Consider the following 59,674-nt stretch of genomic DNA (forward strand, 5'->3'; position numbering starts at 1 on the left):
GGGGCTGATCCCCAGGACCAGGATGGGGAACCCCTGCTGGAGCGCCCCAAGCTCTGATGTGGACCCCATCCCGCCGGCTCACAGCGCAGGGTCATCACGGGAGACCCTTCCTCTCCTCGCCGGGGCGGGGCGCGCACGGGGAATGACCCCGGGCACCAGAGCTGTGTGGCAGCAGTGCCAGAGCGCCCCAGGGGTACCCCCCCGCTCTGCTTTCCCGGAACGGCTCGAGGGCGGGAGGGGTGACCGTCGGAATGCGGTTCTGACGTTCTGATGATATCTCTGGCATGTTTCAAAAGCGGTTCAAGAATTTGTTTAGAGAAGATTTCTATCTGCAGTCAGGTGCCTTCCTTACTTAAGGTTACAAGAAGTTACTTAAGAGGCTGTCATCTCCTGGAGTCACCTCGAGGTACCGGGGTTATCACAGGACACACACACACACCCTGGACAGGACACTGGTCTCCATCACAGGACACACACACACCCTGGACAGGACACTGGTCTCCATCACAGGACACACACACACCCTGGACAGGACACTGGTCTCCATCACAGGACACACACACACCCTGGACAGGACGCCAGTCCATCACAGGACACACACACACCCTGGACAGGACACCAGTCCATCACAGGACACACACACACACACACACACACACCCTGGACAGAACACCAGTCCATCACAGGACACACACACACCCTGGACAGGACACTGGTCTCCATCACAGGACACACACACACCCTGGACAGAACACCAGTCCATCACAGGACACACACACACCCTGGACAGGACACTGGTCTCCATCACAGGACTCACACACACCCTGGACAGGACGCCAGTTCATCACAGGACACACACACACCCTGGACAGGACGCCAGTTCATCACAGGACACACACACACCCTGGACAGGACACCGGTCCATCACAGGACACACACACACACACACACACACACACCCTGGACAGGACACCTGTCCATCACAGGACACACACACACACCCTGGACAGGACACCAGTTCATCACAGGACACACACACACACACACACACTGGACAGGACACCGGTCTCCCTCACAGGACACACACACACACACACACACCAGGGCCAGTTTTCCCAGGAACCAATTAATCTACCAGTATGTCCTTGGAGGAAACCCACACCATCAATGGGGGGGGGAGGACATGCAGGCTCCACACAGACGGCACCCCGGGTCCGGAATCGAACCCAGAGCCCCTGCCCTGCAGTCTGTAGAGCTGATCTGGATCTGGAGTGAGCGCGTCCTCCTTCCTCCTGCGAGTCTCTCGCTGGGGCCTGTCACTCCTCGGAGCACTGCAGGAGACGTGCGGAGACTTCGAGAAGGAGCGGGTCCGAGAACATACCCCCCCCCATAAAAACAGCGCAAGCAACGAAACACGCTTCTTTCAAAACACGTCGGAGAGATTTCTTAAGGATTCGGGACGCCCGGATGTGCTTGACCCCCCCCTCACGGCATCGACACAGTTCGTGCTACTTTGGTTCCCCGAGATATAGCGCCCTCTGCCTTCGACGTCACCCCCACCCCCACCGTCCTCAACAGAGCGGCCCAGGAGAAACCGAGCCGAAAGCAGCGCCCCGACGGTGCGTTCATTCCCGGGATATAGCGCCTTTTTTTTTTCCTCTCGGGATGCGACGTGACTCTTCTCGCCGTTGCAGGGGGAGGGGGGCTCGGTGACGTCAGACAGAAGGCGCCATATCCCGGGAAGGAGAGCCGGCCCCGCCGCGACCCTCGGCGGCACACACCGGCACAGACGGGGGCACGGGCTAGTGTGCAGGGGAGGGCGAGAAGGGCAAATCCGCGGACCTGGAAGGAGCCGGCGAGCTGTCCCGCGGTGACACGATGGCGGCGCATGCGGGTGTGACGTCACGCACCCCTGCCGCGTCTCGAAAGAAGTTCAAGAATTTATTTTTTTTTTGTTCCGTCTCTTCTTACACAAAAGATTTTTATTTCCGCTCAGGGGCATGTGGTACTTCAGGTTATAGACGTGTAACCTCGGAGATTGTCATCTCCTTAAGTCGCTTCTATTAGGGTAATCTTACATTATTATATAATTTTATACATATTGTAACGCATACGGCCGACATTACGGGTTGTGCGAGCCGGTTTACCAGCGCGGTGACGTTCGCGGGCTGAAGGGAGGTCTCCCTTTAGCTCAGGTGGCTGGGTCGCTGTTGAGTGACGCCGGAGACCCGGGTTCAAGTCCCCAGCGGTGGGGGGGCTGACCTGAGGTGGCAGTGGCGAGGGCGCATGAACTCGAGGGCGCTACAATATATTGGGGTGCACCCTTTGTGTAATATCCGCGGAATCGCCCTAAACGACACGACACGATTGGGAAAAGAGGTGATGTTCTAATCCAGAGCCTCTTGTCTTCAGAGCTAGAAGCTGGACTTTCGGCCACTCAGACGAGACGAGACGAAGAGAAGAGCCGTCTCCCTCCGCCTGTGTAATACCGCATTCATGGAAATATCATATAAAGTCTTACTGATAAAACACCACAGCTGATGTGTTCTCTGACACTGTGAGAACCGAGACCAGCGAAATCCCTCCTGACGAGAATAAGATTTGAAGGACAGCGAAAGTCTGTCCTCATGCCTACAGACAGGAGAAGATGATTCACCGCTGACAAATGTGCATTCATTTATTACTTCATTATAATAATAATATTATTAAATTATATATTTATTATGATTATTATTATTATTTTATTATTGAGAGACAGGCTCACTGTCTGTTCCTCAGGCTGGGACAGGAGATCACACACTGTATTATTATTATTGAGAGACAGGCTCACTGTTCCTCAGGCTGGGACAGGAGATCACACACTGTATTATTATTATTGAGAGACAGGCTCACTGTCTGTTCCTCAGGCTGTGACAGGAGATCACACACTGTATTATTATTATTGAGAGACAGGCTCACTGTATGTTCCTCAGGCTGTGACAGGAAATCACACACTGTATTATTATTATTGAGAGACAGGCTCACTGTCTGTTCCTCAGGCTGGGACAGGAGATCACACACTGTATTATTATTATTGAGAGACAGACTCTCTGTCTGTTCCTCAGGCTGGGACAGGAGATCACACACTGTATTATTATTATTGAGAGACAGGCTCACTGTCTGTTCCTCAGGCTGGGACAGGAGATCACACACTGTATTATTATTATTGAGAGACAGGCTCACTGTTCCTCAGGCTGGGACAGGAGATCACACACTGTATTATTATTACTGAGAGACAGGCTCACTGTTCCTCAGGCTGGGACAGGAGATCACACACTGTATTATTATTATTGAGAGACAGGCTCACTGTTCCTCAGGCTGGGACAGGAGATCACACACTGTATTATTATTATTATTGAGAGACAGGCTCACTGTTCCTCAGGCTGGGACAGGAGATCACACACTGTATTATTATTATTGAGAGACAGGCTCACTGTTCCTCAGGCTGGGACAGGAGATCACACACTGTATTATTATTATTGAGAGACAGGCTCACTGTCTGTTCCTCAGGCTGGGACAGGAGATCACACACTGTATTATTATTATTGAGAGACAGGCTCACTGTCTGTTCCTCAGGCTGGGACAGGAGATCACACACTGTATTATTATGATCATTATTATTATTACTGGAGCACTGCAAAGTCAAGAGAAAGAGAGGGATAGGAGGCGGGGGGGCAGTGTGATTTCACTGCAGGTCTGAAATAGAAGGAGGAAGAGGAGAAACGAGGAGGTCCAGGCGTCCGCGTGACTCCGTGCAGACTCGGGTCAGATGAGGGTGGAGCGAGGGTGCACCTGGGTCCGGGTGCCTATATATTCACACACCTGTGCTCAGCTGGCGACCAACGCGCCCCACGCGAGAGAAGCCCGAGACAGCGACTGCGGAGAGACACGCGGACAGACCCACGCCCGCAGAGCCACCCGAGACCGAAGGTGAGGTGAAAAAAAACGGGCGACACGGGCACAGCAAGGGGCAGACCCCCTCTCAGACTCTCTTCTCTGACCTCGGCGGGGACCCCCTCCCCCCGTCTGACGGCTCTCAGAAACAGCCCCCCCCCCCCCCACACACACCCACGCAGATCACGCGCGTGTGGGTATCGCCGCGCAGGGCAATAATTTATCTGAAAGCTGGGTCGGCGCAATTTCTTTTTGTGCGTGTGTGTGTGTGCGCGCTTCGTGATAAAATCATTTGAGAAACCATTGCGTTAAAAAGAAGCCTACCCGCCGGGGCCGAGAATGGCGGTCGTTTCGGGAGGAATTCTGAAAGGCCGTTTCAAGTAGCGCAGCGGTGACGAGACGCGGTGAACACCTGTCCCAAAACGTCCCTCACCCCCGCCGGTGAGAGACTTCAGTTCCCCAGAGAAACGGTCTCACACGGAAATGTTCGGTTCTTAATGAATGTCTTTGAGATTATAGTATGGTGTCCTCAATGTGGCACATGTAAATTGTAACCGTTTCCCTTGGAGCAGCAGAAGTCTTTTTATAAGTTACATAAGGTTTTTTTTTGACAAGGATATGTCCATTTACAGCTTTCTATAAACGTTCTGTTCTTTTTGAGACAACAGCGAAAAAGGTCGTCCGGCTAACAAGCCGAGCTGCGGGGCCCGCCGCGGGCTGATGAACACATCTCCGACAGACAGCTCTGAAAGAGACACACAACCGGGTCCTGTGCTTAACGTGGGGCTCAGACCTCGATCGGGGGACCCAGGGCGCCTTCTGCTCCGGTCCTTGTGTGGGGAGTCTGCACGTTCTGGATCCGGGCCGCGTGGAGTGGGACCCCCCCCCCTCTGCCCCCTCCCCGCGCGCGTGTCTTATCGCGGGGAAATCCGCGGCTCACGGGGCCCTCGTGCGGGTTTTTAATTTTTAACTCTGAAGCGAAGCCGGCCGTTTCTTCCACTGTTTTCCTCAGAAACACGGCGAGCGCGTCTCCTCAACGCCCGCGGGGCGTCTCTGACGGCGCACCGTTTTCGGCTGCAACGCTCTCCTCCTACATAGGATTAAACAGGCAAAAAAAAGACATTCAGAATCAATCAAGGTCTCTTGCCCTGTGCGCGATGATGTCTTCGAAATCCTGACCCCACGCAGTTCGATACTTCTTAAACGGTGTCTTCTTCCAGCCCCTGCGCGCCGCTCTGAGGGTCGAAGTGCGCAATGGCTTGTCGCCATTGCGACAAAAAAAAAGAACAATTGATACTCTCGGGGGGAATTCATCACTGCGATCGCAGTTTATCCTTCAGGGACGTTGTGACGATGAGCAACGATTTTGGCGAGAACGAAGCCATTCGGTGAAAGTAACGGGACAGATTAATCATCCTTAATCATGATTAATCACAATTACTTACAGCCCTTTCCCAAAACCCACGTGAATAAACGACAAAAGCGTTTGGCTTGATATAAATGACGCCAGACAGTGCCTCTTAAAGTCCAGATACGTCTCCTGAGATATCCACGACTCAAAACCCTTTCCAGAATCGTCTGCGAGTCTCTAGCCCGCAGAGCGCTTGCCTAAAATGTACCACAGGCTAAATTTGACGAGCCGCGAGAGAGCAGAATAAAGACGTCGACAAGAAATTCTCCAATCTGCGCTGTTTTGAAAATCGCGCTGAATTTGCGCAGATTAGCGGGTGGGGCGCAGTTTGCACAGCGCGGCCCAGCTCTCACTGCGCGTCGCCTGCAGGTTCGCCGGCGCTAGGCTGGGCTCCTGTGGGAGAATCTGTCATTCCCGTGTCGCTTCGACCTAAGGATACCGTCGGCATTCCTCTCCTCTTCCATTCGCTCTCATTTCTCTCCTGCTCCTGCAGCCCCACTGGAGCTCCGCAGTGTGAGCCTGGCCAGTACCTGGAGGGGAGACTCCTGGGAAAGCTGAGGCTGCAGCTGGGAGAGGTGTTAGTGGGGCCTGTAGGGGGCGCTCACCCTGCGGTCTGTGGGGGTCCTGATGCCCCAGTATAGTGACGGGGACACTCTACTGTAAACAGGCGCCGTCCTTCGGATGAGACGTAAAACCGAGGTCCTGACTCTCTGTGGTCATTAAAAATCCCAGGGCGTCTCTTGAAAAGAGTAGGGGTGTCACCCCGGTGTCCTGGCCAAATTTCAAATTAGGGATGATGGTGATGATGATGATGATATTATTCAAAGATGTCATGAACAGTGCAAAGACCTCGCTCACGAATTGCTACACTAACCTGTCACTGGGCATATTGTGTGTGTGAGACCCAAAACAATCTCAGTCCTGCCAGTAATTGACCCCAGACACTGGACACTGGAGCACAGAGCTGGCTGTCCCACTGGGAGTGATTCAGCAGAGTTCATGGAGCAGCACCAAGTCGAACCTGCATCACTCAGTGTTGGAGTGTCCAGTGTGTCTGTATTAACCCCTCTCTCTCTCAGTGCAGTGTTAATGTACTGGAGTGTCCAGTCAGTGTGTCTGTATTAACCCCTCTCTCTCTCAGTGCAGTGTTAATGTACTGGAGTATCCAGTCAGTGTGTCTGTATTAACCCCTCTCTCTCAGTGCAGTGTTAATGGACTGGAGTGTCCAGTCAGTGTGTCTGTATTAACCCCTCTCTCTCTCTCAGTGCAGTGTTAATGTACTGGAGTGTCCCGTCAGTGTAGTGTCCTGTATTAACCCCTCTCTCTGTTCTCCAGATGGACTCCCTCTTTGCTGTGTTGGTCATTTTGAGCCTGCCTACGCTGGCCAGAGCCTCTGAAGGTAAGAGACTCTCACTGGAGACCCCCACACCAGGTCACTACAGTCCAGTGTGGTCTTGGCCATGACTGGAGCTGCAGGCGGAGCTGAGCAGACCAGAGTCCAGAATAAACACAGCCTGATCAGGGAGAGCAGAGTGAGGAGCAGGAGGACTCAGGGGGTTGAGGGTGTGTTGACAGCTGGACTAACTCTCTCTCTCTGTCTCTCTCCCTCCAGAGTGGTGCTACCATGACGAGACCTGCAGTAAGTCCAGCTTCTCCGTATCACTCTGTAGACTCAGCCTTTCTCTCTCTGTCCTGAGACAGAATTAACCCCTCTCCCTCTGTCCTGACACAGGCCTGTCTGTATTAACCCCTCTCTCTCTGTCCTGACACAGGCCTGTCTGTATTAGCCCCTCTCTCTCTCTGTCCTGACACATGCCTGTCTGTATTAACCCCTCTCTCTCTCTCCTCTGTGTTAGATGATGTGGTCTGGGCAGCAAAACCCATTGGCAAGTGCGATGGGCAGCGCCAGTCTCCCATCGACATTGTAACAGCCAACGTGACGAAGAACACAAGCCTAACAAAGTTCTCTTTCACTGGGTACAACAACCGCACCAAGTTCAGGACAATCGCCAACAACGGACACACAGGTAAATGGAGGGCAAGGGTGGAGGGCAAAGGGGTGGGATAGGAGGACAAGGAGAGATTCAGTGACATTATCAACACTAGACACTGACGAACACAGAAATAGCTACAGTGACATCATCAAGACCAGACATTGAGGTACACAGCAGAAGGTACTGTGACATCATCAAGACCAGACGCTGAGGTACACAGAGCAAGGTACGGTGACATCATCAAGACCAGACGCAGAGGTACACAGAGCAAGGTATGGTGACATCATCAAGACCAGACACTGAGGTACACAGAAGGAGCCAAAGTGACATCATCAAGACCAGACGCCGAGGTACACAGAGCAATGTATGGTGATGTCATCAAGACCAGACACTGAGGAACACAGAGCTAGGTACGGTGACATCATCAAGACCAGACACTGAGGAAAACAGAGCAAGGTACGGTGACATCATCAAGACCAGACACTGAGGAACACAGAGCAAGGTATGGTGACATCATCAAGACCAGACACTGAGGAACACAGATGAACCCTCCTCTCTCTCTTGTTGGTTGTTCTCAGTGAAAGTGGATCTCATGGAAGGAGTGGAGATCCGAGGAGGGGGTCTCTCGGACACCTACGTGGCCCAGCAGTTCCACCTGCACTGGGGCAACACCAGCTCCGGCCTGGGGTCCGAGCACACCGTCGACGGCAGGAGGTACCCCATGGAGGTGAGAGAGAGGGAAAAAGGGGGTGTAAGGGAGGGTACCCCAGCCCAGAGGCTGAAGACGGGCCACCCCATTGCTGTCCGGTCCCTGGCCCTTCCAGCCCGCTCCAGTGCACAACTCCTCTCCAACCAACGCCCGCGCCATTGTGGCCAGCCCACGGGTCACCCCCTGAGCACCTCCAGAACCGGCCGGAGCACAGCGCGTGACCGGGGCGGACTGGACGGGCCAGAGACGGGGGTCCTGGGTGCGAGTTGTAAACTGGGGATCTCGGACGCACAGCGGACTGAGGGACGGCTCCGATCCTTAGAGGTGTGGAAGTACCTGACCCCCCTCTGTCCCTCTCTTCCAGCTCCACGTTGTCCACCTGAAGAAGGGGTACGACCTCCATCAGGCTCAGAATGACCCGGAGGGGATAGCGGTCCTGGGATTCCTCATCGAGGTGAGAGGACAGCCGGAAATCAGAAAAACACCAGGCCAGTTCCCACAGGGAAAGACCATCATGGTTGGACAGGGACAGAGACGGTCAGCCATTAGACACTTCAAGAGGCAGATGGTCGGTTTGGCATTTGTGCAGCACTGATCTGTGTTTTTTGTGATCTTGTGCTAGGCAACGAACGGTACCCAAACGCCTGAGAGCTGGAGAGTGCTGACGTCACACCTGAGGAACATCAGTGAGAAAGGTGAGGATGAGGGCACAGTGACCATGTCCTGTCACGTCCACCCATATTGTGTATGCAGATCAAACCCACCCTCCCCTGTCCTCTCTCTCTCAGATCAGAGCATAGATCTCTCTTGGTCTCTCTCAGACAAACATTTTGATCTGTCAGATGAGTTTAGGTGTCTCTCTCTCTTCCAGATCAGAGTGTGAATCTGTCTCTCTCTTCCAGCTCAGAGCGTGAATCTGTCTCTCTCTCTCTTCCAGATCAGAGCGTGAATCTGTCTCTCTCTCTCTTCCAGGTCAGAATGTGAATCTGTCTCTCTCTCTCTTCCAGATCAGAGCGTGAATCTGTCTCTTTTCCAGATCAGAATGTGAATCTCTCTCTCTCTTCCAGATCAGAGCGTGAATCTGTCTCTCTCTCTCTTCCAGATCAGAGCCTGGATCTCTCTCTCAGGCTCTCCTTGAACGACCTGCTCTCAGGAGTGGATCGCTCCAAGTATTACCGCTACAAGGGATCCCTGACCACCCCCAACTGCGCGGAGGCTGTGGTGTGGATGGTGTTTCAGCAGCCCCTGAGGCTCAGCAGAGACCTGGTGAGTGACCAGTGGTGACCAGTGCAGCTCAAGCCAGACGATATGTGAGCACACAGAACCTGGCTCAGCGCGCCGAGCGAGTTACAGGAATGAAGTCACCCCTTGAAATGGAGACAGAGTAGATATCCACCATGCAGAGGGATTGGACGTCTGGTGCATCGGGCTTCTCTGCTGTTGAGGAAGTGGCACCGAGTATGTGCTGAGCCCACGAGATTGAACAGAAGCAGAGCGACATGCTCATTACGCCCGGGACAAGACAAAACCAGACTACCACACAAGATGATACAGACCCCCCTGGCTCAGTCTCACAGTTCATCTACAGGAGGGGCCAGTCTGACCCATTATCCCCTCCCCCCCCCGGGGGGGGATTTCGTTGGTATGGTAGCTATCGGCCGAAGTTCTAACAATGCTTTCAAATTGAAACATAAACCCCCGTTTTCAGGGAGTGCTTCTACAGTAGTGCAGAGATACGTCACTCTGTCATGTCTTCGGAAACTCTGTTACAGTCAGTGTCGAGGACCATTGTTTTTAAATAGTAACAATTTCAGACTTGCATAAGGTATGACGTTCAAAACTGTTGGGGACAATCTGTTTAGAAGCACCATGAGTTCTATGTAGTGTGTGTACAGTTGCTGTGTAAAGCAAAAGAAAGATAATTTCCAAAAGCATTCCCTTCCACTCTGTGAGTGTTTAAAAACGAAACCATTACACAAATGCCTTCTAACTGTAGAGCCACAGCTGTTAAAATGCACTGCTCCCAGCTCTGCTGCAGTCTGGGTTTAGCAGAGAAATGGGTCGACAGTATAATTCACACTCTAATTCACATGTGCTGACCCCTCTCTCCACGCAGATCGACTTGTTCTCCACCAGCCTCTACCGCAAAACCAAGGCCGCCCGTCTGATCACCAACATCTACCGCACCGTCCAGCCCCTGAACGGGCGAACAGTGGAGGCTTCGTCCGGCGTCTCGCTGGGCCCCCTGTCCCTGACCACCACCCTCCCCCTCGCTCTCCTCCTCCTCGCCGCCCCGCTCTGGGGATGAGAGGCCGGCTGTTGGGGGGCCATGGCGATGGTCTCGCCCAGCCTCGCCCAGCTCGCGAACGCACGACTTCGGTCAGCAGCTCAGTGGGAGGACGTTCGCTTTGGCTGAACCCAAACTCCTCCCCTCCACCGTGTCTTGTTTTCATGTTTATTTATTAGCTACGGCTATTGTATTGACTTGAACACTTATTGATGAGCGATTACTTATTGATGATTGTTTCTTTTTATCGGTTTCATGTTGTGAACTCCTCATCAAGCATCATAACGCACGCAGATCTGCCTGTGAATTCACAGTCCAGTGCAAAGGTGTCCTTCAGGCACCTTTAAGCTGACAAGCCTTAAGAAAATCTGCTGTTATGGCCTGTGCACTGATCTGTAGTGACGATATACTGAATCTCACAGTTTAGAAACAAGACGGTGGAGTTCGGTATCACTGATACCAGCACTCATGTCAGAATGTAGTGTCTCGTTACTGAGTGTAGCAGCAACACATTGACGTCTTTGGTCTCAAAAAAAATGTATGAAGGATTTCAATTTATTGTTTAATATTATTAAGAGACTCTAAATTCAATCAGACCAGAGTCCTAATCACTGTCATTCTCTACACCGATTTCCACGTCTTTCACCTTTTTGTCAGCTAAATTACAGAGGAGCAAATAATAAAGACATACAAGGTTTTACAACCCCTACAGATTTGCCTCTGTTTTCTCACCCTCTGAAGAATGTGCGATTCATTCAAGCTCCGGGAACTGGTCACTCTCGCTGAGAACACTGCCACCCCCTGGTCCGTCATTGTAACAGCAATAGCTGAGGCATTCTGACCTTGTGAGCAGGGAGGGGTTCCGCAGATCTCTTGAACAACCCCATCCACCCATTTTCTAGCCCCTTCTTCCTATTCGGGGTCGTGGGGACGCCGGAGCCTATCCCAGCAAGCAACAGGCACAAGGCAGGATACACCCTGGATGGGACGCCAGTCCATTGCGGGCCAGAGCGAGAGAGACAGACACAAACACACACGCTCACATCCCTTTTTTCCATAATGGCCCATTTCCACTGAAGCCGATTACCCCACCGGCCTGTCTCTGGACCGTGGGAAGAAGCCAGAGAACATGCAAACTCCACAGAGACAGCACTCCACGAAACCCAGGAATGAAACCCAGGGCCCCAGCTCTGCAATGACTGCAATGCCAACCACTGCACCACCACACCGCCTACGCCCCCCCGGCAACTCAATTGTTTAAATACCTTAGAGAAACTGACGAGAGAACAAGCAATTCAGGTCAATTAAGAAGCAGAGAACATCGCTGAGATGAAACCCTATATCCCTCCCAGGGACCAGGCATCAGGAATCGCGCCTGATTGCCTGCTGTTCTTCTTCTCCAGCTCTGGAGCAGCTGAGCCGATGAGCGAAAAGCTGGAGACTCAATTAAGGACACTGGGGTCACGTGAACTGTCCCCGAATGGTTCAGTCAGGAGAGACTCTCTGATTTGGGGTGACGTATTAAAATAACCACACTGGGGCTCCCCAGGACCAGAGACGGACACTCTTGGTGTTCAGAGCGATAAGTTGCAGTATGCAAAAAGTAGGAAATAAAGTTAAAACTGCTAACAATTCAAAGTAAGATCAGGACTGGACAGCCCTGCTGCAGACACACTGACTGACCCCTCCAGGACCAGGACTGGACAGCCCTGCTGCAGACACACTGACCCCTCCAGGACCAGGACTGGACAGCCCTGCTGCAGACACACTGACTGACCCCTCCAGGACCAGGACTGGACAGCCCTGCTGCAGACACGCCGACTGACCCCTCCAGGACCAGGACTGGACAGCCCTGCTGCAGACACACTGACCCCTCCAGGACAGGACTGGACAGCCCTGCTGCAGACACACTGACCCCTCCAGGACCAGGACTGGACAGCCCTGCTGCAGACACACTGACCCCTCCAGGACAGGACTGGACAGCCCTGCTGCAGACATGCTGACCCCTCCAGGACCAGGACTGGACAGCCCTGCTGCAGACACGCTGACTGACCCCTCCAGGACCAGGACTGGACAGCCCTGCTGCAGACACACTGACCCCTCCAGGACCAGGACTGGACAGCCCTGCTGCAGACACACTGACTGACCCCTCCAGGACCAGGACTGGACAGCCCTGCTGCAGACACACTGACCCCTCCAGGACCAGGACTGGACAGCCCTGCTGCAGACATGCTGACTGACCCCTCCAGGACCAGGACTGGACAGCCCTGCTGCAGACACGCCGACTGACCCCTCCAGGACCAGGACTGGACAGCCCTGCTGCAGACACACTGACCCCTCCAGGACCAGGACTGGACAGCCCTGCTGCAGACACGCTGACCCCTCCAGGACCAGGACTGGACAGCCCTGCTGCAGACACACTGACTGACCCCCTCCAGGACCAGGACTGGACAGCCCTGCTGCAGACACACTGACCCCTCCAGGATCAGGACTGGACAGCCCTGCTACAGACACACCAACTGACCCCTCCAGGACCAGGACTGGACAGCCCTGCTGCAGACACACTGACTGACCCCTCCAGGACCAGGACTGGACAGCCCTGCTGCAGACACACCAACTGACCCCTCCAGGACCAGGACTGGACAGCCCTGCTACAGACACACTGACTGACCCCTCCAGGACCAGGACTGGACAGCCCTGCTGCAGACACGCTGACCCCTCCAGGACCAGGACTGGACAGCCCTGCTGCAGACACACCGACTGACCCCTCCAGGACAGGACTGGACAGCCCTGCTGCAGACACACTGACCCCTCCAGGACCAGGACTGGACAGCCCTGCTGCAGACACGCTGACTGACCCCTCCAGGACCAGGACTGGACAGCCCTGCTGTAGACACACTCCCCACATCGGAGAGCAGCAGCCAATCACAGGGCAAGAAGTGGGCAGGACCTCTTTTGATGACTTTCTGAGACTAAATTAAAAAAATAAGATGAGAACAAATCTGATTTTTGGTCATGAAGCAGAGCATGCAAGTACATCAGTAGCTGAGGAAGCGAGTGATATCACCAGCAGGCACTGTGCTACAGGACGCTGACATTCTGGGATTTCTCCAGCGACAGGGAGTGATGACAGTCCAGACATCTTGGAATTTCACTGTCCTAATCATTTTTCCTGTGAAAACCTTGCATCACATGTCGGCGAGAACTACAGACCCTGGGGGCTCAGGACTACAGACCAGCAGAGGCTGTAATTACAAACTGGCTCACTGCCCCAGCGTTACTGCGGCAGACTGCGCTGTGGAAGGACATCGCCTCCCCCTGCTGGCTGAGAGCTGTAACTACATCAGTCGGGAATCTGCATCCTCACAGCGTGACACAGCCTCCTGAGACCCAGACATCACTCAGGGAAAGACGATCCGGGAGAACAAGTTCAGATGCTTCTAAGAGCAATTAGCACAAACCTTCCCCTTCCTCTTATTTTTAATTGGCCGAAATCTTCACTCTGTCTGCAACCCCTAGATACAGTGTTAGTATACTGGAGTGTCCAGTCAGTGTGTCTGTATTAACCCCTCTCTCTCTCTCAGTGCAGTGTTAATGTACTGGAGTGTCCAGTCAGTGTGTCTGTATTAACCCCTCTCTCTCTGTGCAGTGTTAATGTACTGGAGTGTCCAGTCAGTGTGTCTGTATGAACCCCTCTCTCTCTCAGAGCAGTGTTAATGTACTGGAGTGTCCAGTCAGTGTGTGTGTATTAACCTCTCTCTCTCTCAGTGCAGTGTTAATGTACTGGAGTGTCCAGTCAGTGTGTCTGTATTAACCCCTCTCTCTCTGTGCAGTGTTAATGTACTGGAGTGTCCAGTCAGTGTGTCTGTATTAACCCCCCTCTCTCTCAGTGCAGTGTTAATGTACTGGAGTGTCCAGTCAGTGTGTCTGTATTAACCCCTCTCTCTCAGTGCAGTGTTAATGTACTGGAGTGTCCAGTCAGTGTGTCTGTATGAACCCCTCTCTCTCTCTCTCTCTCTCTCAGTGCAGTGTTAATGTACTGGAGTGTCCAGTCAGTGTGTGTGTATTAACCCCTCTCTCTCAGTGCAGTGTTAATGTACTGGAGTGTCCAGTCAGTGTGTCTGTATTAACCCCTCTCTCTCTCAGTGCAGTGTTAATGTACTGGAGTGTCCAGTCAGTGTGTCTGTATTAACCCCTCTCTCTCAGTGCAGTGTTAATGTACTGGAGTGTCCAGTCAGTGTGTCTGTATTAACCCCTCTCTCTCAGTGCAGTGTTAATGTACTGGAGTGTCCAGTCAGTGTGTCTGTATTAACCCCTCTCTCTCAGTGCAGTGTTAATGTACTGGAGTGTCCAGTCAGTGTGTCTGTATTAACCCCTCTCTCTCAGTGCAGTGTTAATGTACTGGAGTGTCCAGTCAGTGTGTCTGTATTAACCCCTCTCTCTCTCAGTGCAGTGTTAATGTACTGGAGTGTCCAGTCAGTGTGTCTGTATTAACCCCTCTCTCTCAGTGCAGTGTTCATGTACTGGAGTGTCCAGTCAGTGTGTCTGTATTAACCCCTCTCTCTCAGTGCAGTGTTAATGTACTGGAGTGTCCAGTGTGTCTGAACAGCTAGCTCTGGACAGAGAGAAGAATGGAGGAGATCAGACAGTATTGCCCCAGGGATGGAAGAGGGGGTAGAGTCCCGAGAGGAGAGACCGACAGGGGACAGGAGACCTGTGTTTCAGGACTCCCTTGGAACAGGAAGTTGCTGGCTGGGCCGTGAGGATCAGGGAAGTGGAAGCAGAGCCGCGTGGCTGTCAGGGAGACGCGGGCGATGACGGGCGATGCTCTCTCACATGGATTCACAGCATTCCAGGAGCAGTGGACCGGAATGAGACAGATCCAGATACTGCCATCTGGGAGCCTGAGTGACAGAAGCCGTCCGGGGCCCCAGAGCTCTCCTTCTCCCCAGTCCCGTCCTCCCAGGGCATCCTGGGAACCTGCTGGATCTGTCCCTCCGTCCGGTATGTTTCTGATCACTTCATCCAGTACTGGAGCCCATCCCAGCCTCCGTATCCCCTCCCTCCTTCTCTGAGCAGGGACAAGGGGGAGTTGGCGCCTGTCCCAGCAAGCAAGGGGCGCAAGGCGGGGTTCACCCTGGGCGGGACACCAGTGCATCGCAGGGCACCCCACACACGCACACACACACACACAGACACACAGACAGACACACACACACACACACACACACACACACACACACACACACACACACACACACACACACACACAGACAGACACACACACACACACACAGACAGACACACAGACAGACACACAGACACACACACACACACACACACACACACACAGACACACACACACACAGACAGACACACAGACAGACACACAGACACACACACACACACACACACACACACACACAGACACAGACACAGCCAGTTTCCCAGAAGCCATTTAACCCAGCAGCCTGTCTCTGGACTGTGGGAGCAAACCGGAGCACCAGGAGAAACCCCCAGGCGATCGCGAGGAGAACATGCAAACTCCACACAGACAGCACCCCAGGAGTTGAATGCAGGGCCCCAGAGGTGCGATGTTTTCTTTCTATAGCTCACTTGGCAATCCTTCAATCTCCTTCTCGCTCCTTGTGTGTTTCCTGGTGTTGCACCCTGACAGTGATGATATGAGCCTGAGTGGGAATTGGGGGGACTGAGGGGAGGGGTCCCCACTTGTTCATCTTGAGAGGGGAGGAGGGGTTCACGACCCCAGTCCTGGCGTTCCAGGACACCTCTGGTGTCTGTGGATGTCAGGAGAGGACCGAGAGTCTGATCATCAGATGAACGAACCTGAGTTTATACAGCGCCTTTTATCGCGGCAGGGTGCCCGTGCTTGAGAGACGTGCCCCTGCCTGATCTCCCCTGCGCGAGATGTGTGCCTCGCCGTCAGGTGCGCGAGCGCCTCCAGCGTCGCCAGGGTCCCGTGGTGTCGGTGAGGGCGATATGACCGGCTTCGGCGGCACAGCGGGCCCACCTGATCCTTGTGCTTCTACTTGCTTGTTTTTAACTGCTGCGAGAGAAAAAACAAACCAGGGTATCCACCTCCCCCCGCCAAGAATCAAACAAGAACCAGAAACGCAAGAGCGAAAATCAGCTCGGCTCCCCTCTGAAGGGGAAGACGGGGGTCACTTTTCCGGCGATAGGTGCTGCGCTCGCCCGCTGTCCATTCGCTGTGCCGCCGTATTTACAGACAACGGGGAAACAGATTAAATTTTAAACGAGCTGCTCTCCGGCCCCTCCGCTGGACGTAGGATGCTCAGTAACTTTGACGGTATGTGAGACAGACCCGTCCCCCCGTGAGTGTGTACTATCACATATTTACCATATATATGTCAAATAATAATGGCCAGGGTGCAATATTACATATATACAGTCTATATCTCATGTAATAATGGCCAGGGGTGCGATATCACATATATACAGACTATATCTCATGTAATAATGGCCAGGGGTGCGATATCACATATATACAGTCTATATCTCATGTAATAATGGCCAGGGGTGCGATATCACATATATACAGACTGTATCTCATGTAATAATGGCCAGGGGTGCGATATCACATATATACAGACTATATCTCATGTAATAATGGCCAGGGGTGCGATATCACATATATACAGTCTATATCTCATGTAAAAATGGCCAGGGGTGCGATATCACATATATACAGTCTATATCTCATGTAATAATGGCCAGGGGTGCGATATCACATATATACAGACTGTATCTCATGTAATAATGGCCAGGGGTGCGATATCACATATATACAGACTGTATCTCATGTAATAATGGCCAGGGGTGCGATATCACATATGTACAGTCTATATCTCATGTAATAATGGCCAGGGGTGCGATATCACATATGTACAGTCTATATCTCATGTAATAATGGCCAGGGGTCCGATATCACATATATACAGTCTATATCTCATGTAATAATGGCCAGGGGTGCGATATCACATATGTACAGTCTATATCTCATGTAATAATGGCCAGGGGTGCGATATCACATATGTACAGTCTATATCTCATGTAATAATGGCCAGGGGTCCGATATCACATATATACAGTCTATATCTCATGTAATAATGGCCAGGGGTGTGATATCACATATGTACAGTCTATATCTCATGTAATAATGGCCAGGGGTCCGATATCACATATTTACAGTTTATATCTCATGTAATAATGGCCAGGGGTGTGATATCACATATATACAGTCAATATCTCATGTAATAATGGCCAGGGGTGTGATATCACATATATACAGTCAATATCTCATGTAATAATGTCCAGGGGTGTGATATCACATATATACAGTCTATATCTCATGTAAAAACGTCCTGCAGATAATATGTCGCCTCCAGTGACCCGTCCTCTCACACTACGAGGATGAAACAGCCCCACTCTTCAGAGGAGAGACCTGGGTGATCAGTACTAACGAGAAGAGGACTGTAGGACAGTCCATGACCTTCCTCACAACGGGCACAGATGCTCAGGGAACTCTGGACTCACTGACCCTCCTGGCCCCCTGGTCCACCTTCTGCTCCTGCCTTAAGAGCAGTCAGTAACCCCAGTTCCCCCGGGACACCCCTGAGCCCTCCTGCGTGATGACAGGTGAGGCCGATAGACCCTGGACACTGACACCTGGCCGGTCCCTGAGGAGACACTCGGATCACTGACCTGCTAACGACCAGACAGGCTGGATGTGCCAAATGAGCCCCGTAATAATAATAATAATAATAATAACAGTGCTGTGACACATTAAGGCAAATTTTGGCAAGAAGGAGACCTGTGTTTCAGGACTCCCTGGAAGCAGGAAGTTGCTGGCTGGGCCGTGAGGATCAGGGAAGTGGAAGCAGAGCCGCGTGGCTGTCAGGGAGACGCGGGCGATGCTCTCTCACGTGGATTCACAGCATTCCAGGAGCAGTGGACCGGAATGAGACAGATCCAGATACTGCGATCTGGGAGCCTGAGTGACAGAAGCTGTCCGCGGCCCCAGAGCTTTCCTTCTCCCCTTGTCCCAGAAGGAGGAGGAAGAGGAGGAGGCGATGTTATCCCGCGCGCCCGTGACCGCGTGACTCTGTGCAGGAGGAAGTGGGGGCGGGGGGGGGGGGGGGTGTGTGGGTGTCTCGTGGTCCAGGTGCCTATATATATACGCACCTGTGCAGCAGTGGAAACCAACTCACGCATCGGGACAGAGCCCGTGACAGCCAGTGCGGAGAGACACGCGAGACACCCACCCACCAACGCACGCAGAGCCACCGGGGCAAGAGACACGAGGTAAGAGCGGGTTCGGGTGTGCACCAGGGTGACCCCCCCAGGCCTCTGGCGCCGGTCTGACAGAAATAGCACCCCACGCAGAATTGTGCGTGGCGGGCGTGTTTGGGGGCTCGGACGCGTGAACCGATTGACGATGAAGCGGAATTAAAGAGCGGTTTCTTTTTTTTTTAGAATTATTTTCGGTTCCCGTGATAAAATAAAACACTTTTAAAAAAAAAAAACGAAGTTAGGTCGGTCGGCAGTGAACTCATCGTGGAAGAAAGAGCGCTTTCTGCAGAGACCGCAACTTGCGTCGGTTTTGCGCGTTGGAAGCGCCGGTGAATTAGCGCCGTGCGTTAGAATTTTGTTGCACGCATTTCGCCGATGAAACGCGGGACACTTGAATAAATGCCCCCCCTCAGTACTCACCAACGCCGCCTCTAGAATAGTTACCCCTCCTCATTTACGCTATAGAGCGTTTCTCAAGCCGGCAACGGGCCTGAACAGACAGATCGCTTTATTGCCCGAGAAAGTTTTCACTCAGGAACTCGACTCGGTGAGCCGCTCATGAACTCGACACGTACGGACATACCAGACAGACACAGACACACAAAACACTTCAGAAATTACAGGAAAAATACATACTGCGCTTCAGGAATGTGTCAGAACTCTACCGACGTGTGATAACCCCATACATGGATACACATTTGTAAGCGATAAATAAACTGTCCGTATTACATATCCACGTGCAGACAATAGTATGATTGATGCACGTCGTTTCGTAGTGGCAAACTAATCAATATTCCAACGCAGTTTAAGTCATGTTCAGTGACTGATAGGAGCGATTAATCAGAGTCACTGCCTGGGGGAAAAAGGGGTTTTTGTGTCTTGTAGCCCTGGTGCTCATCGGCCTGATGGGAGACATTGACTAGTGCGATGGCTCGGGTGCGAGGGCTCAGCCACGAGCCCGTCAGCTCGCGTGTGGGCCCTGGGGCGCAGGCAGGCGGGTGTATTAACCCCTCTCTCTCTCAGTGCAGTGTTAATGTACTGGAGTGTCCAGTCAGTGTGTCTGTATGAACCCCTCTCTCTCAGTGCAGTGTTAATGTACTGGAGTGTCCAGTCAGTGTGTCTGTATTAACCCCTCTCTCTCTCAGTGCAGTGTTAATGTACTGGAGTGTCCAGTCAGTGTAGTGTCCTGTTTTAACCCCTCTCTCTGTTCTCCAGATGGACTCCCTCTTTGCTGTGTTGGTCATTTTGAGCCTGCCTACGCTGGCCAGAGCCTCTGAAGGTAAGAGACTCTCACTGGAGACCCCCACACCAGGTCACTACAGTCCAGTGTGGTCTTGGCCATGACTGGAGCTGCAGGCAGAGCTGAGCAGACCAGAGTCCAGAATAAACACAGCCTGATCAGGGAGAGCAGAGTGAGGAGCAGGAGGACTCAGGGGGTTGAGGGTGTGTTGACAGCTGGACTAACTCTCTCTCTGTCTCTCTCCCTCCAGAGTGGTGCTACCATGACGAGACCTGCAGTAAGTCCAGCTTCTCCGTATCACTCTGTAGACTCAGCCTTTCTCTCTCTGTCCTGAGACAGAATTAACCCCTCTCCCTCTGTCCTGACACAGGCCTGTCTGTATTAACCCCTCTCTCTCTGTCCTGACACAGGCCTGTCTGTATTAGCCCCTCTCTCTCTCTGTCCTGACACATGCCTGTCTGTATTAAACCCTCTCTCTCTCTCCTCTGTGTTAGATGATGTGGTCTGGGCAGCAAAACCCATTGGCAAGTGCGATGGGCAGCGCCAGTCTCCCATCGACATTGTAACAGCCAACGTGACGAAGAACACAAGCCTAACAAAGTTCTCTTTCACTGGGTACAACAACCGCACCAAGTTCAGGACAATCGCCAACATCGGACACACAGGTAAATGGAGGGCAAGGAGAGGTCCAGTGACATCATCAACACCTGACACTGAGGCACATGGAGGAAGGCAGATTGCCAGAGAAAGGAAAGTGACATCATCAAAACTAGACAGCTAGAGAGAGGGCTGGTGACATCATCACCATCAGACAGACAGATATCCAGAGAGAGGTCTGCTGGCATCATCAACATCAGACAGACAGATATCCAAAGAGAGGTCCAGTGACATGATCAACACCAGACTCTGAGATGGAGTGGCAGAGGAGCACAGTGAGGTCATCAGTAATGGACAAACAGTCTAGGAGGAGGCAGAGGGTTTGAGTGACATCAGAGGCGGACACAGAGAGGAGGGGTATGGGCTGATAAGTATGGGAGTGATATCTCGGAGTGGAACAACAGATATTCTTCTGCTCCCTGCAGTGCACTATTCCAGTGTCCGTCTAAAAGCACCAGAACACAAACTGGTGTAAACTGGCTGTTTCCCCAGAGTGAGCTCCCTCAGCAGTGCCTCTCTCTGTTGCTCCTTCTCAGTGACGCTCAAGCTCATGGAAGGAGTGGAGATCCGAGGGGGGGGTCTCTCGGACACCTACGTGGCCCAGCAGTTCCACCTGCACTGGGGCAACACCAGCTCTGGCCTGGGGTCCGAGCATACCGTCGACGGCAGGAGGTACCCCATGGAGGTGAGAGAGAGGGAAAAGGGGGTGTAAGGGAGGGTACCCCAGCCCAGAGGCTGAAGACGGGCCACCCCATTGCTGTCCGGTCCCTGGCCCTTCCAGCCCGCTCCAGTGCACAACTCCTCTCCAACCAACGCCCGCGCCATTGTGGCCAGCCCACGGGTCACCCCCTGAGCACCTCCAGAACCGGCCGGAGCACAGCGCGTGACCGGGGCGGACTGGACGGGCCAGAGACGGGGGTCCTGGGTGCGAGTTGTAAACTGGGGATCTCGGACACACAGCGGACTGAGGGACGGCTCCGTTCCTTAGAGGTGTGGAAGTACCTGACCCCCCTCTGTCCCTCTCTTCCAGCTCCACGTTGTCCACCTGAAGAAGGGGTACGACCTCCATCAGGCTCAGAATGACCCGGAGGGGATAGCGGTCCTGGGATTCCTCATCGAGGTGAGAGGACAGCCGGAAATCAGAAAAACACCCGGCCAGTTCCCACAGGGAAAGACCATCATGGTTGGACAGGGACAGAGACGGTCAGCCATTAGACACTTCAAGAGGCAGATGGTCGGTTTAGCATTTGTGCAGCACTGATCTGTGTTTTTTGCGTTGCTAGGCAACAAACGGTACCCAAACGCCTGAGAGCTGGAGAGTGCTGACGTCACACCTGAGGAACATCAGTGAGAAAGGTGAGGATGAGGGCGCAGTGACCATGTCCTGTCACGTCCACCCGTATTATGTATGCAGATCAAACCCACCCTCCCCTGTCCTCTCTCTCTGTCAGATCAGAGCATAGATCTCTCTTGGTCTCTCTCAGACACAAGTTTTGATCTCTCTCGTGCTCTCACAAGTCAGTTTGGATCTCTTCTTCTCTCTCAGATCAGAGCGTGGATCTCTCTTAGTCTCTCTCAGACACGAGTTCTCTCTCTCTCTTCCAGATCAGAGCGTGAATCTGTCTCTCTCTCTTCCAGATCAGAGCCTGGATCTCTCTCTCAGGCTCTCCTTGAACGACCTGCTCTCAGGAGTGGATCGCTCCAAGTATTACCGCTACAAGGGATCCCTGACCACCCCCAACTGCGCGGAGGCTGTGGTGTGGACGGTGTTCCAGCAGCCCCTGAGGCTCAGCAGAGACCTGGTGAGTGACCAGTGGGCACCAGCGATATCTGCGCACACGGAACCGGGCTCAGCGTGCCGAGCGAGATACCGTAGACACGGGATGCCCTGACCTACCCCGACTCCTCACTCCTTGAAAAGCAGGCAGGGTAGAATTGGGCCCTGGCAGGAGGTCTTAGACACTGTTGAGGAGGTGGTGCTGGGTACTCTCTGAGCCCCCGAGTGCCCATGATCGAACCCGGGTCAGGGGCAGGAACACAGCTGTGCTCGATAAACCTGGGACAAGACACAACCAGACAAGATGATATAGATCTGCTCCTCCCTCCGGCAGCGTTAACATACTGGCCCAACTGACTCATTACCCCCCTACCCCTTGTCTGGGGCCTTGGGGCTTTAGTGGGATGGTCATTCTCGGGAGTTAACTCTCAAGTCAGGTCTGCGATGACATTCAAATGTCACATCGGAAAATTCCCATTTTCAACAGTGCTTTTACGAATCTCTTCCCCGGTGCGATGTACTGTACAGCAGTGCAGGGTCAATCTGTCCTGTCTTTGGGAACTCTTACAGACCGTGTCAAAGGGAGTTTGACTTTGAAAAAGTCATGCGTTACAGTGGCAAGTGCCTCACCTTTAGAATTACTTCTGAAAATGTTAAAGAGTTGTAGGGAAGTTGTTTAGAACAGTACTGAACAACAATCTACAGTATGTAGTGTGCACAGCTGCTGTGTTAAGTAATACATCATTTTGAAAAGCATCACCCCCCAATATGTTCGTAATGGTAAAAGTTAAAGTAACTTCAAAGTAATAGTAATCCATTATACAAGTGACTTCTTACCATTAAATCACTAATTTCGTAGTCTAGGTTTAGCAGAGAAATGGGTTGACAGTATAATTCACACTCTAATTCACGTGCTGACCCCTCTCTCCACGCAGATCGACTTGTTCTCCACCAGCCTCTACCGCGAAACCAAGGCCACCGAACTGCTCACCAACATCTACCGCAGCGTCCAGCCCCTGAACAGGCGAACGGTGGAGGCTTCGTCCGGCTTCTCGCTGGGCCCCCTGTCCCTGACCACCACCCTCCACCTCGCTCTCCTCCTCCTCGCCGCCCAGCTCTGGGGATGAGAGGGACCGGGAGGACAGAGGGGCCACATGATGGTCTCGCCCACCTCGTCTCCAAGAGCGTCACGGACTGCCCGTCATCTGTTGGCGTCTCGCATAGACAATGTCCACTTTGGCTGAACACCCCCATCTCCCACCCTGTGCCTTGTTTTCCCATTTATTTATTTGCATAGGCAATTGTATCGAGTTGTTAATTAGTGATTAAGTGTTGATGATGTTTCACTGGTTTTAGTGTTGGAGAACTGACTATCGTGACACACAGCACCCACTCCAATCCTAATGAGATACCTGGGTCCAGTGCTCAGGCAGCCTTCGGGAGCCTGTGCTGATAAGCGTGTAGATAATTGCCTCTGCACTGACATCCTTGGCTGTGTTGTCCCACATCTCACAGTTTAGAGGCAAGATGGCGGAGTTCGGGATCGTTGATGTGCTGTCGCAGTGCTGCTCTCAGAATGTTGTTTTATTACACAGGGCAGAAGCAAAGTGTTGATGTGTTTGGTCTCAAAACAATACACTGTATGAAGGCAAACGTTATTGTATAATATTATTTAGAACCTCTACAATAAGCACAGAGTGTTAAGCACTACTTCACAATGCCTGCTGTTATTCTTTGCACTGATTTCCATGTAATTCTCTTTTTTTTTGTCAGATAAATGAACAAATAATAAAGATGTACAGAATTTTACAACCTGTTCCAAGTCTCTGTATTCTTATCCTCCCAAGGACATGCTTTTCAATCAGGTTGCAGGAGCTGGTCCTGTCATTGACAACACCACCTCCCCCTGGTCAGTCATTGTAACAGCAACGGCTATGGTATTCCTACCTCGATACCACTGCAGGGTCACATTCACCCCTGAAGATTCTTCAGATTTCCTAAACTGTTCATTATAAAATACATGAGAAAATTACAAGAGAAAAAGCAATTGAGTTCAATTAAGTAGTAATGAGCTCTGCTCGGAGGAAACCCCGGATTGCCCCCACACTGAGGGACCCCAAGAATCAGCCAATCAGGAACCTTTCAAAGTGCTCATCCTTGATTGGCAGTTCTTTCACTCCGAACTTCACCCCAAACTGAGCCAACGAAGAAGGAGCAGGAAGCTTGTTCGGTACGTCCGCCTGGCCATCCCTGCCGTCCGCGGAGCTCAAGGATCAAAAAGTGCGCGAGAACTCAAAATCTGACGAAGCTAGCGATGGTCTGCTGCCAGCTCTGTAGGACTGGGATCCCGCCCAAGATGAGGCCAGATGAGGCCAGAAACACAGGGACCTTCTTTGTAAGTAAACGGGGGGGCTCTCCGAGCTCCATCAGAGTCAGTGCAGCTGGTGCAGAAACCAGCTGGGGCACCCCCAGACAGAGGGGGACACATATGAGTGCAAAAGCCATGGGGGGTCCATCCCTGGTCCATAATCAGGGTTTGAGGCCCTCAGCCCCTCTGATTCAGAGGATATGATGGTGACCTATTAGAATAACTAGAGGGGGGCTCCGCGGGACCAGGCTTGGAGACCCCCGATTTTGGTTAATCCGTGACACTACAGTAACTGGAAGAGGGCTCTGTAGCTAGAGGGGTGGAGACCTTGTGATTTGGGGTGTCCTGTAAGACAAGCTGGACTAAAGACATGCCGGCCAGCCCCCCAGGATCAGGACTGGAAAGCGCTGCTTAACAACAGCGTCAACATGGGGACCCTGCAATTTTCTATCTGCACACCTCGAGAATCGGACACTGGAAGGAATGGAGCCCAATGTCCTGGAATGTGCGTGCATTTCACGTGTGTGCATGTGAGCAAGTGTGCACGTGTGTATGTGTGTTCGTGCAAGTGGGAGCAAGCGTGCACCTGTGTGTGTGCGCATGTGCATGTGGGAGCAAGCATGCACATGTGTGTGTGTGCGCATGCGTGTTGGAGCAAGCGTGCACGTGTGTGTGTGTGTGTGTGTGTGCGCATGCATGTAGGAGCAAGCGTGCACGTGTGTGTGTGTGAACCAGTGTGCACCCGTGTGCGTGTGTGCACGTGCGTGTGTGTGTGTGTGTGTGTGTGTGTGTGTGTGTGTGTGTGTGTGGGAGCAAGTATGCACGTGTGTGTGTGTGTGTGTGTGTGTGTGTGTGCACGTGCATGTGGGTGCAAGCATGCACGTGTGTGTGTGTGCACGTGTGTGTGTGGGAGCAAGCGTGCACATGTGTGTGTGTGCACGTGTGTGTGTGGGAGCAAGCGTGCACATGTGTGCATCTGAAACCCACAGCTTGTATGGGGCCTCTTTAACCCCAGACCTGCGCTTGACAAACCAGGACGGATCAGCACCGGCAGGGCAGGAGCTCAGGCCCGTCCCCCAGTCCTCCGCTGGGGGGGCTCTTCCTGTCCCACAGGACTCGCCCCTCTACCTCCTGGCTGGAGGGCCGTCCCCGGCATACACCCGGAACCAGGCACAATACACGCCGGGGGCCAGGATGTCGTGCGATTTGTTTTTTTTAATTTGACTTTTGGCCTCCTTCGCTCGAGCCCAGAAACGATCAGCCCTTTCTACCCGTCTACACAAGACGGGCCCCTTTACAGCCCAGAACGAACATATCAGTGTGTCCAACGGCAAAGCACACTGGGCTCAGCGGGGCAGAGAGCCAGGAGCTCACACAAGGACCGTCTCGCATTTCATGAGCATTTCCACCACTTTTATTAGACCATGTTTGCGCAGAAGACAGGAGAAACAAAAATGTCTGACATACAGGTGATGCCTATGTATCCCCAGTTCTCCAGCTGCTGGTCGGCTCTATCACTCCCTCTCCACATGGGTGGTCCTCCGCTCCCTGTCCCCGCCCCTCTGCTCCAGGCCCCTCCCCTTCCTCCGGCTGGCCCCGCCCCCCCTGCGGGGCGCGCTCCAGCCCTTGTTTCCGCAGTAGCCCTGGCCCCGCCCACCACTCTCCCACGGGTGAAAGCCCTTCCTGAGCTGGGCCTCCGATTGGTCCATCCTCCTGAAGGCCAGGGGCTGTGATTGGACAAAATCCCGTCTCTGGCCCCACCTCCTCCCGCTGTCCCAGTGCTCCTGGGCGGACCGTCTCTCATGCTGCAACTGGCTGGGGTGACTGCCTGTCAGCCGCTGGCCCCTCCCCCGATCCAGCCTGACTTCTGATTGGACGGCCATGCTCCTGACCCCTGAACCTGGTGGATTCCCTAGCCCCTCCCCATTGACAGAAGGCTCAAGAAGGTCCAGCCCTTCCTCTGCCATTTTATCTGACGGGGTTAGGCCCGCCCTCGCAGCTTCTCTGCTTTGCGATTGGCTGGGACCTTCCTGGAGCTTTGCTGCGCATTGGCTATTTCCTGCAATAGCCGCTGTCCCTGAGGCCAACTCAGTCTGTCCTTGGAGGCAAAGTTTTTCTAAATCCTCTTGCAGCTGACTGGCCTCTGTTGACGTCTTCTCCAATTGGCTGCCTCCGCCGGGCTCCCCGGCTTCCCATTGGCTGCTGGCCTGTTCTTCCCGCCCCCCACGCTCTGGCTGCTGGAACCTCTTCCACTTCCTGCCCTGTGATTGGCCGCTGCTCTCCGATGTGGGCAGGTCTCTGCTCTCAGGCCTAATGGGCCCTTTGCGAGTTCCCCTCCCGCCCCTGCGCTCCGATTGGTTCGCCTGTTCGGCCCTTTCCTGGGTCTGCTCAGGTCGTACGAAGGGCTGATTGGCTGCTGCCGCGACAGAGGTGGAAGCTGATTGGCTAGAAGGGTCTGGGGACGAGCTGCCTTCCGCAGGACCCTGCAGACGGAGGAGGAAGAGAAACAGAACCGTAAGATTTAAAAATCGGCAAGGGGGAAAAAAATAAAAAACGCGGCACAACGTCAGTAGCCCTGTTATCACCTCAGTTAACAAGGTCACACTCAAGTCCAGCGCCGTACGCATGCAGACACAGTGTGTGACTTCACCTGGCTCACCTCATTGATGTGAATCAGGAACTTGTTTCGCTCCGCCTCGGGGTCGATGACTCCGCCCCGCGCGCGCTGGCGTTCCAGAACCTTCTTCAGCTCCTCCCACTGCTGCCTAAACCCCGCCCCCGGGGAGAAGGTTTCCTATAGCAACCAGGATGGAAGAGAGAGAGAGGGGGGGGACAGGTCAGACAGACACACTGTAAATCAGGGGTCTCTAATTCTGTTCGTGGGGAGCCCCAGACCTGTTAGTCTCATAGGTCAACCCAAATCCGAGAGTCTCCAGCCCTGGTCCTGGGGAGCCCCAGTACAGTTAGTCTTATAGTTCACCCCAAATCAGGGAGTCTCCAGCCCTGGTCCTGGGGAGCCCCAGTCCAGTTAGTCTTATAAGTTCACCCCAAATCAGGGGTCTCCAGCCCTGGTCCTGGGGAGCCCCAGTCCAGTTAGTCTTATAGTTCACCCCAAATCAGGGGTCTCCAGCCCTGGTCCTGGGGAGCCCCAGTCCAGTTAGTCTTATAGGTCACCCCAGATCTCCAGCCCTGGTCCTGGAGCTGTAAGAATGAGATTGACTGACGGACTGAAGAGCAACAGGAAGAGAGTGTGGCCTCACCTTGGGGAACTGAGGGGCAGGCGAGGTCTGTAAAGCTTCCAGGTCATAGGTCAAAGGTTCCCGGCACACTGGGCACACCACCGTCAGCTGCTGTGTGAGGGAGGGAGAGATCCGAAGATTGTGTTTCCAGAAGAGCCCCCGTACTGTCAACGCGAGGCTCGCCTCAGCTTCAAGAGCCAGGTAACGACAGTGATCGCGAAGCCCCATCTCCCTCCCTGATCAATCCCCCAGCGAGCCCAGACCTGGCTTGTCCCACCCATCTTTCAATCCTGTCCGGTCCGGTCCAGTCCTGGCCCGGCTTGGCCCGGCCCGGCCCGGCCCGGCAGGAAGGCCTTCAGCTGAGGCGGTGGAGCCGGACCTGTGTCTGGACCGGGGCCCGCAATACCACCCTGCAACTCGCAACCGGCGGCCCGCTGGAGCTGAGGGGACGTTTTAACACAGGCTAACATAACAGTGTAATAACACAGGCTAACGCAACACAACACAGGCTAACGCAACACAACACAGGGAATTAACACAGGCTAACATAACAGTGTAATAACACAGGCTAACGCAACACAACACAGGGAATTAACACAGGCTAACATAACAGTGTAAGAACACAGGCTAACACAACACAACACAGGGAATTAACACAGGCTAACCTAACAGCGTAATAACACAGGCTAACCTAACACAACACAGGGTAATGTAACACAGGCTAACCTAACACAACACAGGGTAATGTAACACAGGCTAACCTAACACAACACAGGCTAACGTAACACAGGGTAAGAACACAACAGGGGGTAACAGAGCCAGCCTGTGTTGTTTCCATGAACGGGAGTTTATCAGCCCATCACCCTGCTGGGCTCCCAGCCCAGAGAATATTCCTGAGACTGTTACCAGCCTCTCTGCTACACTAGCAGCAGGCCTGGCCTGTTTAAGACACGCTCAGGCCAGGCCAGGGGGAGCGAGCCCAGCCCGGAGGCGCATCTCTACGACGGCCTCTCTCTCTCTCAGAGCAGTGTTAATGGACTGGAGTGTCCAGTCAGTGTGTCTGTATTAACCCCTCTCTCTCAGTGCAGTGTTAATGGACTGGAGTGTCCAGTCAGTGTGTCTGTATTAACCCCTCTCTCTCTCAGTGCAGTGTTAATGTACTGGAGTGTCCAGTCAGTGTGTCTGTATTAACCCCTCTCTCTCAGTGCAGTGTTAATGTACTGGAGTGTCCAGTCAGTGTGTCTGTATTAACCCCTCTCTCTCAGTGCAGTGTTAATGTACTGGAGTGTCCAGTCAGTGTCTCTGTATTAACCCCTCTCTCTCTCAGTGCAGTGTTAATGTACTGGAGTGTCCAGTCAGTGTGTCTGTATTAACCCCTCTCTCTCAGTGCAGTGTTAATGTACTGGAGTGTCCAGTCAGTGTGTCTGTATTAACCCCTCTCTCTCTCAGTGCAGTGTTAATGTACTGGAGTGTCCAGTCAGTGTGTCTGTATTAAGTTCTCTCTGACCTCAGGGGGGCTCTGCAGGGTCTTGTCCTCCAGCCTCTCTCTCAGTCTGTGACCCAGCTCTCTCTCGGAGTGCGTGACGTAGCGCCCCAGGCAGTGTGAGTGGAAGTAGTGATAGCACTGCGTCTTCGTGAAGACCTCACCATCCTAAAGCAGGGGGAGAGGGGTCAGCAGGGGAGAAAGGACTCCAGCACACAGGACTAACAGAGACAGAGGGACACTGACAGAGAGACACAGAGTCAGAGAGAGAGAGAGAGAGAGAGTCAGAGAGAGAGAGAGAGAGAGAGAGAGAGAGAGAGAGAGAGAGAGAGAGACACAGAGTCAGAGAGAGTCAGAGAAACAACTCACTGAGGATCAGAGAGAGGGAGACGGACAGTTGTACCTGAAAGGCATACAGACAGATGACACACTGGCCATGAGGGATATTGCTGTCTGTCAGGATCTCCTTGGCTTTCTGCAACACATATATACACACACCGTTACACCAGACCCCCGCACTGCGAACACACACACACCGTTACACCAGACCCCCGCACTGTGATCACACACACCGTTACACAAGACCCCCGCACTGCGAACACACACACCATTACACCAGACCTCCGCACTGCGAACACACACACACCGTTACACCAGACCCCCGCACTGCGAACACACACACCGTTACACCAGACCCCCGCACTGCGAACACACACACCATTACACCAGACCCCCGCACTGCGAACACACACACACACCGTTACACCAGACCCCCGCACTGCGAACACACACACACCGTTACACCAGACCCCCGCACTGCGAACACACACACACCGTTACACCAGACCCCCGCACTGCGAACACACACACCATTACACCAGACCTCCGTACTGCGAACACACACACCATTACACCAGACCTCCGCACTGCGAACACACACACACCGTTACACCAGACCCCCGCACTGCGAACACACACACCGTTACACCAGACCCCCGCACTGCGAACACACACACACCGTTACACCAGACCCCCGCACTGTGATCACACACACACACCGTTACACAAGACCCCCGCACTGCGAACACACACACACCGTTACACCAGACCCCCGCACTGCGAACACACACACACCGTTACACCAGACCCCCGCACTGCGAACACACACACACCGTTACACCAGACCCCCGCACTGCGAACACACACACCATTACACCAGACCCCCGCACTGCGAACACACACACCATTACACCAGACCTCCGCACTGCGAACACACACACCATTACACCAGACCTCCGCACTGCGAACACACACACCGTTACACCAGACCTCCGCACTGCGAACACACACACACCGTTACACCAGACCCCCGCACTGCGAACACACACACACCATTACACCAGACCCCCGCACTGTGATCACACACACCATTACACAAGACCCCCGCACTGCGAACACACACACCATTACACCAGACCTCCGCACTGCGAACACACACACACCGTTACACCAGACCCCCGCACTGCGAACACACACACCGTTACACCAGACCCCCGCACTGTGATCACACACACACACCGTTACACCAGACCCCCGCACTGCGAACACACACACCGTTACACCAGACCCCCGCACTGCGAACACACACCGTTACACAAGACCCCCGCACTGCGAACACACACACACCATTACACAAGACCCCCGCACTGCGAACACACACACCATTACACCAGACCTCCGCACTGCGAACACACACACCATTACACCAGACCTCCGCACTGCAAACACACACACACTGTTACACCAGACCCCCGCACTGTGATCACACACACACACCGTTACACCAGACCTCCGCACTGCGAACACACACACACCGTTACACCAGACCTCCGCACTGCGAACACACACACCATTACACCAGACCCCTGCACTGTGATAACACACCATTACACCAGACCCCCGCACTGCGATCACACACACCATTACACCAGACCCCCGCACTGCAAACACACACACCATTACACCAGACCCCCGCACTGTGATCACACACACCATTACACAAGACCCCCGCACTGCGAACACACACACACCGTTACACCAGACCCCCGCACTGCGAACACACACACACCGTTACACCAGACCCCCGCACTGTGATCACACACACCGTTACACAAGACCCCCGCACTGCGAACACACACACCATTACACCAGACCCCCGCACTGCGAACACACACACACCGTTACACCAGACCCCCGCACTGTGATCACACACACCGTTACACCAGACCCCCGCACTGCGATCACACACACACCGTTACACCAGACCCCCGCACTGCGAACACACACACCATTACACAAGACCCCCGCACTGCGAACACACACACACCGTTACACCAGACCCCCGCACTGTGATCACACACACCGTTACACCAGACCCCCGCACTGCGATCACACACACACCGTTACACCAGACCCCCGCACTGCGAACACACACACCGTTACACCAGACCCCCGCACTGCGAACACACACACCATTACACAAGACCCCCGCACTGCGAACACACACACACCGTTACACCAGACCCCCACACTGCGATCACACACACACCGTTACACCAGACCCCCGCACTGCGAACACACACACCATTACACAAGACCCCCGCACTGCGAACACACACACCGTTACACCAGACCCCCACACTGCGAACACACACACCATTACACCAGACCCCCGCACTGCGAACACACACACCATTACACCAGACCCCCGCACTGCGAACACACACACACCGTTACACCAGACCCCCGCACTGCGAACACACACACTGTTACACCAGACCCCCGCACTGTGATCACACACACCGTTACACAAGACCCCCGCACTGCGAACACACACACCATTACACCAGACCCCCGCACTGCGAACACACACACACCGTTACACCAGACCCCCGCACTGCGAACACACACACACCGTTACACCAGACCCCCGCACTGTGATCACACACACCGTTACACAAGACCCCCGCACTGCGAACACACACACACACCGTTACACCAGACCCCCACACTGCGAACACACACACACACCGTTACACCAGACCCCCGCACTGCGAACACACACACCGTTACACAAGACCCCCGCACTGCGAACACACACACACACCGTTACACCAGACCCCCACACTGCGAACACACACACACACCGTTACACCAGAACCCCGCACTGCGAACACACACACACCATTACACCAGAACCCCGCACTGCGAACACACACACACCATTACACCAGACCCCCGCACTGCGAACACACACACCATTACACCAGACCCCCGCACTCCGAACACACACACACACACACCGTTACACCAGACCCCCGCACTGCGAACACACACACACCGTTACACCAGACCCCCGCACTGCGAACACACACACACACCGTTACACCAGACCCCCGCACTGTGAATACACACACTCCTACACTGTTACACACCTACAAATACATGCAGACACCCAGACACACACACACCCAGTGTAAGCACACTGTCACACACACAGTTGGATACACCCACACACAGACATGTGTGCACAGACATGTGACGTTCATTCCTGCGGGTCTAGAGAACATCAGGGCAGGCTCCAGGCCTGCTGTCAGCTGTCAGAGAGCGATGCTATCAGCCCCCACGATGCTATCGCAGCTCTGGTGAGGACAGACAGGACAGCCGCCCCACCCAGCCTTCCTCCTCCTGCCGAGCGGGTGACGTTTTTCACCCACCCGAGCATCCAGGCCCTCTGCTCAGCTCAGCCGCGGCCTCCGTCCCATCGCCCTGACCCCTGACCCCCCCCCCCCCTTCACCCTGACCCCTCCCTCGCATCGCCCTGAATCCTCCCCCTTCATCCTGAATCCTCCCCGACCCCTCCCTCCCTCCGTCCTGACCCCTCCTCCTCCATCCTGACCCCTCCCTCCCTCCACCCTGATCCCTCCCCCTCCACCCTGACCCCTCCCTCGCATCGCCCTGAATCCTCCCCCTGACCCCTCCCTCCCTTCGTCATGACCCCTCCCCCACCACCCTGACCCCTCCCTCACCACCCTGACCCCTCCCTCCCTTCATCCTGACCCTTCCCCCCTCACCCTGACCTACCCCCCCTGCGCTGGACCAGCCGGGACTCCTGTCCTGTCCTGTCCAGGGAACGCGAGATGCACAGGGCGGGACGAGAGTCCGCACGGAGCGCCAGTCCGCTCGTACAACCGCACGCGGGGCCGCGCGATCGCTGGGAGGAAAAGCACACTAGAGAAAACCCACGCGGACCGAAGGGAGACCGCGCAAACTCCACACAGAAGGATCTGTCAGACGAACACACACACGCTTGTGGGGGGGGACAAGTCTCGCTTGCTCGCTCACTCACCTCGATCAGCTCGTACAGGACTGGAGCCCCGGCCGAGGACTGAGCCAGCGACTCCAGGCACTGCTGAACGCTGGGAGAGAGGGAGCGAAGAACAGAGCGGAGCAGAGCAGGAGGAGGAGAACGTGTAAGGGGAGAGAAAGAGGGGGAGAGAGTCATTAAAACACACTGCCCATCGCTGCGGGAGGAATAAATTCTGCTCGGCACAGAATCACAAAGCTGGGTTCCTTACCTGCACAGGATGTCATCTGACAGACCTCTGGGGTTGTGAATGGAGATCTTTGGAGGACAGCTGGGGTACTGAGAGAGAGAGAAAAGCATCTATCAGAGAGACCCCCTACGAAGATTAATACAGACCCCAGAGACTCTCCTCACACAGAGAGATTAATACAGACCCTAATACAGACCCCAGAGACACTCCTCACATAGAGATTAATACAGACCCTCATACAGACCCCAGAGACACTCCTCACACAGAGAGATTAATACAGACCCCAGAGACAACTCACACAGATTAATACAGACCCCAGAGACACTCCTCACACAGAGATTAATACAGACCCCAGAGACACTCCTCACACAGAGATTAATACAGACCCTCATACAGACCCCAGAGACACTCCTCACACAGAGAGATTAATACAGACCCTCATACAGACCCGAGACACTCCTCACACAGAGAGATTAATACAGACCCTCATACAGACCCGAGACACTCCTCACACAGAGAGATTAATACAGACCCCAGAGACACTCCTCACACAGAGAGATTAATACAGACCCTAATACAGACCCCAGAGACACTCCTCACACAGAGAGATTAATACAGACCCTCATACAGACCCCAGAGACACTCCTCACACAGAGAGATGAACACAGACCCTCATACAGACCCGAGACACTCCTCACACAGAGAGATTAATACAGACCCCAGAGACACTCCTCACACAGAGAGATTAATACAGACCCCAGAGAGACTCCTCACACAGATTAATACAGACCCCAGAGACACTCCTCACACAGAGATTAATACAGACCCCAGAGACACTCCTCACACAGAGAGATTAATACACACCCCAGAGACACTCCTCACACAGAGATTAATACAGACCCCAGAGACACTCCTCACACAGAGAGATTAATACAGACCCCAGAGACACTCCTCACACAGAGAGATTAATACAGACCCTCATACAGACCCCAGAGACACTCCTCACACAGAGAGATTAATACACACCCCAGAGACACTCCTCACACAGAGATTAATACAGACCCCAGAGACACTCCTCACACAGAGAGATTAATACACACCCCAGAGACACTCCTCACACAGAGATTAATACAGACCCCAGAGACACTCCTCACACAGAGATTAATACAGACCCCAGAGACACTCCTCACACAGAGAGATTAATACAGACCCCAGAGACACTCCTCACACAGAGAGATTAATACAGACCCCAGAGACACTCCTCACACAGATTAATACAGACCCCAGAGACACTCCTCACACAGATTAATACAGACCCCAGAGACACTCCTCACACAGAGATTAATACAGACCCCAGAGACACTCCTCACACAGAGAGATTAATACACACCCCAGAGACACTCCTCACACAGAGATTAATACAGACCCCAGAGACACTCCTCACACAGAGAGATGAACACAGACCCTAATACAGACCCCAGAGACACTCCTCACACAGAGAGATGAACACAGACCCTAAAACAGATCATGGAGATAATCCTAACAGTGAAAAAGCAATACAATCTATAACACAGGCCCTACAGATACTGCACACTAGAGAGTGCAGAATTCGGCTGTCATCCCATCTGCATATTTCACCAGAACAAAGCCACTCGGCACTGGGCCTTGGCTGCCTGGCTGGTAACCGGATCTGCGGATCTCGCCCAGCGAAGGCCTTCAGCGACTCCGCGGCAGAAGCGCGGCTCTCCCAGAGCGACGACCACGTCGCCCTGCGAGACGGACCGCGACAGACGGGCGGAACGGAATGAGGAAGGAGAGCGCGGACGAGGGGAGATAAGGAAGTGGCAGAAGTCAAGCAAAGGCGGGGAGGCAGGACTCGTCGGATCATGACGCCAGGATGGGCTTCAGGTCACAACTACAGCACAGACAGGGGAACGAGCCTGACTGGTGCTGCAGGAACAGTCTTTCAGGTCAGTTCAGTCCCCGAGAGCCCCAGTCCTTCAGTGCTCTAGTGTCTTCAGTCAGGGGTTAAAGATCACTGTGAGTCTGGACTCATGAAGACAGTAACTGGCTCAGTTCAGTCCCCGAGAGCCCCAGTCCTTCAGTGCTCTAGTGTCTTCAGTCAGGGGTTAAAGGTCACCGTGAGTCTAGACTCATGAAGACAGTAACTGGCTCAGTTCAGCCCTGAGAGCCCCAGTCCTTCAGTGCTCTAGTGTCTTCAGTCAGGGGTTAAAGGTCACCGTGAGTCTGGACTCATGAAGACGGTAACTGGCTCAGTTCAGTCCCTGAGAGCCCCAGTCCTTCAGTGCTCTAGTGTCTTCAGTCAGGGGTTAAAGATCACTGTGAGTCTGGACTCATGAAGATGGTAACTGGCTCAGTTCAGCCCTGAGAGCCCCAGTCCTTCAGTGCTCTAGTGTCTTCAGTCAGGGGTTAAAGGTCACTGTGAGTCTGGACTCATGAAGACAGTAACTGGCTCAGTTCAGCCCTGAGAGCCCCAGTCCTTCAGTGCTCTAGTGTAGTCAAAGATATGCATGCACACATGATTGAAATCAAGGAACCTGCATTCCTGAAAAAGGTTTCTACTATCTTTCAAACCCGTGATGTAACCTGTGTAACATGTGAGACTAGAACTCCTGAAATGTTAGGATCAAGTGCACACAGGGGTGAGGTTACCAGCAGTTATGCAAGAGGAACGCCAGCATTGAGAGACAGGGAGTTACATCATGTGCAGTAACATGACCCCTGTTGTTACTGGGCTCCCAGCATCTTACACAATCCTGAGCTCCTTGTGCAATGCAGAGACCTGGGCAGGGACAGGGCAGCGAGCCAGAGACAGGCACAGAGGTAGAGACCCACACACAAAGAGACCTGGGCAGGGACAGGGCAGGGACAGGGCAGCGAGCCAGAGACAGGCACAGAGGCAGAGACACACACACACAAAGAGACCTGGGCAGGGACAGGGCAGCGAGCCAGAGACAGGCACAGAGACAGAGACACGCACACAAAGAGACCTGGGCAGGGACAGGGCAGCGAGCCAGAGACAGGCACAGAGACAGAGACAGAGGCAGAAACAGTCACAGAGGCAGAGGCAGAGGCAGAGACACAGAGAGAGAGGCAGAGACACAGAGTGAGAGGCAGAAACACAGAAGGAGGCTGCAGTTGTAGCCTTCAGGCACAGGGAGGGAGACACAGAGAGAGAGAGAGACACACAGAGACACAGAGAGAGAGAGAGACAGACACACAGAAGGAGGCTGCAGTCGTAGCCTTCAGGCACAGGGAGGGAGACACAGAGAGAGAGAGAGACACACAGAGACACAGAGAGAGAGAGAGAGACAGACACACAGAAGGAGGCTGCAGTCGTAGCCTTCAGGCACAGGGAGGGAGACGCACAGAGAGAGAGAGAGAGACACACAGAGACACAGAGAGAGAGAGAGACAGACACACAGAAGGAGGCTGCAGTCGTAGCCTTCAGGCACAGGGAGGGAGACGGCGGGGTGGTTCAGTGTCCTTCAGTGTCCTGTGTGACAGACAGACAGCCTCACCTGGGCAGGCAGGGCCAGCGAGAGGGTCAGTCGCACGTACTGGCTGTCGCAGTCCTGCGCCGTGGAGGGGAAGAGGGTGATGCTCACCAGCCAGGGGTACTGGCTGAGGGGCAGCGAGAAAGAGAGAGGGTGTGAGCATGGCGTCACAGAACCGGGCACACGCACACGCACAGGACCACACGCACAGTGGCCAAGGCAAACAGCAGTACGGACGCCCCAGATGCGCTGGCCCCTGCTCGAGACACACGTTCGCTCTCTCACCGCGGTACAGGGACTCCGGCCGCTCGAGACACACGTTCGCTCTCTCGCCGCGGTACAGGGACTCCGGCCGCTCGAGACACACGTTCGCTCTCTCGCCGCGGTACAGGGACTCCCGCTGCTCGAGACGCACGTTCGCTCTCTCGCCGCGGTACAGGGACTCCCCCTGCTCGAGACGCACGTTCGCTCTCTCACCGCGGTACAGGGACTCCGGCCGCTCGAGACACACGTTCGCTCTCTCACCGCGGTACAGGGACTCCCGCCGCTCGAGACACACGTTCGCTCTCTCACCGCGGTACGGGGACTCCCCCTGCTCGAGACACACGTTCGCTCTCTCACCGCGGTACGGGGACTCCCCCTGCTCGAGACACACGTTCGCTCTCTCACCGCGGTACAGGGACTCCCCCTGCTCGAGACACACGTTCGCTCTCTCGACGCGGTACGGGGACTCCCGCCGCTCGAGACGCACGTTCGCTCTCTCACCGCGGTACGGGGACTCCCCCTGCTCGAGACACACGTTCGCTCTCTCGACGCGGTACGGGGACTCCCGCCGCTCGAGACGCACGTTCGCTCTCTCACCGCGGTACGGGGACTCCCGCCGCTCGAGACACACGTTCGCTCTCTCACCGCGGTACGGGGACTCCCCCTGCTCGAGAAACACGTTCGCTCTCTCACCGCGGTACGGGGACTCCCGCCGCTCGAGACACACGTTCGCTCTCTCCCCGCGGTACGGGGACTCCCGCCGCTCGAGACACACGTTCGCTCTCTCCCCGCGGTACGGGGACTCCCGCCGCTCGAGACACACGTTCGCTCTCTCACCGCGGTACGGGGACTCCCGCCGCTCGAGACACACGTTCGCTCTCTCACCGCGGTACGGGGACTCCCCCTGCTCGAGACGCACGTCCGCTCTCTCCCCGCGGTACGGGGACTCCCCCTGCTCGAGACGCACGTTCGCTCTCTCCCCGCGGTACGGGGACTCCCCCTGCTCGAGACGCACGTTCGCTCTCTCACCGCGGTACGGGGACTCCCGCCGCTCGAGACACACGTTCGCTCTCTCCCCGTGGTACGGGGACTCCCGCCGCTCGAGACACACGTTCGCTCTCTCACCGCGGTACGGGGACTCCCGCCGCTCGAGACACACGTTCGCTCTCTCACCGCGGTACGGGGACTCCCGCCGCTCGAGACACACGTTCGCTCTCTCACCGCGGTATGGGGACTCCCGCCGCTCGAGACACACGTTCGCTCTCTCACCGCGGTACAGGGACTCCCGCCGCTCGAGACACACGTTCGCTCTCTCACCGCGGTACAGGGACTCCCCCTGCTCGAGACACACGTTCGCTCTCTCACCGCGGTACAGGGACTCCCGCCGCTCGAGACACACGTTCGCTCTCTCACCGCGGTACGGGGACTCCCGCCGCTCGAGACACACGTTCGCTCTCTCACCGCGGTACGGGGACTCCCCCTGCTCGAGACACACGTTCGCTCTCTCACCGCGGTACAGGGACTCCCCCTGCTCGAGACACACGTTCGCTCTCTCACCGCGGTACAGGGACTCCCCCTGCTCGAGACACACGTTCGCTCTCTCACCGCGGTACAAGGACTCCCGCTGCTCGACGGTCGGATTCGCTCTGGAGTTTATCGCTGCTCCAGGGCCGCCCAGCGCCCTCGCTGTGATCCCACCGGCTCCAAGTCACTCGGGGGTCTGATCCCCGGAACAGGCTGTAAATCCGGCAGTGGTCCCGGGGGCTGCGTCGGGGGCATCGCAAGAGGAGCAGCGATAAACTCTGGAGCGGAGCGGACCGCCGAGCCTGCCCCTGTACCGCTGCATGAGAGAGAGAGAGGGAGAGAGAGATGTGTTTCTTGAGTTTGGGCGGGGGGGGAGCGGGTTCACGGACACTGACCTGTCAGGCCCATGTGTCACGGTCAGCTCATCCAGATAGATGGACTGGAGGACCTCGATCTCTGAGTCCACGCTACGAGAGAGGGAGACACATAGCATCACATCGGACGGGATCAACTGGACACTGCAGCCCAGTCAGTCCAGTCCAGCCTGGAGAGTCTCAGACTGCTCTGTCAGCGTCAGTGGAGTCTGATTATAATCCCAGTTCAGAACTAATCCAGCTCACAGTCCAGTCAGTCCAGTCCAGCCTGGAGAGTCTCAGACTGCTCTGTCAGTGTCAGTGTGAGTCTGACTATAATCTCAGTTAATAACTAATCCAGCTCACAGTAAAGTCAGGCCAGCCTGGAGAGTCTCAGACTGCTCTGTCAGTGTCAGTGGGAGTTAATATCCAGCTCATATTAAAATAGGTCAGTCTGGAGTGCGGTACGGCGGCACACAGCCTGTTCGCTTTCCCGCGGGGCTTCGGGAACTTCAGAAAACACCGATGTCATGTCAAATTCAGTAAATCATCTAGAAATCTAACTCCGGTACACGACAGTGCACTCCGTCATCGTAACCTACCGGTCTCGGACAGAATCAGTAAAACAAGCCGTCTTCATTAAACCGAATACCGGCCAAACACCCACTAGTCCAGTTAAAAACGGGTCAGGCAGAAAACAAACACGAATTCCTGCTGCTTGCTGTTGTCATCACCTGTGATACAGCAAACCCAAACATCAACGAGACAGTGTTCGGGGCGCCATCCTCTGCTGTAACTGAATGAAGTAGTCGAAAATGTTAACGGGCTCCGTCCCGCGTCGCCTCCTCCTGACACGCCGAGCCCCGCTACGTCTCTGCCCTCTAGCCAAACCTAACTCTAGAAAAAGCCCGTTAAAAACTGACCACTCACCTACACTCGGCCGCCATGATCGCCCCGCCGCTGGGGGGACGCTGAAGCAGTGACACCAATCTGCCGGCCAGGGTGCGCCGGAAATTGCCCTCCGCCGGAAACCAACAAAACCTCTCGCCTCGGTTCCTGCTACGACAGCGTTTAGCTAATTACGGGCGATTCTCGGTTTGTCTTAATAAAAAATGTGTCTTTTCTGTAACGATGATGACTATGATATTAATATTAACTCAGTCTGCATCACCACCCTCTTTGACTTCGAAAATAAAAGCGTCCCTTTACGTTTCTGTTAGTGATTCGTATGAACTTTCGGAAAGTATTATTTTAATCACCTAAAATATCGCATAAAATAAGATCACTTTATTGGCCATATACAATTTCTTGCATTGGGAATTCCTCTTTTCGCAGACCCCAGCTTGCTCTCCATGAGACACACAGACAGGGAGAGAAGCTGGGGGTCAGAGCGCAGGGTCAGCCATTTATACAGCACCCCTGGAGCAGCTGGGGTGAAGGGCCTTGCTCTGGGGCCCAACAGAGTAGGATTCCTCTGCTGGCCACGGGATACGAACCGGCAACCCTCCAGTCACAGGCTCAGATCCTTAGCCACAGAGCCACCGCAATAATAATCAGATTAATAATAATAATAATAATAATAATAATAATAATAATAATAATAATAATATAGCCAGCAGCCATATCACTCTGCAGCTCAGCACTGACAGCCCCACTGGAGCTCAGCAGTGTGAGCCTGGCCAGTACCTGGATGGGAGACTCCTGGGAAAGCTGAGGCTGCTGCTGGGAGAGGTGTTACTGGGGCCAGTAGGGGGCGCTCACCCTGCGGTCTGTGTGGGTCCTAATGCCCCAGTATAGTGACGGGGACACTCTACTGTAAACGTCCTTCAGATGAAACCGAAGTCCTGACTCTCTGTGGTCATTAAAAATCCCAGGGCGTATCTCGAAAAGAGTAGGGGTGTCACCCCGGTGTCCTGGCCAAATTTCCCCCTGGTCTTTACCCATCATGGCCTCCTAATAACCCCCCTCTCTGAACTGGCTTCATCACTCTGCTCTCCTCCCCACTGAGAGCTGCTGTGTGGGGAGCGTTCTGGCGCACTATGGCTCCTGTCGCATCATCCAGGTGGGGCTGCACACTGGTGGTGGTGGAGGGGAGTCCCCATTACCTGTAAAGCGCTTTGAGTGGAGTGTCCAGAAAAGCACTATATAAGTGTAAGCAATTATTATTATTATTGTTGATTTTGTGTCAATTTGTATGTATTATTCCAGTATGTTACGCTGTCTCTCTATGCTGTTTCGTTTACATTATTTTCTATATATTGAGTCAGCTTCACGGGACACAGCTGTAGCATCACAGGAACTGCATGTCAAAGGCAGGAGGTTACAGCAGGTAAGCGGTATTCGGGCACCACCGGCGGCCTGCGGGCTCCATCTGCTGGCGGGACCTTGTAATGACATCCCGGCTGCGGCTGGGATATTAGCTGTTCGGACCCGGATCCGAGTCCAGACTACGAATTCACCCCTGGAAGCGCCGTCCGACTTAGTCTCTGCTGGGGACCTGCTGCATGTTTGCGTTAATCGTTCACCTGATCTGAAGACGATCTGCCAAACAGAAATGGACATCTCTGCAGATGCTCCGTTTGTCTTTGATGGATCTACATGACTTGCTCATTGTCCTGTGTTTGCTATGCGACCACCCTTGTGTAATTCTGTTAGCGTTTTATAAGCAAAACAGGGTAATACAGAGGAATTCAATATTTTTTTACTTGAACTTGAACTTGAACTTTATTGCCATATGTAACCAGTACATGTACTGGTACAATAGAATTCTTACTGACAGAAAGTCTCTCGATTGTTGAAACAAGTGTAAAAACACAAAGTGCAGACAGTGCATCAAGACAATATAAAAACAAACAGTAGACAATGTACAAGTAAACAAGTAAACAGTTTGAATGTAAACAATGCAGACGTGTAAACAATGACTGGCGATGTGCAATAAATAAGAAATCATAATGAGGTAGATGGTGTAGGTGTGGTCCGAGGGGCAGGGCTAAATGTGTTCGCCAGTCGCGCTGCTTGTGGGTAGAAGCTATTGAAGAATCTGGTGGTCAGTGTCCGTATGCTCTTGTATCTCTTGCCTGAGGGCAGTGGGGTGAAGAGCTCATGCCCGGGGTGGTGACTGTCCTCTGTGATGGCCAGAACTCTACCACGGCAGCGGTCCTCATAGAGCTGTTTAATCTCGGTGAGACCACAGTCAAAGATCTTCTGGGCCATATTGACCATTCTCTGCAGTGCCTTTCTTTCTCGAGAAGAGGTGTTGCTGTACCACACGGTGATCCCGTTGGTGAGGACGCTCTCGATGGTGCAGCGGTAGAAGTTCACCAACACATGTATTGGCATCCCCCATCGCTTGAGGCACCTCAAGAAATAAAGGCGCTGCTGAGCCTTCTTCATGATAGAGTCAGTGTTCACAGTCCAGGTTAGATCTCTAGAGATGTGAATTCCCAAAAACCTAAAGCTGGTGACTGTTTCCACTTCCGTTCCATCAATACTGAGTGGGCTGGGAGTGTGTGATCTGTGTCTCCGAAAGTCCACTCTTAGCTCTTTTGTCACACGCTTTTCAAAAGCTGACTACATTTCATTTAGAACAGAACACGAAGGAAGCAGAGCACAGCCAGACTCGCGTCTGATTAAGAATTCAATTTGAGGCTACTTTACGCTGATATCTAGCGCACGGTTTCCGCGCAGCGTGCGTCAGCGAAGTTGGAATTATTTAAGTCCGTTATCCAGTACAGGGTCACGGGGAAGCCGGAGCCTATCCTGGCAAGCAACGGCCAAAAGTCCATCGCAGTGTAACAAATCACACAACACTACAATTGCATACATCAGCATACAGAGGAATTCAAAATGTTCTGTATTCGTTTCTAGAAAAGCAACATAGAAATGTGTATCTGTTTACTCGACTTCATATATGTCGAAAAATTTCAATTTTTCTAATTGACATGGATACATCTCTGTTCGTGCTGCTTGTTATCTTAGAGTCTGAAGCGCCCTCGGAGAGCATGCTGGGAGTTGTAGTCCGTGTCCGACCTGGCTCGGCGCAAGGCGACGCGGAGCGTATAGAGTTTAAAAAAACAAACAAAAATAAACCCGGAATTGCTGGTTCCCGGAATTTCGGGAGCACGCAGCTGAGACACATTTCCGATCCTAGACCAACGTTTCCTGGGCTCAAGTGAAACGCGAAGACGCGAAGACACGCCGAGACGGGGGTGGTTGTGGCCGGTTTGTGTCTTTGGCGGAGGAAGGAGTAGGCCTCGCCCGCAGCCCCGGGCTCGAGTGGAACGGAGTCCCGGCAAAGCGTGCAAGGGTTCGCGGAAAGCTGACTAAAAAAGCTCCGGTAACGTCTCGGCCTTACAAATTGTAGTTTTATTATTAGTAGTACTGTGTTATTCATAACATTAAACGACAGTCGTGTTGTAGGGGTGTGAGGGTGTCTGTGCTGATTTTATCCTTTTGAAAGGAAGAAGAGAAGCGTTATCTCAGGCTTTCCTCGGACCGGATAGCTCAAATGCGTGTGGTGTGTGTGTGTGTGAAAGAGCAGGAGGTGTTCGGATCGGGGTCCGAACCGAGAGCTAGCGAGCTGTCCGGACACTCGGATCAGGGCTGGAAAAGAGAGGGAGAGGAGTCAGTCGGAAAGACAGATCGGGCCTGCAGCAGAGGAGAAGGGTTTGTAGAAGTAAGACAGATGGGTTTGAATGCGAGGAGTCATTAATCAGCATCTCCACTTGTACGCCTAGTCTGTTTCCATGGTGATGGGAAGGGCGGTGCCATCACGCTTCGATGCCTGATGACAGCCAAGCCTGCCCGGCTTCTTCAATCCCTATTGGCCAACGATGGAGCTGAGGAGGACGCTGATTGGCCGGCATCCCCGCCACTCATCCCTGCCATCTTTCAGGACGGTGGGCGTGGCCGGGGCATTTCCCTGGCAGCACACCATTCCTCAAAGGTTACCGTGGGCAACAAGCACTGGATTGACAGAGTTCACGGCCAATGAGAGGTGAGAGTGACATAGAAGCCTGAATTCATGTGCTTTTGTAGAGCGCCCTCCATTCTGATGGAATACAGTGCTTCACACACAGGGGGGGCAGAGCAGTAACCCACCTGGGAGACGCGCAGTAGCCCTTCTACACCTGTAACCCCACCTGGGAGACGCACAGTAGCCATTCTACACCAGTAACCCCACCTGGGAGACACACAGTGATCATTCTGCACCAGCAGCCCCACCTGGGAGACACACAGTGATCATTCTGCACCAGCAGCCCCACCTGGGAGACACACAGCGATCATTCTGCACCAGTAACCCCACCTGGGAGACACACAGCGATCATTCTGCACCAGCAGCCCCACTAAATGCAGTAAGATACTATTCAGTGCAGAGAAGTAGCACAGTAACACAGGAGACCGGATGTGTGATCTACTAGAGTCTCATGCCTGTCTGTTGTTCTCAGGGACAGAGGGATGAGTCGTGGAGTGAAATCGAAGAGGAGGAGCGATAAGCCTGAGAGGTAAGAGAGTAAGAGAATTGCAGTACAACAGTCAGTGTGTCTGTATTAACCCCTCTCTCTCTCTCAGTGCAGTGTTAATGTGCTGGAGTGTCCAGTCAGTGTGTCTGTATTAACCTCTCTCTCTCTCAGTGCAGTGTTAATGTGCTGGAGTGTCCAGTCAGTGTGTCTGTATTAACCCCTCTCTCTCAGTGCAGTGTTAATGTGCTGGAGTGTCCAGTCAGTGTGTCTGTATTAACCCCTCTCTCTCAGTGCAGTGTTCATGTACTGGAGTGTCCAGTCAGTGTGTCTGTATTAACCCCTCTCTCTCAGTGCAGTGTTAATGTGCTGGAGTGTCCAGTCAGTGTGTCTGTATTAACCCCTCTGTCTCTCAGTGCAGTGTTAATGTACTGGAGTGTCCAGTCAGTGTGTCTGTATTAACCTCTCTCTCTCTCAGTGCTCCAGTCAGTAAGCAGTGTCTCACAGAGGAGATGATGGCGGCTCACTTCACCTCCCTCAGTCTGAACAACGACCATGCCTACACCTCCTCAGGCTTCCCCGCAGCGCCCCCTCTGGCCCGGAGGACTGAGTGCGGTGAGTGCTCGCTCGCTCCGGGTGCCGTGAGCAGAGGGAGTCTGGAGTCACAGCCCTGCGCCACGCCGGCGCCGAGCCGTGTATCCGGGTCTGGTCCGATCAGCGTTGTGCCGAGCCTGATGGATCACAGCCAGGCAGCACTGAGCTCTACTGCAGGGGAGCCCGACTGCTACAGAATACAGCACACGGACAGCGTGCCTGCACCTTTCCAACTTTAAATACGCCACGCAGAATACAGAGAGTTCTCTTCAGACCGTCGTTTCACAGTGTTACCATAATTAATAATAAGAATAATTCCTCACGCTGATATAGCGCTCTTCTGGACTCTACGCTCAGAGCTCTTTGCAGGTCCTGGGGATCCCCTCCTCCCCCACCAGTGTGTCCCCCCACCTGGATGAAGCTCCAGTCTGCTCACACACAGCAGCTCTCAGTGGGGAGGAGAGCAGACTGATGAAGCCAGTTCAGAGAGGGGGGTTATTAGGAGGCCATGATGGGTAAAGACCACGGGGAAATTTGGCCAGGACACCGGGGTGACACCCCTACTCTTTTCGAGAGACGCCCTGGGATTTTTAATGACCACAGAGAGTCAGGACCTCAGTTTTACGTCTCATCTGAAGGACAGCGCCTTTTTACAGTAGAGTGTCCCCGTCACTATACTGGGGCATTAGGATCCACACAGACTGCAGGGTGAGCGCCCCCTACTGGCCCCACTAACACCTCTCCCAGCAGCAGCCTCAGCTTTCCCAGGAGTCTCCCATCCAGGTACTGACCAGACTCACACTGCTGAGCTCCAGTGGGGCTGCCAGTGTTTGAGCAGCAGGGTGATATGGCTGCTGGCCGTCTCTGTTTCTCTTTAGAACAGCCCCTGGTTCTTGCCTGTTGGCTCTGTACAGCAGGCTCACTCCTAGATACCCTGACCCTGCTCTACAGGGCGCAGGCTGCTGAGGAACACGAGAGAAGCTTGCGTCTGGCGCCGAGAAGCTGGTCTTGCTGCTCTTCGAAGTGAAACGACCGCAGCTCTCGTCTCGCTGGCATGAGCCGTCCCTTGCAAAGGCGGGCGGGTGTGGCTCCGCAGTGTGCGTGAGGCGACGGGAACGAAGACGGCGTCGAACCCGGGGCCGACTCGATTCTGCTCTCGGCCGTTTAAAGGCGAACCGCAGCGCTGTGTGTGTGTTTCGGGTTAGGAAGAATCAGCACTGAAGAGCGCATTTCTAACCACAGTGAAAGTCAAACGTACACAGTGACTTGTAAAACCTCCCCTTTGCAGCACAAATAGACTACATTTCCAGGTACGAGCAGCGCCGTGTTCTGGGATTCAGAACGAGGCAACCAAAGTTTTGGTGACATGTTGTAGCCCTGTGACACTGTAATCAAACGGGCTTGTGAACACATCTCTTTTAATCCAGCAGAAATATTACTCAGATTTCAAGATGGTTCTGCCAAGAGATAATGCTCACTTGTTACCTCAGCCTGCAGCTCACGTTGGAAAGTCTCTGCAGTGAAACGCCTGCGGGTTGTGCAGCACTGAATCGCTCGTCCATCGCGGTGACTAGTGAGCAGGAAGGGCCGCTGCATGTCACAGTTTGTGGGAACTCTCGCTGCCGCCCGTGGCGAGACCGGGGGTTGGTGTGTCAACATGGCGACGTAGACGACTTTCACAAAGCTCACGCTTCTGGGCTTCCTTTGAATTTTGTAAAATGTTTCGATACCGTTGTAGGAATGTATTTTGTGACTGAGGTTTAATCGCTGGGGCTGCGGTTCCCCCTGAGAGCCGGGGCGCGTGCTCAGTGTGGCGTTTGTGTGTGTTGCAGCGCCCCCGGAGCCCGGGAGGAGTAACTGCAGCGAACCTGACTGCCCACAGCCCCTGGAGGACCTGCTGAAGGCGCAGTACGAGCACTACAGAGAGACGGAGGAGAGGTGAGCAGGGCGGCGGCTGGGACGGCGGACGGTAGGGCCCGCTCCGCGCCCGAGCGCAGTCAGCAGCAGAATTGAATCTGTTCCCAAGCCTGCGCGGACCCTCTGCCTCTCTCCGTCTCCCAGGTTGGAGGTGTGCGAGTGCGTGATCGAGGATGACCTGTCGGGAGAAGCGGAGTCGGGCGGGTTGCCCCGACTCTCTCTCTCCCCAGCTCTGCAGGAGGGGTCGCTGGGAATTTCCAGAGCCGTCCCCTCAGAGTTCATCTACTCCCTGTGAGTTTGTCTCTCTCTCAGTGCAGTGTTAATGTACTGGAGTGTCCAGTCAGTGTGTCTGTATTAACTCCTCTCTCTCTCAGTGCAGTGTTAATGTACTGGAGTGTCCAGTCAGTGTGTCTGTATTAACCCCTCTCTCTCTCTCTCAGTGCAGTGTTAATGTACTGGTGTGTCCAGTCAGTGTGTCTGTATTAACCCCTCTCTCTCAGTGCAGTGTTAATGTACTGGAGTGTCCAGTCAGTGTGTCTGTATTAACCCCTCTCTCTTCCTCAGTTATCCCTCGTGCTCAGAGCTTGTTCTCTGGAAGCCTCCTGGCAGTTTCATTCCAGAGGTGATCCGCTCGCTGTCTCAGCTGGAGGCACAGAACCAGAGCCAGGATCAGCTCTGCAGTCCGGACGAGAACTCCCCCGTCACGTCTGAGCTGCCTCCGGACCCCCAGCCAGACGGTGGGGGGCAGCAGCAGAAGCCCAGTGACGACATGGACCTGTCGTAGCGCGAGCGAGACGCGCCGATCCGAGGGCAGGGTGACCGCTGGAGCGTCCGGAATAAAGAGGGGATCATCCCTGCGGATTCTGACTGACCCTGCCCCTCCTAGCTGGGGTGGAAGAACCGAGAAGACCGGTTTGCTCACGCAGGGACAGTGGCTCTGGAGACGCGTCTGGTCTACAAGGGTTCTAAAAGGCTCTGTTCGCTCTGCTGTGGAACTGCTTGGTTTACATTGCTTTTTCTGAAAAATAAAAGCCTTTTGTTACAGTTGTGTGGGTGGGTGTCCTGGTCCAAGCTGTTCGGTGCTCTAGTGACTTGCCAGGAATCGTCTAGTATTACTAACACTTAGCGCTTTTCTGTAGACGGATGCAGATCGACTTCATTCGTACATTATTTAAAAGAAGTAAGTCAACAGCTGTGTCCCCCTCCAGCTCAGCACTGGCAGCCCCACTGGAGCTCAGCAGCGTGAGCCTGGCCAGTACCTGGAGGGGAGACTCCTGGGAAAGCTGAGGCTGCTGCTGGGAGAGGTGTTAGTGGGGCCAGCAGGGGGCGCTCATCCTGCAGTCTGTGTGGGTCCTAATGCCCCAGTATAGTGATGGGGACACTACTGTAAACAGGCGCCGTCATTCAGATGAGACGTAAAACCGAGGTCCTGACTCTCTGTGGTCATTAAAAATCCCAGGGCGTCTCTCGAAAAGAGTAGGGGTGTCACCCCGGTGTCCTGGCCAAATTTCCCCCTGGTCTTTATTCATCATGGCCTCCTAATAACCCCCCCTCTCTGAACTGGCTTCATCACTCTGCTCCTCCCCACTGAGAGCTGCTGTGTGTGAGCAGACTGGAGCTTCATCCAGGTGGGGGACACACTGGTGGGAGTGGAGGGGATCCCCCTGACCTGTGAAGAGCTCTGAGTGAAGAGTCCAGAAGAGCGCTATATAAGTGTATAGATATTAAGAATATGCTGCATCCTCCTACTGGTCCTGATTATCAGGGGCTCTACTGTCTTCAGTCAGGGGTTAAAGGTCACCGTGAGTCTGGACTCATGAAGACAGTAACTGGCTCAGTTCAGCCCTGAGAGCCCCAGTCCTTCAGTGCTCTAGTGTCTTCAGTCAGGGGTTAAAGGTCACTGTGAGTCTGGACTCATGAAGACAGTAACTGGCTCAGTTCAGCCCTGAGAGCCCCAGTACTTCAGTGCTCTAGTGTCTTCAGTCAGGGGTTAAAGGTCACAGAGTCTGGACTCATGAAGACAGTAACTGGCTCAGTTCAGCCCCTCAGATGAACAAGTACAAGACAGAATAACTGCTCAGAGTTATTAACCATATTTATTCATTTTCTCATTTATTCATTTAAAAAAATAATGAAAACAAAAACACTCCTCATAGTTTAGCAGGTAAACTTTTTAACAGAAAAAAAATGCCTTTTTAATCAATCTGTTGATGTTAGTTGGCTTCGTTCTTAAGCAGTTAATAACTTATTGCAGTAAATTGATTATTTTCCAGTTAAACAGTAGAAGGCAAGTTAAAGGTCACTAGTTTACATCATACTGCTCAGTTCCAGTTATTATATCACTCAGTGTCTGTTCTTTTGTGTTTATTACTCTGTGATCTCCTCTCTGTCTCCTGTCCTGTTGTGTGTGTTTATTACTGAGGGATTCTCTGTGATCTTCTCTCTCTCTCACTGTGTCTCCTGTCCTGTTGTGTGTATCACTGAGGGATTCTCTGTTATCTTCTCTCTCTCACTGTGTCTCCTGTCCTGTTGTGTGTGTTTATGACTGAGGGTTTCTCTGTGATCTCCTCTCTCTTCTGTGTCTCCTGTCCTGTTGTGTGTTTATTACTAAGGGATTGTCTGAGCCAAATGATGTAAACCAGAGGATTAAACTTGTAGTAAAAAGTGTAATTGTCAGATTCAATAATAATATAAAAACCTTTTAAAAATATAATAAATGACATCTCCAAAAGAAAGAAGCAGTTAAACGTGAAGAAAAAAAAGAGACGCACTGGGCACCTGTCATCTCTACATTGTGTATTGCTCTCAGTGGATCAGTTGCAATCTCTCCCTTTCTTTCTGTGCAGTGTTAACCTACAAGAGTGTCCAGTCAGTGTGTCTGTATAAACCCCTCTCTCTCAGTGCAGTGTTAATGTACTGGAGTGTCCAGTCAGTGTGTCTGTATTAACCCCTCTCTCTCAGTGCAGTGTTAATGTACTGTAGTGTCCAGTCAGTGTGTCTGTATTAACCCTTCTCTCTCAGTGCAGTGTTTATGTACTGGAGTGTCCAGTCAGTGTGCCTGTATTAACCCCTCTCTCTCAGTGCAGTGTTAATGTACTGTAGTGTCCAGTCAGTGTGTCTGTATTAACCCCTCTCTCTCAGTGCAGTGTTAATCTACTGTAGTGTCCAGTCAGTGTGTCTGTATTAACCACTCTCTCTCAGTGCAGTGTTAATGTACAGTGTCCAGGCAGTCCTCTCCCTGTCTCTCAGCAGCACTTCTGTTTCTTCTTGCGCTGTGGCTTGGTGTTGATGTTGACCAGGTCGCCCTGTCTTTCGTTCAGTCTGGCCTGGGAGGCTTTCTTGGCTCGCAGCACCATCCGTGTGAAGGCCATGAACATCTGGCACAGAACATCCAAAACATTCATGCATTAACGTCCACCCGTCCGCTTCATCCCCTGCCGGGTCCCCCCTGTCCTGGCAAGCAACGGGCACAAGGCGGGGTACACCCTGGACGGGATGCCAGTCAGTATTCACGGTACGGTTACCTTCAAGGTCACCCTCCCTCTCTCACCTCCTCCACATTGATGTTCTCCTTGGCGCTCGTCTCGAACAGCCTCACCCCCATCGACTCGCTGAACCGCTGAGCATCGTGGGAGTCCACCATCTTCCTGGAAGGGTCATCGTTCTTGTTTCCCACTGAGAGAGAGAGAGAGGACAGGGGTTTGGACACGTCTCGTCTCCAAGACGCACAGCCCCAGAGAGACGGGAGCGAGCCGGGCGCTTCCCAGACGCACAGCCCCAGAGAGAAAGAGTGAGCTACTGTCTTGCAGACACACATCCCCAGACAGACATCTTGCAGAGCCCGTATCTTGCAGACACCGGATGACAGACTGACCTAGGATCTTGCAGACGTTGTCACAGTTCTGGCCGATCTCGTGCAGCCAGCGCTTGACGTTGACAAAGGACTCTGGGTTGGTGACGTCGTAGACGATGATCACACCGTGAGTGTTTCTGTAGTACCTGTCGTTAATCAGAGCGCGATTCACAGTGACTCGCGAGCGGCAGGGCATGAGAAAGGAAACGGACGAGACCGCAGAGCGGAGTGGTACTGAAACTGGTCTTGTGAAGTCTGGGGTTCCTCGGGGCTCGATACCGGGTCCCCTACTCTTCAGCAGTTAAATGTTCTCAGTTGGGTCAGCTATTAAGATCACATGATCTGAATGATGATTTATTATGATCTCTTTGCTGATGCTATTCAAATCTACATCCATACCAAACCTGACACTGATGTGGCTGTCTCTATTCTATCTAATTGCATCTCTGATATAAAAACTTGGATGACTCAAAATTTCCTTCATCTAAACTGTGACAAGACTGAAGTCATGCTTATTGGCAACCCCCATCAACTTCGTAAAGCCAGTCCTATACCCTATCTGTGGATGGTTCTGTACTTGAGCTTCAGTCTAAATTGAAAAACCTTGGGGTTATATTCGATTCTGGCTTAACATTCGACCCACATGGGCAGCATACTGTCAAAACATAATTTGTTCACCTTAGAAATATCGCAAGACTACGCCCTGTGCTATCACTAACTGTGGCTGAAAAGCTGATCAACACATTTTTGTTCTCTCGAATTGACTACTGTAATGCTCTACTCGCTGGGGTATCTAAATCTACTCTGAACAAACTGCAGTATGTCCAAAATTCAGCAGCCAGTATCCTGACCAGGTCTAGTGCAAGTGATCACATTACTCCTATCCTGGAGTCCTTGCACTGGCTTCCGGTCAAATTCTGTGTAGACTTTAAAATCCTCATGCTCACCTATAAGACTCTACATGGCTAGGCACCTCAGTACCTGTCTGAACTATTATCGCCTTAATCCCCACCTCAGAACCATCGCTCTTCCAATTCTGCTCTCCTTACTGACCCCCAAGCCCTTCTACATTGTATGGGTGACGGGGCCTTCTCCTGTTATGCCCCCAAGCTCTGGAACTCTCTGGATATCAGAGAGTCACCTTCTCTAAACTCCTAAAAATCCAGACTCAGAACCCTCTTCTTTAGAAGAGCCTTTACTGAACTGTTCCATTCTTCACCCCTCTGCTTTTCCTAGTACCACCCTCCACGGTCTCCTCTGTATATTGTAATTGTGTTTTATCTTGTGTATTCTTTTTTTTTATTTATTGTTGTTCTCATTCTGTAAAGTGCTTTAAGAAGCCACCTTTAAAGGCGCTATATAAAATAAAGTTTTTTTTTATTATTATTATTATTATTACTGACGTGGAGGTGATGGTCCTGAACCTCTCTTGTCCAGCCGTGTCCCAGATCTGTAGCTTCACCCTCTCGCCATCCATCTCCACTGTCCGGATCTTGAAGTCAACCCCGATAGTGGTGATGTAACTGCCTGGTGACACATAGACCCACCCCCCAGGTCAGACACCCAATCAGACAACAGGAACACCTGTCCCCCCCTCTGGTCAGACACCCAATCAGACAACAGGGCCACCCCCCCTCTGGTCAGACACCCAATCAGACACAGACACCAATCCAACACACAGATCCCCCTGACCTATCCTATGAGGCACTCTGACTCGGACAGACAGAAAGACACTAGAGAGAGACACTTCACGGAGAGGGACAGGTCCAGGACCGCCCCGTCACACAGACGTACCCGAGAAGGTGTTGTCTGCAAACCTGAGCAGCAGACTGCTCTTCCCTACGTCTGCAGAGAGAGAGAGATAGAGAGAGAAAGAGAAGGGGGTTAATGACATTCAATTGTGTGAGTGCGAGAGTGTGAGCGAGTGCGAGGGCGTGCGAGGGAAGGAGTACGAGGGAGGGTGTGCGAGGGAGTGCGTGAGCGAGGGAGTGCGTGAGCGAGGGAGTGCGTGAGCGAGGGCGAGCGAGGGAGTGCGTGAGCGAGGGAGTGCGTGAGCGAGGGCGAGCGAGGGAGTGCGTGAGCGAGGGAGTGCGTGAGCGAGGGCGAGGGAGGGAGTGCGTGAGCGAGGGCGAGGGAGGGAGTGCGTGAGCGAGGGCGTGCGTGAGCGAGGGAGTGCGTGAGCGAGGGCGAGCGAGGGAGTGCGTGAGCGAGGGAGTGCGTGAGCGAGGGCGAGCGAGGGAGTGCGAGGGAGTGCGAGGGAGTGCGAGGGAGTGCGTGAGCGAGGGCGAGCGAGGGCGAGCGAGGGAGTGCGTGAGCGAGGGCGAGCGAGGGAGTGCGTGAGCGAGGGCGAGCGAGGGAGTGCGTGAGCGAGGGCGTGCGTGAGCGAGGGCGTGCGTGAGCGAGGGAGTGCGTGAGCGAGGGCGAGGGAGGGAGTGCGTGAGCGAGGGCGAGCGCGAGCGAGGGCGAGGGAGGGAGTGCGCGAGCGAGGGCGAGGGAGGGAGTGCGCGGGCGAGGGCGAGGGAGGGAGTGCGCGGGCGAGGGCGAGGGAGGGAGTGCGCGGGCGAGGGAGTGCGTGAGCGAGGGAGTGCGAGGGAGTGCGTGCGTGAGCGAGGGCGTGCGTGAGCGAGTGCGTGAGCGAGGGCGAGGGAGGGAGTGTGTGAGCGAGGGAGTGCGAGGGAGTGCGTGAGCGAGGGAGTGTGAGCGAGGGCGAGGGAGGGAGTGCGCGGGCGAGGGAGGGAGTGCGCGGGCGAGGGCGAGGGAGGGAGTGCGCGGGCGAGGGAGTGCGCGGGCGAGGGCGAGGGAGGGAGTGCGCGGGCGAGGGAGTGCGCGGGCGAGGGCGAGGGAGGGAGTGCGCGGGCGAGGGAGTGCGCGGGCGTGAGCGAGGGAGTGCGAGGGCGTGACAGAACAGGCCAGCTCCTTTCCTCACTCACTGGAGTCTCCGATGATGAGCAGCTTGAAGAGGTGGTGGTAGTCTTTGCCTGCCATTCCCATGGCGTTCCGGGAGAAGAAGGAGCGAATTCCCAAACGCACGCGCAGATTCCCGAGAATTGGAGAGCGCTGGGGACAACGAACGGTGCAGCAGGAAAAGAGGAAAAAAAACAAACTGTCCCCACACCAAAAAAAAAAAAAAAACCCCAAAACAACCTAAATAAATATGAAACAGTTTTAGAAAAAACGACAAACGGATCCAAGCGCTCCGGGATCAGTTCGGAAGGATTCCCAGGTCCGACTGGCTAGAACTTCCCAGCCACCCGGAGGGGGACACAGGAGGATCCGTGACGGCTCCGCGCGCTGGGGTCCCCGTTTCTCGGGGTAACCATGGTCTCGGCCCGGGCACGCCCCCGGCCCCCTGCAGATCCCGCACCCCCTCGGGGAGCCCCTTCCCCGACCGCCGCCGATCGCAAAAAAACACAACCGCCCTGTCAGGCGCCGTACATCGCCGACCACGGGCCGGCTCCTCCGAAATTCCCTCTCTGGAGGGGGAGAGACGGACAGAGAGAGAAGAGTCCTCCTGTGTCCACTCCTCTCCTCTTCCTGGTCCCGGGCGACTCGGCCCAGAGCTTCACTCTCTCCCGCCACACATGCAGCTCAGAGCTCCGCCTTCGGATCTCTCCTTCCTCCCTCTCTGAGGCAGACCGAGCTTCTCTGTCCCTCTCTTACTGTGTCCGACACTGCCTCTCCTCTGTCCAGCTCTGAAACACAGAGAGAGAGAGAGGGGTTAATACAGACACACTGACTGGACACTCCAGTACATTAACACTGCACTGAGAGAGAGAGGGGGGTTAATACAGACACACTGACTGGACACTCCAGTACATTAACACTGCACTGAGAGAGAGAGGGGGGTTAATACAGACACACTGACTGGACACTCCAGTACATTAACACTGCACTGAGAGAGAGAGGGGGGTTAATACAGACACACTGACTGGACACTCCAGTACATTAACACTGCACTGAGAGAGAGAGGGGGGTTAATACAGACACACTGACTGGACACTCCAGTACATTAACACTGCACTGAGAGAGAGAGGGGTTAATACAGACACACTGACTGGACACTCCAGTACATTAACACTGCTCTGAGAGGGTGGTGGATGTTAACTACCTCACAGCTCAGTGTGTCAGTGTCTTTGCATCTTGTAGGAGGTTGTGACCTCTTTCTGTGACAGCAGTGTCACTAATATCTTTTCTTTCTGCTCTCCTTCAGTCTCTCCTGCTCACCGTGTGTTCGAATCAATTCACTTTTCAACTGGGATTGCTGGAGACTGCGCTGTTGTCAGAGCCCAGTTCCACAGAGAGAGAGAGAGAAAGCAGTACACAGACACCTCTCTCTCTCTGTGTGCTCCCGCCCTGCCTCGCTGTGACTCCCGGACCCCACCCAGTGAGCAAACAGCCCGAGAGCCACCTTCCTGCACTGCCAGGCAGCTTCTCAGACTTCCTGAACACTGCGCACCTGAGCATGCTACCGGACACTGCCCTCCTGAGCGTTGTATACAAACACACACCTCAGCACGCTACTGAAAGCTGCACACCTCAGGACTGTGTACAAATGCGCACCTCAGCACTCCGTACAAACACACTACTGAACACAGAGCACCTCAGGACTGTGTACAAATGCGCACCTCAGCACTCCGTACAAACACACTACTGAACACAGAGCACCTCAGGACTGTGTACGGAAACATGCACCTCAGCACGCTACTGAACATCACACAGACACGGCTCAGCACCCTCCTGAACAAAGCGTAGAAACACACACACTTCAGCACACTACCGTGCACTGCACACTTGGCACACTAACGTTCTCCCTCTCGATACTACCTGACAGCTGCGTTCAGACACACCAAGGCCAGGTGACCTGCACACCTGTACATGCGGCAGGACTGAGGGGGACAGTGTGGCTCGGACAACAGGCAGAAAGAAGCCAGCAGCTGTATCACCCTGTATACAGGCAGACTCCTGGGAGAGCTGAGGCTGCTGCTGGGAGAGGTGTTAGTGGGGCCAGTAGGGTACACTCACCCTGCGGTCTGTGTGGGTCCTCATGCCCCAGTATAGTGATGGGGAGACTATACTGTAAAAAAGGCGTTGTCCTTCGGATGAGACGTAAAACCGAGGTCCTGACTCTCTGTGGTCAGTAAAAATCCCAGGGCGTCTCTTGAAAAGAGTAGGGGTGTCACCGTGGTGTCCTGGCCAAATTTCCCCCTGGTCTTTACCCATCATGGCCTCCTAATAACCCCCCTCTCTGAACTGGCTTCATCACTCTGCTCTCCTCCCCACTGAGAGCTGCTGTGTGTGAGCAGACTGGAGCTTCATCCAGGTGGGGGGGACACACTGGTGGGAGTGGAGGGGATCCCCCTGACCTGTGAAGAGCTCGGAGTGGAGAGTCCAGAAGAGCGCTAAAGAAGTGTCCGGGTATATTTTTCGTTGTCAGTCTGTGCGCTGCACTGTTCCTAGAGAGGAAGGAGGGCGGCGCGATAACAGGACGTCCAGCGCTGTCTCCCCCCCCCCCCGCCCCGCTCTCTGCCGGAAGCGAGCGGACGTCCTGTTCGCGGGGCTACTGGCCAGCACAGACCCGCACTGTGGGCAACCCACTCCCCGACACACACAGACAACAACACGGGCACGGAGAGAGAGGGGGGGAGGCCAGGCCAGGCCAGGCGGGGGACGGAAGGAGCTGCAGGAGGAGAAAGTGAGCGGGGACGGACCGGGGAAAGGAGAGAGGCGGTGTGTGGTGTCAGGTGTTGCATCTCTCGGCCCGGAGCCGGAATTACAGCCCGGGGAGGCCGGCTGTGCACCGAGGACTCGCCTCGGAAATAAGACCAGCTCCCGGTCCTGAGATGGGGGGGAGAGAGACACGCACCAGAGTGGACAAAAACACGCCAAGCCCGTGCCCTGAACACAAGAGCAGGTGGTGGAAAAGCACTTTTTTTTTTAAGAGGGTGGGGAGAAAGGGGGCTGCCCACACACAAACATGTCCCGCAGGGAGCCCACAGAGAGACGAGTGAGTTTCTCTTCGAGAGCTCCCCTCGTCTTCAGCCATAAGCATTTATATCCCTCGCCCAGCCTCTCCGCCACCTTTCCACAGCAGTGAAACTTACTCGGTTACTCTAGGCTGCTGTGTCGCCTAACACTAGGCGTGAAATTAAAAACACACACACACCTCAAACGAGAAAAAAGCTTTCGCTGTCAAGAAACTAGGCGAAGACAAAAAAAACACATGTTCCTGTAACAGCCGGCTTCAGTCCCGAGGACGGACGAGTCCCCGGAACAAACACTGTTCCCCCGTCCGTAACAACTTTCTAACTCATGGAGTCGGAAACCACTTACCCGAACTGCCGAAAATACCTCAGACAGCAGCCCCACACGAGTCGTAATCCGGGTCGCTGCGGCTTTTATGCAGACGGGCAGACACAAACTAGCTTCCAGCTCCGGGACGGCGCAAGTCCCCCCACCCCCGACCCGACCCGACCCCCACTCCTCTTCTCTCCCGGCCCGCGTCCGGCCGCCTCCACCCCGGGGGAGCCGGCTTAGGAAAGAGCGGGGTCTGGGAATGACACAGCTGCTCGGCGGCCGCCGCCTTAGGCCACGCTTGTCACTGGGCTCCTCTTGCACTTCCTTTCCTCTCTGTCTCCCCGTCTCCCCTCCTCTTTCCCATTCAATTCCTGTTGTTCTCTGGAAGGGCTCAGGCCACTCCTTCAGGATTTTTCTTCTCTTTCTTTTTTTTTTCCCCTCTCCCCAGCGTCGACTCTCCAACACAAATTCCTCTCCTACGCGCGTTTCGGGACTCCGTCTGTTTACTGGGACTTGATAACGCTCAGTTATTTTCAGAAACCGTGTTTTGAAAGTCCTGACGTTTCCCCGGCTTCTTCAAAATCCACTGTACCAGTTCGATTTATTTCGCGTTAGTATTTTCGATCCGACACACCGGAATCCTGTAATTCATAACTGTAACTATTTATTTAAAAAAGGTATCGGAAAGAAAACGCAATTTACCTGCGCTGTTAGAGAAACGGATTAGGACCGTCGGCGTCCTACCGGCAATATCGCCTCACCGCGGCGCCCGATCTGTCTCCGAGTGAAGTTAATGAATATAGTGTCCAGTCAGTGTGTCTGTATTAACCCCTCTCTCTCAGTGCAGTGTTAATGTACTGGAGTGTCCAGTCAGTGTGTCTGTATTAACCCCTCTCTCTCAGTGCAGTGTTAATGTACTGGAGTGTCCAGTCAGTGTGTCTGTATTAACCCCTCTCTCTCTCAGTGCAGTGTTAATGTACTGTAGTGTCCAGTCAGTGTGTCTGTATTAACCCCTCTCTCTCTCTGCAGTGTTAATGTACTGGAGTGTCCAGTCAGGGTGTCTGTATTAACCCCTCTCTCTCTCTCAGTGCTGTGTTAATGTACTGGAGTGTCCAGTCAGTGTGTCTGTATTAACCCCCCTCTCTCTCAGTGCAGTGTTAATGTACTGGAGTTTCCAGTCAGTGTGTCTGTATTAACCCCTCTGTCTCTCAGTGCAGTGTTAATGTACTGGAGTGTCCAGTCAGTGTGTCTGTATTAACCCCTCTCTCTCTCAGTGCAGTGTTAATGTACTGCAGTGTCCAGTCAGTGTGTCTGTATTAACCCCCCTCTCTCTCAGTGCAGTGTTAATGTACTGGAGTTTCCAGTCAGTGTGTCTGTATTAACCCCTCTCTCTCTCAGTGCAGTGTTAATGTACTGTAGTGTCCAGTCAGTGTGTCTGTATTAACCCCTCTCTCTCTCTGCAGTGTTAATGTACTGGAGTGTCCAGTCAGTGTGTCTGTATTAACCCCTCTCTCTCTCTGCAGTGTTAATGTACTGGAGTGTCCAGTCAGGGTGTCTGTATTAACCCCTCTCTCTCTCTCAGTGCTGTGTTAATGTACTGGAGTGTCCAGTCAGTGTGTCTGTATTAACCCCCCTCTCTCTCAGTGCAGTGTTAATGTACTGGAGTTTCCAGTCAGTGTGTCTGTATTAACCCCTCTGTCTCTCAGTGCAGTGTTAATGTACTGGAGTGTCCAGTCAGTGTGTCTGTATTAACCCCTCTCTCTCTCAGTGCAGTGTTAATGTACTGTAGTGTCCAGTCAGTGTGTGTGTATTAACCACTCTCTCTCAGTGCAGTGTTAATGTACTGTAGTGTC

General features: G+C 53.8%; 5 protein-coding genes across 8 annotated transcripts; 3 read left to right on the forward strand and 2 right to left on the reverse strand.

The window, feature by feature from the left end:
* The first annotated feature begins 3,726 nt into the window (after positions 1-3,726).
* Positions 3,727-11,041, forward strand: LOC148833962 (carbonic anhydrase 4-like). Its single transcript, XM_088917631.1, has 9 exons — positions 3,727-3,969; positions 6,680-6,743; positions 6,957-6,983; positions 7,201-7,371; positions 7,917-8,065; positions 8,412-8,501; positions 8,670-8,742; positions 9,150-9,313; positions 10,164-11,041. The coding sequence occupies exons 2-9, from the start codon at positions 6,680-6,682 to the stop codon at positions 10,353-10,355; spliced, it is 930 nt and encodes a 309-aa protein (XP_088773757.1). The 5' UTR covers positions 3,727-3,969; the 3' UTR covers positions 10,356-11,041.
* Positions 11,042-18,557: 7,516 nt separating this feature from the next.
* LOC148833963 (carbonic anhydrase 4-like) lies at positions 18,558-24,154 on the forward strand. Its single transcript, XM_088917632.1, has 9 exons — positions 18,558-18,677; positions 19,881-19,944; positions 20,156-20,182; positions 20,400-20,570; positions 21,099-21,247; positions 21,593-21,682; positions 21,846-21,918; positions 22,201-22,364; positions 23,275-24,154. Exons 2-9 carry the CDS (start codon positions 19,881-19,883, stop codon positions 23,464-23,466), a joined length of 930 nt encoding a protein of 309 aa, XP_088773758.1. The 5' UTR covers positions 18,558-18,677; the 3' UTR covers positions 23,467-24,154.
* A 1,947-nt stretch (positions 24,155-26,101) lies between these two features.
* Positions 26,102-40,701, reverse strand: rnf25 (ring finger protein 25). Of its 2 annotated transcripts, none has more exons than XM_088917746.1 (10): positions 40,635-40,701; positions 39,747-39,818; positions 37,588-37,690; positions 34,067-34,134; positions 33,838-33,907; positions 29,833-29,904; positions 29,454-29,597; positions 27,968-28,054; positions 27,367-27,501; positions 26,102-27,190 (listed from the first exon to the last, which is right to left on the reverse strand). In XM_088917746.1, the coding sequence occupies exons 1-10, from the start codon at positions 40,649-40,651 to the stop codon at positions 26,222-26,224; spliced, it is 1,737 nt and encodes a 578-aa protein (XP_088773872.1). In that variant the 5' UTR covers positions 40,652-40,701; the 3' UTR covers positions 26,102-26,221. The 2 variants fall into 2 exon arrangements, with proteins under 2 accessions (XP_088773872.1, XP_088773871.1); XM_088917745.1 differs by having other exon boundaries at positions 27,968-28,057.
* Positions 40,702-43,704: 3,003 nt separating this feature from the next.
* LOC148833965 (uncharacterized) lies at positions 43,705-48,721 on the forward strand. The gene is made up of 7 exons (XM_088917633.1): positions 43,705-44,040; positions 44,441-44,700; positions 45,152-45,208; positions 45,642-45,778; positions 47,590-47,695; positions 47,819-47,965; positions 48,239-48,721. The coding sequence occupies exons 2-7, from the start codon at positions 44,537-44,539 to the stop codon at positions 48,456-48,458; spliced, it is 831 nt and encodes a 276-aa protein (XP_088773759.1). The 5' UTR covers positions 43,705-44,040; positions 44,441-44,536; the 3' UTR covers positions 48,459-48,721.
* Positions 48,722-49,751: 1,030 nt separating this feature from the next.
* Positions 49,752-58,638, reverse strand: LOC148833966 (ras-related protein Rab-35). Of its 3 annotated transcripts, none has more exons than XM_088917636.1 (7): positions 58,524-58,638; positions 54,458-55,219; positions 53,322-53,372; positions 52,931-53,054; positions 51,549-51,673; positions 51,225-51,349; positions 49,752-51,051 (listed from the first exon to the last, which is right to left on the reverse strand). In XM_088917636.1, the coding sequence occupies exons 2-7, from the start codon at positions 54,516-54,518 to the stop codon at positions 50,920-50,922; spliced, it is 618 nt and encodes a 205-aa protein (XP_088773762.1). In that variant the 5' UTR covers positions 54,519-55,219; positions 58,524-58,638; the 3' UTR covers positions 49,752-50,919. The 3 variants fall into 3 exon arrangements, with proteins under 3 accessions (XP_088773762.1, XP_088773761.1, XP_088773763.1); XM_088917635.1 differs by having other exon boundaries at positions 57,858-58,585; XM_088917637.1 differs by lacking the exon at positions 58,524-58,638 and adding an exon at positions 56,550-56,950.
* Positions 58,639-59,674: the final 1,036 nt, after the last annotated feature.

Source organism: Atractosteus spatula, chromosome 5, assembly GCF_055471065.1.
Source record: "Atractosteus spatula isolate fAtrSpa1 chromosome 5, fAtrSpa1.hap1, whole genome shotgun sequence".
Taxonomy (NCBI): Eukaryota; Metazoa; Chordata; class Actinopteri; order Semionotiformes; family Lepisosteidae; genus Atractosteus; species Atractosteus spatula.

Coding starts and splice junctions, on each gene's coding strand:
- LOC148833962 (XM_088917631.1), top strand. CDS start 6,680: ATGGACTCCCTCTTTGCTGTGTTGGTCATTTTGAGCCTGCCTACGCTG. Junction 6,744..6,956: donor GCTGGCCAGAGCCTCTGAAG/GTAAGAGACTCT, acceptor CTCTCCCTCCAG/AGTGGTGCTACCATGACGAG. Junction 7,372..7,916: donor CGCCAACAACGGACACACAG/GTAAATGGAGGG, acceptor GGTTGTTCTCAG/TGAAAGTGGATCTCATGGAA.
- LOC148833963 (XM_088917632.1), top strand. CDS start 19,881: ATGGACTCCCTCTTTGCTGTGTTGGTCATTTTGAGCCTGCCTACGCTG. Junction 20,571..21,098: donor CGCCAACATCGGACACACAG/GTAAATGGAGGG, acceptor GCTCCTTCTCAG/TGACGCTCAAGCTCATGGAA. Junction 21,919..22,200: donor GAGGAACATCAGTGAGAAAG/GTGAGGATGAGG, acceptor TCTCTCTTCCAG/ATCAGAGCCTGGATCTCTCT.
- rnf25 (XM_088917745.1), bottom strand. Junction 29,598..29,832: donor TCTGTCTGTATGCCTTTCAG/GTACAACTGTCC, acceptor CCCCTGCTTTAG/GATGGTGAGGTCTTCACGAA. Junction 28,058..29,453: donor CCCTGCAGAGCCCCCCTGAG/GTCAGAGAGAAC, acceptor TCCCTCACACAG/CAGCTGACGGTGGTGTGCCC.
- LOC148833965 (XM_088917633.1), top strand. CDS start 44,537: ATGGAGCTGAGGAGGACGCTGATTGGCCGGCATCCCCGCCACTCATCC. Junction 45,209..45,641: donor AGGAGCGATAAGCCTGAGAG/GTAAGAGAGTAA, acceptor TCTCTCTCTCAG/TGCTCCAGTCAGTAAGCAGT. Junction 45,779..47,589: donor GGCCCGGAGGACTGAGTGCG/GTGAGTGCTCGC, acceptor TGTGTGTTGCAG/CGCCCCCGGAGCCCGGGAGG.
- LOC148833966 (XM_088917636.1), bottom strand. CDS start 54,518: ATGGGAATGGCAGGCAAAGACTACCACCACCTCTTCAAGCTGCTCATC. Junction 53,373..54,457: donor GCTCATCATCGGAGACTCCA/GTGAGTGAGGAA, acceptor CTCTCTCTGCAG/ACGTAGGGAAGAGCAGTCTG. Junction 51,674..52,930: donor TTCAGGACCATCACCTCCAC/GTCAGTAATAAT, acceptor GATTAACGACAG/GTACTACAGAAACACTCACG.